General features: G+C 44.5%; 3 protein-coding genes across 3 annotated transcripts; all 3 read left to right on the top strand.

Annotated features, from left to right (window-relative positions):
• The first annotated feature begins 13,096 nt into the window (after positions 1-13,096).
• On the top strand, positions 13,097-18,093 carry LOC121837736 (carnitine O-acetyltransferase-like). Its single transcript, XM_042293531.1, has 3 exons — positions 13,097-13,219; positions 17,750-17,921; positions 18,032-18,093. Exons 1-3 carry the CDS (start codon positions 13,097-13,099, stop codon positions 18,091-18,093), a joined length of 357 nt encoding a protein of 118 aa, XP_042149465.1.
• A 3,886-nt stretch (positions 18,094-21,979) lies between these two features.
• LOC121837735 (uncharacterized protein K02A2.6-like) lies at positions 21,980-26,617 on the top strand. The gene is made up of 3 exons (XM_042293530.1): positions 21,980-22,553; positions 22,601-23,413; positions 26,442-26,617. The coding sequence occupies exons 1-3, from the start codon at positions 21,980-21,982 to the stop codon at positions 26,615-26,617; spliced, it is 1,563 nt and encodes a 520-aa protein (XP_042149464.1).
• A 25-nt stretch (positions 26,618-26,642) lies between these two features.
• LOC121837734 (carnitine O-acetyltransferase-like) lies at positions 26,643-64,141 on the top strand. Its single transcript, XM_042293529.1, has 8 exons — positions 26,643-26,958; positions 28,877-29,049; positions 33,001-33,101; positions 39,890-40,012; positions 41,160-41,282; positions 56,526-56,724; positions 60,087-60,215; positions 63,938-64,141. Exons 1-8 carry the CDS (start codon positions 26,643-26,645, stop codon positions 64,139-64,141), a joined length of 1,368 nt encoding a protein of 455 aa, XP_042149463.1.
• Positions 64,142-72,089: the final 7,948 nt, after the last annotated feature.

Raw genomic sequence — 72,089 nt, 5'->3', positions numbered from 1 at the left:
GCTTTAGTCTCATGGACACAGCGGTCTGGAGGGAGAATTGGAAACCCTTTGTAAAGTTAGTCCAACTCTGGCTCTGATATATCTTAGTTTAGGTACGTGGCATCCAGCTCTTCTTGAAGCAGCGCAGAAAGCTAGGCCTGTATTTATCCCGGCAAAACAGTCGATAGTCACGTTGCCGGTGTATTTAAAGGATGGCGTTCTACCGATGTCGAATCTGTTCTCACGTCTTTCATTGTTGGTCGTGACAGATCGAAAAGCAAAGCATAGCCGCCAAGTCTAAAGATCCGCACGACTACCCATGGAACCAATTTTGCATGCCCTTGAAACCAGTCACGTGGTTTCAAGGGCATGCGTTCTAGCCCTGTGCCCACGTGCACGCAGTTTGCAGAGGGACGTGCCATAGCTTTGACTCGCTGGCGGCACCGGTGCTACGGAGGATCGAACGCCGGCGTCAAAAGCGAAATGCCGCGAGTCCGAAAAGCGACGCGCGCAATACTAGAGGCACCGAACTAATCAGCGCTAAATCAGAAAGGCGGAGGCTCATACAAAAAGCAAACCCACGAGCCGGCGGTTGCCCCCCTCCTGAACCTAGAGTGGTGCTTTACAAAAACCAGATGTGGCACAGAACACACGGAATTATCGCCTTTCCTCCTGGTGCACTTTTTTTCCCCGAGTAACTGATTGTTACATGCGTTCACTTAACTCTGCACGTTGCTTCATACAAAAACTAATAACGCATCATGTTTTCTTTTTTCTCTCTCCTGACGTGCTTTCGAGAGGTTGCAAAGTCTTGGGATCGTGAGACAAGGCAGCACACGGGCCGCGGTTATAAACAAACGAAGTGGTTGCCACTCCCGTGTAGTAGCCTCTTGACAGAACGTCTTCAGCCATGGCAGAAACTAACAGTATTAGTAGCGTATTCTTTGCTGACTAACTTTGTAAACACAATAAGAAGATAGGAAAGCAGATAAATTTTTGTATTGTGTGTGATCTGTTTGTCAATTCTGCGAAGAGGATCGGGTAAAATTCTCCAGTTCGGTGCATTCCCTATTTGTAGCCACATTCGGAGCTGACCGATTTTCTCGCACTGGTTATCGTCATTGAAGCACAGGAGAGCGGTTCGCGGAATTCGTCAGTCTGGGTTCAAGAGGAAGAAAAGGACAGTCTTTTCAAGACGCCCTCTTGCTAACGCGGGCAACTAGTGCACTCGATATCTTTCATCATTATTATTATTTTTTTTTTAATTTCATGCTTTTTTATTTTGTTAGAATTCATAATTTTAAATATTTTAATATTACTCATAAAGCAGTGACTGCAAAAACACTGAAACCGCTTCACGTAAACGCACGAAGTCTGCGGAATAAATCTGATTACGTGTGTTTTTTTCCTAGATTCGCTTTGTACTCCGTTTGATGTTCTTGCGTTTACCGAAACTGTGGTACCCAGGAGAATCGGACATTGTGCAATTCCATGATTATAAATGTGGAGTTATACGCCGCGAATCTTGTCGTGAAGGCAGTGTTGCCTTGTACTCTCAAAACAAATTATACTACGATGTACTGCAAGATTTCACTTGTATAAATAATGATTTGGAACCTTTGGTTGCGGGTTACGGAGGTTGTATAATAGCTGTGGCTTACCTTCCGCCCTCAGATGTTTTAAATGTTTTTTTTTAAATTTTCTTGAATAATTACTTGAATATGTTATGCCGATATCTCAGAAAATAGTTTTAGTTGGAGACATGAACATTGATCTGTTGACTAATGAACCTTCAAGTGCAGCATTATTAGAAATCGCTCAAGCAAGCGGATATGAAATTATAATCAGTGTTCCCACACGCATAACTGGACACACGGAATCACTAATCAATATTTGTTTAACAAATTACCAAAAAATGACATTTTCCGGAGTTCTAACAGCACATCTCAGCGACCACTTAGATTTCTTTTTTTCTTTTTTGCTTTTTCCCCAACACAATTCACAACACAAGCTCCTGTACAAAAACACACTATTTTTTAGACTCATACATGCCAACACTTTGGAAGACTTCTATAATCGCGTTTCGACAGAACACTGGGGTGATATTTTTATGGAACCTAACCTGACTGAATCTTACAATATATTTATATCAAAGCTTCAAGAATACTATAATAAAGCTTTCCCGAAAGCGGAGGTTAAAAATCATAAGAAGTCAAAAAAGCCTTCGGTAACGCTGGAACTTTACAACAGAATGAAAGCAGGTGATCAGATGTCTCCAACATTTATCAAAACTAAAAATAAGAGTTTACTCACTGAATATAAAACTTGCAGAACCAACATTGCCCTCGACATTAAAAAGGCGAAGATAAACGTTTATAAACCTACGTTTTCTGAAATTTATAAAGACGCTGCTAAGCTGTGGAAGACTACGAGAATATTACTGTCAATAAATTCAGTGTTCATTCCCAAAGAGCTGAAAATAGATGGTACTGTTTATCCGCAAGCTTTATGGCAGATTAATTTACTACACATTTTTTGTCATCTGACGCCTGTGAATTAGTGACCGTATATGATAACCATTACTCATTTGTTCCGGTATTAAGCTCAATTTTTTTAGAACAAACAAATGAAACAGAAGTTGGCAATGTACTAATGTCCCTAAAAAATAACTGTGCATGTGGTAGCAAGGTTACCCCTATCAAGGTTATATGATATCAAGGCTACCCCTATCAAAGCAGTAACGGAGTTAATGTTGCTTCCTCTTGTTGATCTTTGTAATAAAATAATGGTTTCTGGTATATTCCCGAAAAAAAATTAAAATTGCTAGAGTCAGTGCTATCCACAAGGAAGACAATTGAGAACCTTAATAATTACAGGCCCATATCTGTACTACCACTTCTTTCATATGAGTTAAAAAACTAATTCATGAGTTTACGGGTTTTTTACGGTTAGTAATGTTATAACTGACAAACAGTTTGGTTTTCAGAAAGGGAAATCAATTGAATCAGCCCTAATATATATCAAAGATAAAATAATTACTAATATAGAAAACCATGCACATACCATGGGGATTTTCCTGGATTTCAGAAAGGTGTTTGTTTCAAACATAAAATTTTACTCGAGAAACGACCGGCATAAATAATTAGAGGTAATGCACTTAATTAATTCGCAGCTATTTATATTCGCGTTCTCAATATACTGTACTTAACAAATTTCTATCTTAACTCGCACCAATCACATATGGCGTCCCGCGAGGTTCCATACTGGGGCCTCCATTATTCCTAATTTGTATAAACAATATTGTGAATATACCTAATATGTGTGATATCATTTTATATGCTGATGATACCAATGTATTTTCTTCAAGTGAAAATCTGAAGTAGCTCGAGGAATTCGCAAATAGTTGACTCAGTAAATTATTAATGTGGCTAAAGTGCAACCAGCTTAATCTTAACACTAGTAAAACAATATCCTCATTGTTCAGATAAAAAACATATATTTCACGTACATTGAACATCTATCTTGACGGGGAAACACTGGGGACGTTAAATATCACAAATTTCTTGGTGTGTGCTTTGAAGAACTACTCACTTGGACTGTACATATAGAAAAAAAATGAGGGTTGATATTGCAAGAGCAATGGGAATATTAAACAAATTCCGACAATTACTACAAGAAAGGTTGAAACTGAAATTATATTTTTCGCGTGTCTACTCACGCTTAAAGTACTGTTGGTTAGTGTGGGGAACCACTACGCAAACAAATAGGCACACACTACGTATTTTGCAAAAGAAGGCTGTTCGATTGATTGAGAACTTTAAAAGGTGCGAACACTCATTCCCGGTACTTCAAAAGTATAAGATATCAAATATATATCAAATGCTGCTCTTAAATTATCTATTCTTATTTTTAATGAAACTAGACAGAACCAAGCACCCTTTCTCTATATCTTCGGTCAAACTTCGGAAAATTACAGTCTTAGAAGTGCACAGTATACAAAACCTAGGGTTCGAACTAGACGGAACGCTGGGGGAAAGAGGGGGAAACCTCCTCCTCTCTTTAGCGTTATGTCGTCCTTCTCCTCTCCGGCAGTCCTTTCGCTTGCCCTACTTTCTTGAGTTGAAACGAACGATAGTCATAAAATACGCTGAATCAAAAAATAATCTTGTGTGTGTCATCGGGCAAAAAGGCTGGCGTGGAAGGTGCACTTTGCAGCGCTCAACTTTGAAGAAAACAAAACGATGCACCATGCTTTTATGGACAAACGCAATAGTATGGTGGACAACTGTGACTATAAAGTTCAGGAAAAGCGAATATTCGCCTCGAGATCGAACCGTGTCGCCACCGTGCGGCCGAAATCGGAAACATGCGAAAGCGGGGATACCGCCGTGCGTCGTCTGCTTCCGGCGCACGTTCAGAAGTGTGGACATCGACGACGCAAGCCCGTTTGCGGCTCAGCTTGACCCTGCTTAATAAATGTTTGATGTTTTAGTTGTCATTTTGTTCTATCAAAGGTTGTGTTGTATCGTTTCACATGCTTGGAAATACAGTAAAGCTATTATTATCGAGTCGGAAGCTTCCATAATCCTAGTGTTGGTTCGTATACAACCGCTCGTTCCGCGTATTTCTGTTATCTTGCACAAACAATGGCTTTCATAAAACATTGAATGCTAATTGCAGCTGTGGTTTAATTAAAAAAATTAGCCCGACTGATCGCCACCCCTTTAATAGACTAACCAATCGATGAATCCGTTAGTTGATTCTTCGCCGGTCATATTGCATGAAAGAAGTTAAAACTACACATTTTTTACTATGTCATGAATGCCACATTGCATTCAAATATTAAGCTCGTTGTGACGCCTACAGAAATGTGAACACAGGAAGGCTTTTAAAGTGAAGTAATTTTTTAAGTTAATCTTTGAACAGTACAATTAACCTCGGTGACAGTCACAAGGACGTTGAGGTGGTTTACCGTGCAAACCTGTGTCATAAAAGACATAAAGACGCCAGAAATATAAGAACAGGCATCTTTTACTTTTTGCTACCTTTCTCCAGCACAAGATTCCAATTTAATGGCAAAAAGATTTCGCAATTGCAGTATGACTTGAATAATCTATAGATAAATTGATGAACAGCCCAGTTCCGATACGCGTTAGGTGAGGGCGGAGGGTGATCGGAAAGCCTCGTGAAGGTCGCTAGCTCCCATCAGTAAAAGAGTGTCGCTGCGGCCGATGCTGTCTGTGTCGTGGTGCGGATTGTTTGCTAAAGTTGCAGAGTCTACTGTGTTTGAATAGAAGATTATTTAGCCAGAAAGTTGTAATATTATCCTATTGACATCCGCGGCCCACAGGAGGAAGATTGAAGCGGGTGAACTCACACTACCGAGAAGAGCATTTAATAACACCAACGTTGCTGCGTTGCTCGGTTGCACTTGCTCATTACACTTGTGGCAGATATATTAGAACAGTCTGTTTCACTTGTTTCAGTTGTGCTGCCGACGTGGAGTTTGCGGATCTTAACTAGAAGAGCCTAGAGGACCTCTCTGTTCATCGCAATGCAGTGGAATTGTTCCCACTCCGAAAACCTTACCACCACCATTTCACATTAAAGGGAAACATTGACTGCAGAGGAACGCAATAGCACGGAAATTTTCAATACATAACTAAATTATCTTCATGCTAAATATTTATATTACTGCAAAAGCTCGAGGTTAAAAAAAATGCATCGAACCTGCGATTACACAGCCCACAGTACCAGTATTATTTTTTCCGGGTTGGAATTCAATTTTTTGTTGAATTAGCACGCTGATAATCTGATACATATATTTAAAAAAAAAACATATATATTTAACATAAATAGTGCAGATCACCCGGAGACAGGCATCCGTCGTGGTGATCCATGCTTCCAAACGTCTGCCTAGAGCAGACGACGCATCTACACGACCGACTATTTAAATTTAGGCCGTACACTGGTAACACAATTCGATCTTCACTGAAGCACCGGACTGTAACGAAACATTTGCCGCAAAAATTGTTTTTCCACCGACGCCGTCTCGCGCGCACGTAGAGAGCCTATGGGGCGGCCGTGCTTCTATCACCGCTTTGATGATGATGATGATAGCGCGACAGTAGCGCCACCTCTAGGTCGATCTCGAGGCCAATAGTTTTTTTTTTAATTGCCCCTTGAAGTTTCTTAACCTTGTACTTTAGGACAAGTTTGGAGCCCAATAAAAACCTTATTTTTTTGGAAAAAGGAATTATTTATATAACATTTGAAGTAATGTTTTAGTAAGAATATAATATAGAAGTTTTAATGTTGTGACTCTTCAGTTGGTTTAGATAACGGTGCAGAATTGTGGTGACAAACGTCAAAGGAACCATGTCTGCGCATTATGGACGCAAAATATATAGATTCCACAATGCTGTACGCATTCAAATCAATAAATCCCAGGATCTACAATAAAGGCAATATATTTGAGATTTCTGACATTTGTAGTTTACGTTGTAGGTGTAACGAGCATGACATCAGCGAACACTTTAGAAATCAAACGTGTCATTCGCACTGCAAATTTTTTTTTCTAAAATATTACGTTTATGCGAAATACTTTTGGTCCCGTTCACTGGACATTTTTAGGAGTAACATATAATGGAATTAACAAAAAAAATAGTCCGAACTGGCGTGCATGATCTTATTTGAACAGAGCCAGTTGTAAAAAGGGACTCGTGTTCATAATAAATCAGTTATTCTATTATTTGCCTGAAGTAAAGTCAAGAGTAATCATAATGCCCAGTTTGGTCAAATCAAACTCGATTGGGCCCATTGTAAGTCAAAGAATGCAAAAAAAGCGATCACAGTGGTAACTTACCTTATAAAAAATCACTTGGTTGTATAACTCGATTTAATAATAAGAGAGCAATATGTCAATTAGACCAGAAAAAAGTCAAATATATCACTAGGCGCTCGAAGTAATCAAGGTGTCAATTTTGCTGATAGAAACTCAAGTATGTGAAACATATATCGGGGAAATATATAGAGCAACCACTAAGTTACTTGATGATAGTGCCATTAATGAAAAAGCGCGAGCAAGCTGGACAAAAATTGAGTTAATTGAGTCACTTTAACGTCACTTGAGTGAATAGTAACACGGAGTAATCAAACCAGTAATTGAAATCTTAACTGAGTTTTATGTAATCGCATTTGGCAATACTATTTTAACGTTATCGACTAATCAAAAATCTTGCTGCTTCAAAGATGTTTGTGTCGATACCAAAAGTGTTCAGAAGGTCAAATAAGCTTCTATCGAGTTATTTTTTTGTTAATAATTTCTCAAAGTAGTTAAGAGTAATACAAATGTTTGTTGAACTTTTGTCATAAAAATAGCGTTATAATAGTTCGAAGGTTTAACTTCTCAATGAAGTCAGATGTGTCAATAATAACGCGAACTAATCAAATGAGTAATTACAAACTTGAATTGCTCCTACACCGTTTGAATTGTATCAGTAATAAGTCGAAATAATAAGAAAAAGTAAGCCAAATGTCAATCCAGCTAAATTAAAGTCGTGTGCGCCACTAATAACTCGATGTTACCAAAAGAGCAGTCAACGTGTCGATTATGCTACGTCAATCATGCGACCTGTGAGACCAACTAATCGAAATAGTGATTAAAATACAAGTTGTTCCCAACAAAATCTAATCCTATAAACAATTACTCTAAGTTATGAAAAGTGTAAGCGAAACGCTACCACTCAAGGCGAATATGTACGTACACGTATATATCGTGGATTAAATTGACTGACACCGCCACTACATTGGGTAGCTCTAAGAATAGATTGGATGGTTCTTGAATTAAATTGGATCGCAATTGGATTAAACTGACCGTCGTTTAAATCAAAAAATGAGTAAGAAAGCCTGTAGTCATTCGACGGCGTAAAGGCTCGGGCGGGGGGGGGGGGGGGGGGGGGGGCACCGGTCTGCGGACTGGGATTTCAGTTTTTCTCTCGGAGCCGCTTTACCTCGTTGTTAAAGCAATAAATACGTTATGTCAATCCCCAGCGGTATATGAAATGAAGTAAATAACTTTATTTCGGCGAACGTTTTTATGTTTGCGAAGTTATTGGTGTGAGAACATTTCAAGAGCACAGAATTTCGCGATTTGAAGATATATGCTGTGCATTCGTTACCATGGACTGATATATTCGCGTTAGAAATTTTTGGTTATAGTTTTTGTGTGGCAAATCTGGCGAGATCTAGGTAATTAAAAAATTCGGTATTTTTTTTAATAATTCTAGCTGCTGCAACCATGTACATGAAGCGGCGCATCTTGTTTGACATGCAGGGTTCCGGATGTTACTGGAGATGTGGAATCGTGGAAACCTTCCGCTGTGCCATTTATCTAACAAACAGCGTGTCACTCGTGGACTAGTTACAACCTGTACACTTACTATTTTTTAGGAGAGTGAATAAAATAAGCGAACAAAGCAATAGGCTCAATTACATCAAACCAGGCCTACGACGTCGCGTAGATTGAACGCGAATCCCAGACGAACACTGACAGTCAGTGTTCGAGATTCGTCACGAGGGCTGCCCTCGTGACGAACCTGCCGGTCGTGCTGTGGCGACGTCAGAATTCGAGTGCACAGACATTTCTGCGTATATCAGGCTGACGGAACAGATAATGACGTGCAGATGAAATTGTATGCCGAGGACAATTTCGCCGGCTAGTGTCGAGAGAAGCGAGCGTGTAACATCCGAGCCCTGTGAAGGAAGGCTGATAGTTAACCGAGAGGAGTCGGTTCTGGACGGAACGAGGCCTAGTCCGAAAAAATGTTTCGTAAACTCCATGGTCGCGCATTATATTTTTGCAGAATGTCTTCATCAAGGATTGCGGCTGGCCGAGCGTACGCACTTAAAGGTATCATGATGTCCAGGCAGAAAGAACTGCCCGCCTTGCCCGTTCTGCCTCTGCAAGACATCCTTCGCAGATACATGGACTCCGTGGAGCCGTTTTTAACGGCACAAGAAGGGGAGGGATTTCGAAAGGTACTGAAGTGTTTCAAATAATATTTATAGTTTTAGCGCAAACCACAATTTAAAAAAAATTCGCTGCTTTTTACGGAATTTTTTTTGAGTTCCGTGAAGGATGTCCTTTTGATGGTCATGCCTGTTTTGTATGAAAGAGCATTTATTGAGGAGACCTTAAAGGGACACTGCAATTAAAATATAAAGATTTTCTTAAAGGTAGGGGTATACTAAAGAAATTACCACAAAAATATATTTTTTTACGAGCAAAGTTTACGCCGCTAGACACAATTTGTTTGCAGAATGGGCAGGTCGCAGCCCCTAATACCCGCCCCGTGCTTACAAGGTGCTTATGCTTTTTATTGGCCGGCGAGATGATCGGCGTGTTAAAGGTTAGTTGTAAATTTTTATCTCCTTGCCATATTAGTATTTTAATTGACTATTTCGTATGTTTTAGAAGCAACTAATCAAGAAAGCGTAATTAATATTTTCAAATGCATTCTTAAATTGCTCTTCTCATTTTGGTTTGAAGCGTTAACAAGCATGACTGCCGGTGTCTGCCCAGCGCCGAACGAGCTCAGCGCGTTGAGCTCGTCAGTTTTTGCGAGCGCGGATTCTTTTGAGTTCACAAAGGTGCTTAGGAGGAAGATCTCCTCACCCGACATGGTTTGCAGCGAACATCGATAGCAAGTACGCATTTTCGGAAGCGATGTGCGGACGCTTCTTTTCGTAGCGGGACGGGCCTAAGCCTGGCGTCCCACATTCACTATTCTAATCGATCTGGCATAATTTGTTTTTTTGGGCGTGTTGCTGCTGAATAAATATGGGGGTTCCCGTACAAACGGCTGCACGGCTCCGTGAATTCTGCAACCTTCGTGATTGGGAACATGGTTGCCATAACGAGAAGGTGCCTACACAGCTAAGAATTTGCGAGCCATTCGGCTGGATGCGGTAGGGCGTTCGGCACGCATGAAGTTAGTCCAGGTATGCTTCCGTCATTTCGCTTCAAAACGCCGGTAGCTATCAGGTCTGTAGTGCACTTAGCCTACAAAAACGACGAATTTAAGGCCACGTTTTAATTGTGCCTCATCACGCTCTCTTACATCGATCGCGGATGCCATGCGCTGACAGTCGCTTGTATTGGACCGTCTCTCGCGCATGATGGAATGCTGGAACACCCCATTAATGATCGAGCTTGGCAACTGTTGTAAAAGTTTTTAGGCGGGGAGTGGAATAACAGACGGACGAAGGCGGAAACGGACACCGAAAGGTAGCGTTTATTTCCGCGTCCTTCGCGCATTGCAGACGACAAGAGACGGTGGGGAAATAGCAAACGACGCCGGAGGCTGTCGCGCTTCTGCTCGCACAGCCAGCAGGTGTTGTCAGACGCCAGACTAGACACGCCGGATGTCGTGAAAGCGATACACCAGTCTTAGCGTCTTCGGCCGAGGAGCCCAGTCAATCCAGTCGTAATGGACGGGGCAACTCATTTGGGGGCGGGGTTTAATGTATGCCATGACCTCCACCTAAATTTCGTTTAACGGCGTAAATTTTGCGTGTAATTGTTTTTTGTTCACGTGAAATAATTACGAACTCATACGTGTCCCACACTCCAACCAGGGTGGCCAGTTCCGCTTATTATAAGCGGATTTGGGCTTCTTTTTTCTCTGAGTTGCTGGCAGAGTTTTCCAGTCGCTTGTCGCGTTTTTTGGACTTATTCGCGTTTTTCCTGCAAATATTGTTATTTTAGTGCTCGTCGTGCTCACTGACAGCGCGTTTGTCGCCAAAAACGCGCAAAACAGCATGACCGTTTGGCGCAGCGGTTAGGTGGCGCAAGCTACCGTGCGTCTCAAAGTACAAAACTTTTAATATCCATTCACCAATGTTTTGGCATCTTGCCCATCTCGCCAGTCGGCAGTTGCGGTCGTCGTGTCTAGTTGCCGTTGTATTTTACGTAAAATGGCTTCAAAGTGGTCGAAGTATAGCAAAAGATATTTTAAAGAGTGGGAAAAGAAAACACAGCTTAAGGACTGACTAGGACCAGTCACCGGAGACGATAAAAAAACAGCGTGCAACTGTGAGATCCGCGCTCCTCATGCCGACCTCGTTCTGCACATGGCTGACATGGCAACAGAAAAACACGTGAGGAACTCTCGGCCACTTTCCAGTGCACGTTTGACTACCATGGGATTCACCATTCGTCTCCTCCATGAACGATACCAAAACTGGAGCTCAAGCTGGCATGTTACTCAGCGTGTCATGCCAATATCCGCTCTCTGGATAGTGGCATGGCACAGTGAGTATTCGCCTTCGTATCTGAGCGAGTTCTATTTTTCTTTTTTTTTAATAAATAATTTTTTAAGAATGTGTACATTTATTGAACTTCCGCTTGTTTTGGACTTCTTCACGAAGGTCACGCCGCTTTAATTGGGCTTGGTTGGGGACGACTATCTTCTTGTTCGCTTGACCGCATCTGGCCACCCTGACTCCAACGATCTGGTCACCGCAACTAACCGTAAAGCTGCTTTTGTGTGAATTTTGAGTGACGGGTTAACTGTCTATAATCTTGTATGGGAGAATAACGACATCTGGGATGCAAAAAAGAAAGTTCCGTTGAGTGTGGAGCTCCCTTCTCTCCTCTTCACCTGTGCTCGCCGTAGAGCTGTTGGGATGACTTGAGGTTCAAATCATGTATAGCTCTAGGCGCGACAGTTATCGTCACTCCCTGTCAAGGTTCCCAGACGTGCTTTACAAAAGTGGCTTCAGCGACATCCACCAGATGCTCTTGGCTAATCATTTATATTGTTTCAGATATTTTTTTGGTGCCTTTTTTAACAAGCTATTGGCGTTCTCAGATGTGACACTGCTCCTATGAATACGTAGCGATCAAAAAATAAGCTCCAAACATTTGTAGTGCTATCTCCTAATTTGTCTTATGGTGACGTGCGTGATCAAAGGCGTCGCTGTGATCCGCCTCCCATGTTTTGCCAATCACCCCCTATGACGTCTTGAGTAGGATTATTTCTGCTCTAATAGGCAGAAATAAAGGCGAAGTCAGACTCTCAACTCTACGGTGATGATTTAATACCTACAGACTAGGCTTTCACCGCAGTTTTTATGCACCGTCCAACTTGATTGCTCGCTGCAAATTGCCTTGATCGTTACATCAGCCATAGGAACTGTCAGAGGGCGCGACCGAAACACCTCTTCGCCAATAGTGGACCGTAGGGGAGGGAGCTACGCCTAACCTGCCTATAATTGTGAAACAAATCAATATTGTACAGAACGCAATCTAAACTTTCTACACTGTTCGCAGGTTGTTCATGACTTTGGAAAGCCTGGTGGTGACGGAGAAATTTTGTACAAGTTATATACAGAGCAAGCTTCTCATAACCCAAACTGGGTAAGCGCTGCCGCTTTCTTTGGGGATTTTTTCTAATTAATGTGCAATTTTCACACAAAGAACAAAGCACGTTAATGATTGACTGACGAGACTTTTAAAGTTTTCAGAAAAAGCTTATAAAAGCTTTCTGCAATCTAGGCTCCCGATGTCAAGCACATCAGCAACTGTGTGTCTTCCAAGGCACACATTTACAAAGAAAAGAGATCAACTTAGGTATGTTGCACCTGTTATAATACGTGCAGTGCTCTGCGCCCTGTTTAACATTGGGACTGACAGTACTGGGGATATTTTTGCAGACAGGCAGCCGCACTCGCAGCAGGAACGCTGGATTTCAAACATTTAATTGAAAGGTGAGTTAGTCTATTACTGCGAAACATTATAGACCCTAATCCAGCGTAATGGAATAGATATCTTATCAAACGTCGCGGCATCTAGCAGCTGGTGCACCACTTAACCCAGCCAGTCATTGTTTGGTTACGTACTTTGGACAGACATCGGACGCAGTGACCGCGTCAGTGTTCCGCGAGAACGGGGATCTGCTGTCACGATTCCTGTCTAGGACGCATGTGTTACCCATGTTGCTTGATAGGATATCGAAAACGTTCTATATGTGCGATATCTTATTCTTCCAAATTTATTATATTTCCAAGCAGACAACTTCTCCAGCCTGATGTCCGTGGAACAACTCCCTTGGACATGTCGCAATACCAGCGTATCTTTAGTGTTTACCGCTCGCCGGCCATAGGCTACGATAAGTTGGAGTTCAATACGGCCCACCAGAAATCTGGGAAACACGTGCTAGTCATTCACAACGGCCAGGTGCGTGAGCGCTCAACTTTACTTGGGCGAACTTGACGTCTGTAATACATCGTATACATCATCATGCTCAGGGATGGGCAGTATTTCAAATACAAGTATTTGAAATACGTATTTTAAATACTTTGTGTATTTTGCATTTGTATTTAATTACAAATTGGATAATGTATTTGACGTGTGTATTTAAATACGAAAACTTGGGTATTTCAAATACAATTGTAATTAAATACAATTTTGGGGGTGAAAATACATCTCTCAAATTTATTGTTACTGTACAGAGCAGGAAGAAAACTACGTTCTGCACCGAATGCAGTGTCTCTCAATCAAACACAAGCGTTTACTGACTTTGTGATTACGATGCTAGTCCAGAGCAAGAATAGTGACGAAATCGACGTTCGCAGACAGATTGGCTATATAAGTGCCTGTGACAACTTGTGATGCTTTCGAGCCTGATTCTCAGAGTTTCTCAGAGTTTCTCAGAGTGCTGGTTATCACCTCAGTCAGTCTAATAATTGGGCTTAAAAGGCTAATTTTTTTTAATATAAAAGAGGATTGATTCCGAGTAGGCACACGTGGAACCCTAAGGCACGCTTCAGACGAGGGTCTTGGTGAATTAATCGACCCATGCAACATTTTCAACAGAAACAATAGGTCCGCCTTCTGCCGACGCCGGTGCAGGCTCAGCAAGTCAACACGCTCTAACGTTGCGTCATAAGTTGAACAATGAACATCGTTTACAAGGTAGGGATGTTTAAAGACGGATATAAATGTTTTTTGAATTCGTTCGATTTCCAGTGAGTTGGTTTTAGAGGTTCCGTTCCCCGCAACCGAGGCATATTCTAACTATGGCATTCACAATGAGCGGTACAACGTGAGAAACGCAGAAGCATGCTTGAAGTCCCTGGTGGGCTTGCTTTGGGCTTTCTGTAGAGCCAAAGAAAGAAAATTTACCTTAAGTACAAACAAAGTAATGACCTGTCAAAGTTGACCAAAAAGCAACCGGAGTGACGAGTTTTACATGTATTTTAGAAAACAATTAATTTCCTAAAAATATTTGAATACATCAAGGTTTCTTTATAATACCTATTAAATGAGGGAGAAAAGGTAAAAGGGTGTAGAGAAAACAATAGCGCCAGCAGAGGGTGTCAAACACGCGACCGTCGACGGCAGGCAAAAACACTAGTTTCTGCCACTGCGGCTTCTACGGCTCGTAACTCGAGAACAACAAATCTGGGGAACATGCGGTTTGCGCCCTCCTTCATTTGAGAAATGCCCCCAAGACATATATTTTTTTCGTGAAAATTAAAAATTAGACCCTTTTAGCCTGCCCGATTTGAGATGAAAACACCGATATGAGATATGAGAATTCCATGAGAAATCACAGTCAAAGTGAAGGCCTAAACACTTTACGGAGCTAACGTAATCAACAGATGTACAATGAAAGTATGAGCAATTGGAGGTGTGAAAAAAAGGTTGAGAAGTCAAGCTTACATTTTTTAGAGAGCTGAAAGCAGACAAGCTTTGTTTTTCAAGCATTTACCCGAAGCCTGTTGGCGAAAAAACAGTGCACTTTTTTAATGACATTGATATGAAGCATTTTCACTGCGCGCTCGTACACTAGATGTCGAAAAAATATAAGAGCGCCATCGGCTTATTGAGATATTTTGAAAGTTGTGAATGAAGTAGAAATATCATTCACGTAGATGTTAAAAAAAATAAGGGAGACAAAATAGAGTCTTTTCGAACTCCGGAAGTTAAGAAAGCGAGGGAGCTGCGTACGGTATTTACTGAAACAACTTGAATACGATTTATAAAAAAAAAAAAAAAAAAAAAAAAAAAAAACGTTTTAACAATGCATGAAATGGGCCACGAAAGCCCACTCTGCACAGCTTGTCTAAGAGGATGTTATGGTTTGCGGAATCGAACACCTTAGCAACATCGATAAAGAGTGCGCAAACAAACATAATATTGTCAAAGGAAGAGTGTAGAATGTCCGAAAATTCTTCAAGAAGTTTAATGGTACCACGGCCAGAGACGAAACCTTATTGGTGTATCGAAAGTATACTGTATTTCACAAGAAACCCAGACATAGCAACATACAGATGCTTTTTTAAGATCTCTGAAATGCAGGACAGTACTGAGATAGGCCTGTAGGATGAAATTTGGTTTCTTACTCCACCCTTCAAGAGTGGAATAACCATAGCCTGCTATAAGTAGTTTGGAACTTCTCCAGTTTCGAGAATGTTATTTATCATGAGAAGGAGAACATTCTTCAAAGAGTCGTGATTTCGGCATAAGTCACGCACTGTTATTCCATCGACACCGGCCGACCTAAAGCGCTTGAAGGCAAATAGGTAGGTCCTCAGCTCCGACTCTGAAAGAGGTGGAAGAAAAGCGGAATCAGAGATAGTTGAAGCGAAGTGTGCCGAATCTTCATCACTGTCTATCGAGAGTGCGACTGAATTTGCGAAAAAAAAACTTTAACGGTGTTGACAGTAGAGGTCAAGTCCGCCCCAAAATGTTTCTCAACGTCTCAGTCAAGCACTTTTTTCATGTCCACGAAGCTCATTGACAACTGACCAAGTTTTTCTGGAGTCAGCGCGTGCGTTTGCAACCTTTTTAGCATAATAGTTTTTTTTGCTGGTGGAATAAGGGCATTGAACTTATTTCTTTGTATTGTGTTTTATATTTTGATATTGACGTCGTTGGAAGAGTGCCGAAACTTCTTCCAAAATTGTTCTTTCTCCGTTATACTATTAAGAATATCTGAAGTAAGCCAAGGCTATAAAAGTTTACGTTTCCTAACATATACAACAGTCATCAATATTCCCGGAAATTTCTAATGATGTCTACAAACATGGAGTACAAGCCCGTGCTGTTAACCGTTTATAGGAATAAATTCCGACCATATTCTTTAATTAGTCGATCAAAAGCATTGAAGTGAACCAGCTCTAAACGAAACGCACTCTCGATATCATAACCTTTTCTGGTGAGAAATACACATTGACATGCTACAAAATAATGATCTGAAAGCTTTTGTAAAATTACAGCGGAGTGTATAGAAACATCTGGAGCTCGGACGTTTATATGATCTAATAAGGACGATACAAGTTTTTCATTTAATACTTCTTACCGGGTCGCACTCTGAACGGTAGTTATGATTCCATGCTCGGGCAAGTAGTAATAAATGATCACAAACACAATTTTTGAACGGTTTGATTGTGTCGATGTTGATATCTCTCACTAAACGTGTGGCAAGTGACAAAAAAATACAACTAATCAGAGCCCTTTATATCCGACCAAAGGCGCTGTTTCTTTTTTTTCTTTTTATGTTCCAAGTTTTCTCCGTCATTTATGTTTTTCTAGGTTGCATCCGTTTTGCAACGGCCACGAGCACGGTGTTGTAATGGCTGATGTTGCGGGCTCGTTGAGTCTGTTCTTCGTTGTCGATATGGAATCTTATTGGAAGCAGCGACGATGACATGAAGGCACCTGGATACTGCTCCTTAACGTGCTTTCCGAGTGGAACACGCTGTGCGTCAACTGTTCCGTAGCGGCTTCCCGTAACGTTGGTCACGTGTCCCCGTAACGTTGGTCACGGGGAGACGCAGACACGAGTCTCGAGTTGTTTTCAGTAACTCAGTTTTAGCGATAGAGGTGACCATTTACCGTGACTGCGAGGCTCTTGTGCTCCACGCGCGTCTTCTAAAGATTCCTAAAGTTGTTTTGTTAGGAAAACATAAGTGTTAGTAATCATAGATATTACTATTACATAAATACTCATCTTTGCGCGAGGGCAGAATACATCAATGGGACTTGCGAAATATCAACACATGATTGTTGACCAGAGAGTTGGGTGAATGTGAGTTAACACCGATAGTTTACTCGTATTCAAACACCGTGCGAAGGTTGGTGTACCACGTAATGTCTGAACGATCGTTACATACAAAAATCAGCAGTTTCGTCCGAATGTGGTCAACATTTACAGCCGTGCTGGGCTGAGTCAGGCCGATCTTCAAGACACCCTGAATATTAGCAGTTTTCCTGGCAAGCGTTCAGTTTGCCTTCGGGGACTGAAACATACAGATGCATCCTTTCGTGGGGGGACTAATGGCTCTGCTCCTGCTTGCTCACCTCTCGGTTATTCTTTGTCGAGTGCAGTTAGTTCACAACTTTTGCACACGGTACCTTGTTTGAAATAGACTCTAACTCGAACCAGATGGTCTGGGAGTTCAGAAGACCAAATACTGCCGTTAGTCCCTTGAAACCATCATTTTCTCAGAGTGTTTTTGGACTTCGGCGCAAAGAGGAATATCGTTTATTAAATTAAAGCAACGTTCTGAAACATTTTCATCCCATCACTATTCGTCAGCTTCGCAGTCAAATCAATTTTCAGCCTTCTGAGATGCATAGTTTATTTATGCGGGTCGATAAAACGAGTTTCAATTTCTCAACTCCGTACAGATCCCTGCAAACGAATCATTTCGCCTTGTCCTTTGTCTGGAAGCTGAGTGCGAGTTTCGTACGACGCAGATGTTCACCTTCAACGCGTACGATGCCCAAGGAGTGGCCCACGACGAAAGCAGGATCCTCACCCAGCTCATTCGAGTCGTGGAGATGTCACCCGAGAAGGACGTCGGCGTGGGAATTCTGACGACGGAACATAGGGACGTCTGGGCAAAGGTGTACGCCAGTCTTGGCCAGAGTGAGTTTCAAGTCGAATCAAATACTTTTCCGGGAGAATGAATCCTACTCCACCCATCTGCGCTTGACAGCGCGTCGAGAGCACCAAATTCGTCGGTAATACCGCCACAGCCATTACTGGAAAGTGTAACGAAATACTCGAGACGGAGAGCGTGCTGGTAAGGATATTATAAATGATGGGAAGCGCACAAAACTCAAGGACAGACAAGACCATTCTTCCCATTATTTAAAGTAACGAAATACGTTACTCGTTGCTCGCAAATAAAAGGAACGCCTTACGGATCTTCGTTACTTAAAAAAAAAAAAAATGTCGTTTCCTATACTGTTACGGATAAAGCCAACGCACGGCATTTGTGCGTTACTTTTACAAATTAAAATTTGCTTTTCGGTGTTACAGGTTTTATGAGCGCTACATTTCAAGAAATAACATACCCATGCAGAAAGCGAGAGTGTTTGCCTAGGGAAAAAAATGTTGCAAAGGTTGGAATGCAAGTGGGATTAGTGCAAGATTTGCTATGACTTTGCCCCTAAAACAGGAAAGTTTGAACTGTAATTGTTAGAGTCTTGGGAAGAATCGTAAGCAATAGCGTAATTAGGTTTCCCGTTACTCAAAATAAGTAACGTAAGTACGTTATATATTTTGAAGAAGTGACGAGCACGTTAGCACATAACTGAAAAAAATAGCGCGTTACCCATAACGCCGTCACATGTAGGGTGTTACCGCCGACACCGCCAACAACGTAAGGCACTAGACTCACCCTCGGAAGCAGCAGAACCCTTGGAACCGTCACATCTAAGCACACTCTCCCACACACCCTTCGGAATGAATTTTAATTTTCTCGATCTGGCTGAAAAACCCAGAAGAGCACATGAGTGTACATTCCGTGCAACGCATCCGAAGCCACCCAAAGCACCCTGTAACCGAGCGTCAGAAATCATAACGCACGCACAATACGCGCGCACACCGCATTTGTCAAAATGATCGATGCAAGCTTAAGTTTTCTTTGTGTATAGATACCAAAAAAAACGCTTATTTTTTAAAAATGCTTCTAAAACAGTGCCATGAAGGCTACACTAACAGGGTATATGTATGTTACCTGTGAGGTCACGGAGAAATTAGATCGAGGTTATTCATCTCATCCTCATTGCCAAAACAAAAAAATGTGGTGTCCTCAAGGACATGGCAGAGAAAAAGGACAGGACCAGTCCAGTCAACGTTCCAAATCAGACTGTATGTTCATCAACAAAGACAAAATGAAGTACAGATCATTTGGTGGCGATGATAATGTTTACATATGTTGCAAACACAACCCAGCTACACAAACAAGAACCCAACAAAAATTCAGGGGGTTTCTTATGTTACCCGCAAAACGACTTGAAGGCGAAAACCCAAGCGCCGATACATTAAAGACATACACCCCTCTCAACGTGCTGAGTCATCCCTCTCAATGTGCTGAGTCATCATCTTGATTTGCTTAGGGCCGGTCGCACCAACGCCGCTTACCTTAACCCAAAGCGGCACTTTCCTAAGCCGGCTTAGCGCCCTAAACCGAGCTCAGGTAAGCACAAGTTTAAATTCCGGTTTCACCAACGTTAAGCCGGCTTTACAGACGCGCCCCTAGCTAAACGCTGGATTTACGTAGGGAATCTAGGGACAAACAGAGCGAACTAAGGAACGCTCAGAGAAACGAATACGATTGGCGAAAAGAAATCACGTAATGTAAAAAAAAAAAAAAAAAAAAAAAACTGCTGTAGTAGTCGTCGGCGTCTGCTTTTCGGTGAGTAACAAATTAAAGGTCTCCTAATTCAGTCATTTTTTCGTTTAACTTTCAATAACAGAAGTCAAAGCTTCAAATAAACTCGAATGCTCTTTACATCTGTGATTGTGTGTTTAATATCGGTTGATGACAGGATATTTTGACAGTGGTAGTAGTTTTCGTGCTCACCTTTTGAGGTGAAGGACCCATTGGGGACTCTACTCGCTACATCGCTGAAGACAAAACATCATTGATATAAGTAGGCAGGTAAGATGACTACTAAAATCAAGTCAAGCCTGAGAACGATGAAGTTCAAAACAGTGACGAACTCGCCACGGCAGCTGCGAAAATGCCCGGAAATCGTCGAACAGAAGTCGTCGAGAGGTCAGGTCACGAGACCTTGCATCGGCGGTACTCGTTGCTATCAGCAAGGTGACAGAACTGCACTGTACCGCCGTTGAACATCCGCTGCAGCCTCAAACGGACTTCAGTTTCACACTGTCGAGTTCAGAAAAAAAAAAATAATAAAAACTCCCACTAGTACATCACATCGTGCCGATAAGAACAGTCGTCTCTTCGCATCGCCTGCCCCAGCCTGCCCCGATACAGCAATGAACAAATCTAGCATAGTAGTCGTTACGATTTGTCGTCGCCACGAATGATAGATATAAAGCAAAATATCCCTACAAATCGCGATCACCAAAAAAGTTACGGTTATGGAACGATGTAGTTTTCTGAAGCCAAGATTCTACTCGCGAGATAAGAAAAATTCACTGAAGATTGTCTCAAAACTCAGAAAACGAAAGAAATTGAATTTTCATTGTTTTATTACTTAAAAGCGCCGCAATCTAATGCGAACGGCAGAGGTGTCGACAATCAGCTGATCGCCGAGATTATGTACTGCCACTATTCAAAGGCGCTGATCGAAGTGAACGATACGCGCTGCAAGTGTAAATAAACAAGGTGGTGAATAACAATACGTTACGGTTATGCGAAAATTAGTAAGTACATACGAATAAGCTCGTTGACAGAAGAACCAACGGGAAGACAGACGTGAGCCCCGTGAGCCCCACAGACCCACAGCTCCGTACGTATCTCGGTTAGGGCTAACACGCCCTGAGAGTGGAGAGCCAACTTGAAAACAGGGGTCGATAAACACTTCACGCGACAATATTTTGCACCCTTGTCACAATCGAAGGTCATTTTGTCGAGACTTTCACGCTGATGTAGCCTAATACACTTCGCACAACCGATTTCGTCCACCGCGTCGACCGCGACAAACCAGCCGCCATGTTTTTAATCCAGGATTAAGAAACAACCAAAAGCAAAGCGCCCAATGTTGAGCGCTCAAGTTAAGCGCAGTTTAGTGCTAGGTTTAGCGATAAGCGAGTTTGGTGCAACCGAACGAAACCAAAACTAAGCTTAACTTCCCGGCTAAGCTCCGCTTTGCGCTAAGCGACGTTGGTGCAACCGGCCCTTAGTCATTCACTTAATTCAGTTAGTCATCTACTTAATTCACTTTAATTCCTTTTAATTCACAGTAATTCCTCTTAATTCACTTCAATTCATCTTAATTAGCTTTGTCGTCCTTCTTAATTCGCTTTGATTACTCTAACTTGTTTTTTAATTCCTTTTAATTCACTTTAATTCATCTTAATTGACATTGATTCCTCTTAATTCACTTCGATCCCTCTTAATTCGCTTTGTCATCCTTTTTAATTGCATTGCCTCCTATTCCCCTCAGGGGTCACGTAAAGGTTTTGGTACCATCCGTGTCGCCGACATGTTTTTTCTTAAGAACTTTGAAAGTTGACTGATCGATGAGACATATAAAACTTTCGTCTTAATATTACCAACATTTTTGGTGTATTAACTTATTAATTTATGATTGGACGCGTTATGCCGCCCAGGCGGTTTAAAACTCAGTCACTATCGGAACATAGATCAATTTACATGATGGACTTTATGTCATGTATTGATAAACACGCTACCCTGTGGTCAGCAACATGACGTCATCGCCCTGATAGCGGCGACTACGTAAAGACAGTACGTAACGAATAAATCTTCTTCTTGTTCGATTCGCTCCGACATGAGTCTGCTCTCTGTATCTCGGCCACGATAGAACAACTGGCAACGAAGATGGTATTTCACGGAGGCATCGGCATCCGCGGCAGCTCGGCCCAACGGCCAGTCAAATAGCAACGCAGCATCGCGGAAGCGAGGAGCAAGCGTGACGGAAACGACGGAGGACGGAGAGGGCAAGATGAACGGAACAGATAAGTGCACTATTTCGACCGACATTATGTCAACGCCTCATCCTCAGCAACGCCTAGGAGGCATGGCTGAGTTCAACCCAAGGAGCGACAACATTAGGTCGTACTTCGAGAGGCTTGGAAATTCTGTTGACATAAACGAAGTACCCGCGGCGAAAAAGCTGAAGTTGTTCTTGAACGTGGTGGGTGGTCAGGCTTACGAGGAGCTCAAGAAAATTCTAGTTCCACAGAAGCCCACCGACAAAACTTTCGAGCAAGTGCGGGAGTTGCCAGAAGACCACTTCAGTCCGGAGTATTCCGTAATTGCCGAACGCTGCAAATTCAACAGGGGAATGCAACAAGAAGGTGAAAGCGTGAAGGATTTTATGACAGAATTGAAGCACCTAGCACGGAACTGTGAATTCAAGGAATTTCTGAATGAAGCTTTGAGAGACCGCCTGGTAGCAGGCTTACGCGATGAAGAGACCCAGAGAATATCGTTTGCTACGGAGGGTCTGACTTTTGAAGGCGCATCTGAAATACCTATTGAAAAGGAACTCGCATCACAGCAAACCAGCGAGCTGCTTAAAGTAGAAGCGAGACCAACCGAAGTTAACGTTATCAGCGGCAGCACATGCGGAAAACGCACGCGTCACGATCAAAGAACAAAGAAAAAGAAAACAAGCGGGAAACGCACACGTCACGATTAAAGAAGGAAGGCGCATCAAAGACGAATCGTGGTTGTTATCGCTGTGGGAAAGGACACGCGCCTGACCGATGCTGGTATCGAAATACGAAATGCCGTGCGTGCGCAAAGACAGCACATTTGGAAGCAATGTGCCAAGAGAAGAACCGGCGTCCGATAAACTATGTTGATACGTCAGACGATGACTCCGAAACATCGCAAGTTTATCACGTCGTGCTTTGTGCAGCAAGCGACAAGCGTGGGTACAAGGTTCCCGTAAACATTGAAGGGAAGCCGATCTCTATGTTGCTGGACACGGGCGCAGAAGTTACGCTGATTCCTGAAAGCGTCTACGAGGCGAACTTCGCGGAAGTCGCATGCAAACCAACAAAGGTTTCCTTGAGAACATACACTGGAGAACCCTTGAAGGTAAAAAGACATGTCAACGTAGAGCACAACGGACGCAGCGCAACGCTTCCTCTTTTCGTGGTAGAAGATAACCAAAGAACTCTATCCGCACTACTAGGTCGCGACTGGTTAGAAGAGTTGCAACTTGATTGGAAGGCCGTCTGTGCGAAAACAGAGGAAGACAAAGTCAAGTCTTTAGAGGAGAAGTTTCCAGAAGTCTTCCGTAGCACACCTCGAGTTGTGTCCAACTACGAGGCAAAGGTCGTCCTAAAAGCGAACAGCACACCAGTGTACTGCAAAGCGAGGCCTATATCATTCGCCACCAAAGAAGCCGTTGCGGCAGAGCTAAGCAGGTTAAAAAACGACGGCATCGTGAAACGAGTGACCCGCAGTGACTGGGCGACTTCTGTAGTCGTCGTTCCCAAGCGCGGCGGAGGAATGAGGCTCTGCGGAGACTATGAGGTGACCATAAACCAAGTACTAAAGACTGACTGCTACCCGGTACCGCTGCCGGAAGACCTCTACCCCATGCTTGCTGGTGGCAAGGTCTTTTGCGTCTTGGACTTGTCCTCCGCTTTCCAGTAGGTGCCACTAAGTGCAGAAGCCGAGCCCCTGCTCACGATTAACACGCACTTGGGACTCTTTGAATATCAGAGACTTCCGTTTGGAATCTCCAGTGCACCCGCAATCTTCCAGGCGCTGATGGACAAGGTCCTAGAAGGCATCTCTAACGTAGGATGCTACATAGACGACGTATTCGTCACCAGTGTTGCCAATTTAGCGGTTTTCCCGCTAAACTTAGCAGTTTTTGCTTCGGTTTAGCGGGATAAATTATTGTTTTGCGGGCGGCGGGATTTTTAGCCGGTTTTATGTAATCTTGGAGGTTTTTTAGAGATATAGAAGCTTTATATCGATTTACTGTGGACTATGCGTCTTTCATATCCATAATAATAAGCCACACTTGGCCACAGTCGTCTTCGCTGACTCTCAGTAATGTTCTGGTTTGTGAGAGTAACGCCTGTGACGTCATCAAAACACTAAGACGTCGAACATCGATCATGCCTCCCCGTTTTGTGCGCGAACGTCTGAACAGCATGAATGTTTCAATTTTCCTTTGACGTTTTTGTCACTGTTTCGTGAAATGGGCTCGGTGAAGTACGCTCAAAAATTTAGAAAAGACTGGCTATAAGACCCCTACCTTAAAGACTGGCTACTGGAGGTTCCTGGTGATAGCAGACGAGCCAGGTGCCGCTATTTCAAAACGGAACTGTCTGCGAAGAATGTGGATTTGGTCATGCACGCTGCAACGAAGAAGCATGTTTCGGCCACTGCGCCTTTCTCCTCTGGTAGCAGACGACTCTACAAGTTGAACGGGTCTAACTAGTCACTCACTGCTGAAGGGTCCCTTGCCATGTTCGTATGCGCTCACTCTGCAATTTTGGCTTCGGATCACCTGGGTGAACTGTGGCGTGGCGTGACAGATTTGTAGCCAAAACAAAAGGAAAGCTTCCTTGCAGATATCATTGATATGATCTACATTGTTATTATACCTTTGTCAAAAACTAGAGCAAAAAAAAAAAGTTGAAAAAGCCGTTTTTCGTTGTGTTTTGGATTTAGCGGTTTTTTAGCGGTTTTCGGGATTCCGACAGCGGGTTTTCAATTTTTTAGTTGGAAACACTGATCGTCACGGGCAGTAGCAAGTAAGACTGCTACAACACAGTCACAAACGTTTTGCGACGGCTAAAAGACTATAACATCACGCTCAAGCAAGAAAAATGTGAATTCTTTCGCGACTCACTTGTTTACTTGGGTCACAAGGTTTCGGCCAAAGGCATCTACCCGACATCGACAAATATCAAGCCAATCCGAGACGCACCCGAGCCAACAAACATCACAGAACTGAGAGCCTATCTGGGACTTCTGAACTTCTAAGCCAAGTTCTTAAAAAATTTTGCAACGGTGGTCGAGCCCCTTTACTCACTGTTGAAGGAAAAGCAAAAATGGCACTGGTCAAAACAGTGCAGGAAAGCTTTCGAAGCCACGAAAGACATGGTCGTCAACAGCGATGCGCTCACATTCTTTGACGCGACCAAGCCCATCGGTCTCAGCTGTGATTCATCTGCGTACCATCTGGGAGCTGTGATTTTTTCATGAAATGCAGCACGGAAGTGAAAGGCCTATAGCGTTTACCTCGCGCACTCTCACAAACAGTGAACGTAGCTATACGCAAGGAGAGAAGGAAGCGCTTGCTATTATTTTTGGTCTGAAAATATTTTTCCGGTATTTATATAGACCAGTCTGTACACTGATCACCAACCTCTGGTTGGCATTCTAGGACAGGGTAAACCAATTCCAACACAAGCAGCCGCAAGAATTCAAAGATGGGCTGTAACACTTTCCGCATATCAGTACAAGATCAAGTTCCGGAACGGCCACAACATGCAAGTTGCGGATGCGTTATCACGGCTGCCACTAGCGGCGAAAGACAAGGATGACGATCCAGAATGTCTAGCTGTTTTCGACGCAATGCCGCTCACCGCCCAACAAGTGGCGTGAGAAACAAAGCGTGGTTTGGTCCTCACGGCAGTTATCAACTACACGCCCTCGGGGTGGCCAAGAAAGTATCCCGAAGAAATGCAAGCCTTCTTTGTGCGTAGGAACGAGCTGTCAGTGGAAGGAGGATGTTTGACTTGGGGACATAGGGTCGTCATTCCCAAGACCTTGCAAGCACACGTGCTCACTCTACTACATGAAACCCACCCAGTTATGACTCGGATGAAAATGTTAGCCCGGTCTTACGATTGGTGGCCTCTTCTCGACAAGGAAATGGAAGACACGGTTCGCTTTTGTCTTATTTGCCAAAGCGTCCTCCCAGCGAAAACTCCCGGTTTACTGCAGCCGTGGCCCTATCCGACCAGAATGTGGCAACGCGTTCACGCCGACTACGCAGTCAAAGATGGAGTTAACCTGCTCGTGCTGGTCGACGCTTACTCTAAGTGAATCGGAGTCTTTTGCATGAGTAAAACGACAAGTGCGCAGACAGCCCAGAAATTACACATACTCTTCGCAGCCTACGGCTATCCGGAGGAACTTGTAACTGACAGCGCCCCACAGTTTACCTCGGACGAGTTTCAAAAGTTCCTGCAAAACCGTGGTATCAGGAATACGAGGACACCTCCCTACCACGCTGCATCGAACGGAGCCACTGAAAGACTGGTGCGAACCACGAAGACAGCGCTGCTCAAGCAAGTTTTTTGCGACAACTCAGCAGGAGTGAAGCGCACAACACAAAAGCGCCTTAACGATTTCTTGTTGTCGTACACGTGCATGCCAAACTCAGTGACGGCAAAAACTCCAGCGGAGCTCTTCCTAAAGCGAGTGCCTCGCATAAAGTTCTCTGCTCACGCCATGCTTTGCAGGTGACATGGCAGACCGTCAACAAAGGAGCGCCGACCAACTCAACCAGCAAAGAGGGCCAGCGGAGTTCTTCTGCGTCAATGAGAAGGTTTACGTCAAAACAACGCGATGCGAAGCCGAATCATGGCAGGAGGGAATCGTCGAACAAGTCGTCAGCCCCGCTACGTACCTCGTCTGAGTAAAAGACAACGTGCGATTCACCCATGCTGGCCACTTGCGGAAACGATGGTGTATTGCACCGAGACCACATTTTACACCAAGTCAACACGTTACAGCGATCACGGACAACCGACCCGATGATCAACGCAACCCTTGGAAGAACAGCCAGCCAACAGAGGCCAGTTCTGCAGTTGAAGAGCTGCACGACCGTGCCCTATCACCAGCAACCTTATTTCAAGGCGTTGCAGACTCCGATGGGGCTCAGGAAACCGCTGCAGGAAACGCCGCCACCGCCGGAAGGGTTCAAGGTGAAGCACCGGCACCGCGGCGAAGCAACCGCACCCGGCGACCTCCCGACAAGTACCAAGCCGATGATTACAGAGCGAAGGCCAAGTAGCCTAGATTAATTTGCAAACCTTTGTTTTGTTGAGGAGGGAAGAGTGTCATGTATTGATAAACACGCTACCCAGACGTCAGCAACATGACGTCATCGCCCTGATAGCGGCGACTATATAAAGAGAGTACGTAACGAATAAATCTTCTTGTTGATTCGCTCCGACATGAGTCTGTTCTCTGTATCTCGGCCACGATAGAACACTTTAGCCGCTGCATAATATTTCCGCTTAATTTAGTGGCGACAATGATATCACGTCACTTACGCACAAATTCAGTTTTACGTCCAAGTTTAGCGGGAAAACTGACACGTGGCCAGCCGCAGCCTGTCATTTGTCATACTCCGTGGACATGAAACCACCCGACGGGGCAAGTGAATGGGTCAATGAGTCAATGGTGTGGAGTGGAAAGATATGGGAGGCACAGCTAAGAAGAAACGCCTGGAGGTTGCTAGCGCTAAACCATGAACATTTCACGTAGAACAATCGCAGGGCAATTTGCGATATATTCCTTTTGTGTTGGCTTTGGCAACAAAACGCGAAAGCGGATCGATATATATATCTCCAAATCTTCTGTATTTTCTTGAAATCTTTAAATGAATTCCGCCCCTAATGGTCCTTGCCACCAACACGGTAATTGCAACATGACCCATTACCGAATAAAAGAAGTTAGTTAACAATTTTAATAATTTATTTAACTTATGTGATGTTTATTCGCCTTTCTAATGTCCACCTCCACGGATTATCTACTCTAGAAGACCACATTGGCGCTGCTTTTACGGCATTTTTGAAGAAAAAAAAAAGATTTGTGAAAAAAAAAGCTTCAGTATTTATTTATTTATTAGGATGGTAGCATAGGGTCAGCTTGAACTTAAAGAGGTGACGCAAAAGTTTTTCTGGTTTTGATAAATATATTTTAGAGTTTTTCCATGACAATTATGGTGTATCAAAGGTACATTGCTTTTTTTTCTATATGGAATGGTTTTCGCAGAAAAAAGAATCAAAGGAAGAATTTGGAGGACGTTTAAGCTTCACCTTTAAGATTGGAACGAGCTGGGCAAAACCATAGCCTCCAATATACTCACAAATCCTGGTGCTCACAGTGCTCAAACAATGCTCGGGTTTAATTTTTTAGGCGCATTCAAATATTGGCACTGGGTGGTACTGCGACCCTCCAGCTACGTCATTAAGTTTTGCGCAGGAGAGATTGAAAGTAAACAGTCACTTTTTCTCTACTTTACTATGGGAATACACGACACTCTCCTCAAGGACGTTAGATAGAGCAACTGCCGCGCCATAAAGCGCCCCCGGTAGAGTGGTTTATTTGCCAACACCTCTCTCCCCCACCATTCCTCTTTCGCCACCAGAGCAGGCGAAGGCGACGCCTCGGAACGCGGTGCGGTTGTCGGGGTTGCGGAATTCCAGACGTCACCGCAGCCTCCGTCACGCGTGTTTCCGCAAATATTCGTTGTCGACCTTTTCGATGTGTTATGAGGAAGTGTCTTGTATTTCCCTAGTAAATATTTGATTTCTCCTTAAAATTATTGCACCAGAAAGAAGTGATCTGTGTTATTGCGTGCGAGTGTACTTCGGTACCACTGATGTTAGTAAGCTCATGTATATTGAAACACATTCCAAGCGAAAATCGTTTCAGGGCACCTTTAAAAGCGTTTTGCTGTGACGTCGCCTGCACTCTTTAAATACACTGAAAAAGTGCCCGTACGTGATCAGAGTGCAGTGCTCCTCATGATCAAAGCACCTGACGGTGCAGAATAACGTGGTAGACTTCTCATTTCAAAGCGGAATAGACCCGACAAATCGCAAAGCGGAACCCAAAACGTACAACACAGATTGACACATTCATTCTTCCGATCATTTGGGCGCAGACGCTCAGAATGCGAAGTCTCTGGAAGCGATCAAGCGGGCTGCCCTCGTGGTCTGTATAGACGGCGGGGTGGCAGACGCGGAGCCCTACGAAGTGGCCTGGCCCCGGCAGGTATGCAGGGGTGGCCCGAACGCCGAACATGCAGCCAATCGATGGTGGGACAAGCCGGTTCAGGTGAGTAACATGACGAGTTGTTATCTGCACACACACCTTCTAGAATAAATGCCGGTTGTGCGCAGCAATGCTTGGTAAAATTCATTGGCACGAAGCACTAGAGTGGACACAACTGGCAATAGCACGCAACCAATGGCCATTCGCTATTTTCTGCACCGCGGATGCGCGGGACTGGGAGTGCGCCGTGCAAGGGCAGGGCGGCCACCATGCCTCTCCAGTAGGCGACCACACCGCCACTTGGCCGCATGTTACGCGCGAAGCAGCTGACGCCAAAGCTCCTGCCGATGTTTTAGCCAGAGGTGTCAACGATAGTACCGACATGAGCCTTTCTTTGGCCGACACTCGTTATTCAAGAAGACTGTTCGCTTTAACCGCCCTTTACGGTGGTTTATTTGATGGATAGTTATTTTATTTCTTAGCCCATGCCAGAACTGAAGAGCCATTGCTGTAGGCACATTCCACCATTGCTGTAGGCACATTCCAAACAGAGAACAAACACTTTACACGTCTCAAATATGCAGCACAGAACATATAGTGTTTAGAGACGTATCCAGAATTATCAGTGAATAATTTAACGCTAGGAAAGGTAGGGAAAGATATAAAAACCTTAACGTGAAATGCAAGAAGAACTTGCTTTTTGCTATAAAAATAATTTTCCAGTTAAGGTGCGCACGTACTTTTATAAATTTGCTAGACAGTAAATACGACCACTTCACAAAATTAATGCAGCAGAAAATGCTGCAAACAAAAATTTTTTTTATCTTTTTTTATATACGACTTATTTTTGTGAACCTGAACACAACCCATATAAACAGTCCTTGAGGTTGCTTGTTTCCTTGGGAACCACGCCCACTGACTTCTGTTCTCGGCACCAAGATGACGTTCTTCCAGTGTTTGGGTCACGGGCGTAAGTTCAGTGAACCGGAAGAAAAAAGGACACCGGTGGTGGTGGGGGGCGGGGGAGGGGGGGGGGGGGAGGGGGGAGAGGGGGTGGTTTGGTGGCACAAATGTAGAGATCTGCAGTTGTTTTATAGATTTCCAGGTTCACTCCTGTCACTTGCCTGGCACTGAAAATAAACTACGAAAATACTGATTACAAAAGGAAAAAACGCCGAAGAACCGCCCTCGAATATGAAAAAAAGAAAAAACGGAAAGCAAGGAAGCTACTTATAACTGAGCCCTACTGTCCTCTTGAGACTCTAAGATTGTTGTGAACTTAGGGAAATAGCTTAAATGTAGCGTGCCTCCAGGAATAAATAGAGCAGGACAAAATAAGGAGCGCGAACACAGGTCCGCGGAGCTTGGGTTACACGCTTCTTTTTTTGCAGACTTGTACGTAACGCGTTACAAGTAATTGATTACTTGTAATCAATTACAGTTAAGTGTAATTTTGTAGCGCTTCAATTACATTTGTCAAGCTGTAACGCTCGGAGTAATTCAATTACTTTTTTCTGTAATCAATTACAAAATCAATTACACAATTATCAATTACATTTTTCATCCCACAATTCTTTTTTCTCACAAAAATCAGCATAGTCACTCAGCCATGGAGCAAAAATGATTGCCATTTTTTTAACATCTAAAAAAAATAAAACTAGGATTAGTCGGCAGATCCTTTTTTCTTTTACGCCACGCTCTTCTACAAGCGCGCCACCAGCCTTGGCTGGGGAGTTCCGGATCTCGTTGCAGATTGCTGATAAAGTCGACGGGAAGCGGGAACTCGCTATTGACTTTTTAGTGGGCTTTGTTCCTTAGGTCGACGCGTCAGCTACACGACAAGGTCCGGGTCTGAAAACAAAAAAGGGAACAATAACCAAACAAAATTGTGTACGCAATATTTTACTGTGTATTTGTGTATTTCTGTCATCGCAATAAGAAGTAACGTGAAAGTAACTTGAAAAGTAATCAATTACTTTGCAGTAATTGTTCAATTACTTCTGGGAGGCAGTAATCAGTAACGGTAATCGGTTACTTTTTTGACTGTATTAATTGTAATTGTAATCAGTTACTTTTTTTCAGTAACGTGTACAAGTCTGTTTTTTTGTCCTGCTCTATCATGAAAGCCAAATGACCAATTCAGCAAGGAGAGTGATTATCTTTTGCGAATGTTAAAGCAAATGTAAAAAGGTTTGTGGTCAGTATTTACTTAGAACTCGCGACCTTCTATGAAATGACGAGAACGTTTTGTGGCGAGGTAAATCGCTAACAGTTTTTTGCCCGTTTCGCGTTATATGCCAACCGCCAACGTCATATTCTCACGGAGTTTGAGCTTTCTGCGATACACAGTTTACTTACCCGAGCCGAAAAACATGGTTCTTGCTTCTTGGAAACTCGTTGTATTTCGTCTTTCCTCTCGCAAGGTAAAAACTTTCTCGAAAAAGGTGACAAGGGTTGCGAGCTGTTATTCATGTACTGCTGAAGACAGTTCTTGTGTCCCCAATCGATGTATCAATCATGATGGTTACTGAAGCATTATGGTGAGACATGTGGTGATGATACGAAGATGCACTCTTCTTTCGCCGGTGTGTGGGTAGCAAAAATCGGGTATACAAGAAACGACTTCATAAAGCTGCTCGTCATCAGCGAATTTAGATCGGCTCTCCAAGAAAGGAGGGGTCAAGAAAAAATTGCTCATTTTACAGACCAAAACGGGGACCACACTGGGAGCTGGGGCGCTACTTTCCCAGGATCCAGTGATCTAGTGACTTTAGTGACTCCACTTTACTCACTCAGTATGGTGGAAGCTACTACCATAGCTTCCACTGTACTGAGTTAATATAGAGGAGGCTATGGTAGTACCCGATGCCGCCAGCACCCGCTCACAGAAAAAATACGAAGAAATCGTCGAAAACAAAGTGTCGACATAACACAGGCCGCGCCAAGAGCACGTGCAAAGTTCGAGAAGGCACGGACTGTCTCATGTGACTATCGCCTCCCTCCTGTGAACTACATAACTACAGCTATGGTAGCGTCACGCATGCGTAGAACGCTTAGTAAGATTGGTCAATTAACGTCTAGAATGCTCAAGCTCCGCACGGTGCCTGTCTTCAAATTTTTCATTCACCAGCCACGTAAAGGCCGCCATTAGCGTATACATTTTATACACACTTATACCTCTGTTACACGAGCGCTCTCAACCATCATTAAGCCAGAAATCGTTGGCATCTTCCAACTCTCATTAAGCGCGATTAATTTGTCCGGCGTTATACGGTACATAGGCCTAACAACCCCAACTGTCGATCCCAGTTGAAACCGAAACATAACCAAAACTGATGTCAAATTACCTTAATTTCAAAAGTGACGCAAATGAATTCTTTGCACACTTTTTATTCCTTACAATCGTTTAAAACAAATAAAAATTATTTTGTTCCAGTGTTTAGAGTAACGAAAGGATAATGAAAAGTTTTCTCGCGATTTTAAGCAAGGGAGATTAAGGAAAGTCACATCAGCACCGACACCACGATGGTTGCGCTCGGCGAGCGTGGGCTTCCGAGACGTGCCGTGGTCGTTTTAGCGGCAGCTCTTGCCCCAAATCACACCTCTTTCTAAAATAAATTGTTTTTACGAAGTTTTCTCGCTACTTTTTCCAATCTTTCGCAACAGCAAGTGCTTCCCGGGCTCTGGCCATTGGCGGCAATACGGCAGACGTTGCCATCTCATCAGTTAACTGAGGTACGCCAGCCCAGTCGAACCCAACTATCGTTAGCGGCTTAATGACAGTTGGATCCGTCGTGTAACTCCGACCGGTCGCGTTTGATTTAAGTGTCGCTGGCTTAATCACAGCTAACAGACCCCGTGTAACGAGGGTATTAGATTATTGTTGTCGAACTAGCGAGACTAAATTTAGGAAAGTCTCTATAGTCAGTGCAACTCACGTCGCATAGGAACACTTTGCTCTGTGAAACAAAGCTCAGCAATAGTTTTTACGGTTTTTTTCATTGCTCGATCCAGGTGATTGTCGGGGAAGACGGAGGGTCGGCACTTCTGTACGATCACACAGCCTTCGACGGCACCGCGATGGCTCGAGTCACGAATCACTGCTACGACTACGCGTGAGTGAATTCAACGGAAATTGAGTGTTTTTTTTGTTTCTTTTTTCATTTATGTATGACCTTTCATTGTAACAAATCGCACCTAATCTGAAGCCATCCTTCTAATCAAATATACAATAATTAATTTCAGTTTTTCGCCGATGGAGTAACTACGCGCTCTTGCCAAGCGTGTCGTAATTTCTGGAAACGAATGTTACTATATACGAGACCTGCAATGCTGTTTGGTTTCGCGCAATCTAGCGACTGCAGCAAGAAATATTAGGTATGCTTGGAACTGGCGCTTGCATTGTTCAAACATAATCTATTACTTTGGTGACATCGCTGAGCCTAATGTCCGAAACAAGAAATAATGGGCAAACCAGGAGGACGCGGGAATACAGACGCTTTGAACACGTACCAGATTACAGCCGCCATCGCTGACCATCTCTTGTTTTACCGAGATGCCAAGCCACTGAAGCGGGCTTTGAGGAGCCTCCACAAAGGCCAATGCTGGGTACAAGAATACAGTCGAATCTGAAATTGCAATAACCTGTCCTGCTCTGTAATGATGAAGCAAGGTTATCGAAACAACAGGAAACAAAAACTGAAGGTCGGTTATGGTGGCGCCCAGTGTCGCAGTATCTCGGTGAGACGAGAGAAGGCCAGCAATGGCGGGTGTAATCTGGCGTTTGTTTAAAAGAGCATATACTGAGACAGCAATGTGGCGGAGCGCTAACTGCGTTTCATTTGTTTTTCTTACCACGGTACGCGTACATAAGATTTACGGCGGCGGGGACGCTGTGGTTTGAACTTCCATTACTGCCCCATTTTTTCAGTAGAATGGGCTGAACTCGGACTAAAGGGGAAACCCAAAATAGACCTTCCCAAACAATCGCCTCCTCCGCGCGTCCGTCTGCTGAGCTGTGGAAAGCATTCTGAACATGCGCTGTTAATTCGTTGTGCGGTATACCAGACGCTGGGCATGCGTGGACAGGTCAGTGACTTAGCATTTTTCGCGCGGGTGTTGAGCGCTAGAAAGGCCTATTTGCTTACTTGAATCTACCCTTACTAGAACCACTCAGTTGGGAAACAGCTGAAGAGACTACTCTGAAAAAGTGGCAGCGATCCGTTCTCGCGAACCGAGCTAATGGCGATCACAAAGCCGCAAGGGGATGGCATGACGTCACGAGCCTAGCCTCCGCCGGGCAACTTCTTCTGGAGCCGCCTCTCCCCCTACCCTCCTCACATTAAATCCGGAAGCGGTATGCATCTCGGGACGAGTCGGCTACGCCACGTAACTTTTTCTTGTAGGTTCTAGTAGAGGCGCTATTATAGTGAGCTGTAGTATGTTCAATTTACGGAGTAGGCAGTGAGCGCGGAGGCGATGGGTGTCGTACTTGTAGTGCCCGCTTGTCTTTCTTTTGCCTTGTATTTACGGAATAGGCAGTGAGTGCGGAGGCGGTAGGTGTCGGATTTGTAGCGTCTGCTTGTCTTTTGCCTTGTATTTACGGAGTAGGCAGTGAGGCGCGGGGGCGGTGGGTGTCGGATTTGTAGCGTCTGCTTGTCTTTTGCCTTGTATTTACGGAGTAGGCAATGAGTGCTGAGGCGGTGGGTGATGTATTTGTAGCGTCTGCTTGTTGTTCTTTTGCCTTGTAATTCTCGACCGCTACGAATGGTGCATGAACTATGGAATTTCAGACCTAAACCACTTCTTCGCGGTTCACATACGTCGTTGGTGAACCTCTAGGAGGCTTCGTGATGTAGGTCGAGCGGCTCGCTCGAAGCAGCGTCTCAGCAGAGACTGTCTCAAAAAAGCGCTGTCTAAGGTAACGCTCAATCTTAAATCGAGTCTTACGCGCTCGTGCGCTCCAACCTTGACAGTGCTTTTTTTTAAGTCTGTCTCAGCTGAGACGCCGCATTTGGGCAAGCCGATTTTCGGCAGCGGTCCATCCGTGCGTTTTAGTACTCTCTCCCAAACTGCTCAAAAAAAAAATATATATATATATACATATATATAGTTTTTTGTTTGTTTGTTTGTTTGTTTTTTTGCGAAAACGCACAAGAGCAGACGTTGTCATCGCGATGTCTTCGGCAACGAAAAAGGATTTAGCGATGCGAGGCGTCCGCCCGAAAATTCGGAAGATCCAACACAGAAATGAAAACGAATCATTGTGAACCTATGCCTCTCCTGCTGTGCTCGTGGGATATCAACTTACCTTGCTGAGGCAGCTCCATTTTGTCACCGCGAGTAAAGACTAGCTCCAGTCGTCTCGAAGTGACTTAATTCACGTGTTTTATTTACACTAGAATCATCGATAATTAAAACAATATATAACACTTACCTACCGCATAGCAATAGATTTACAATACAAGATTGACTTATAAAATAGTTACGGTACGCCTTTCAGACGGAAAAAAATAATTACAAGGTTGACAGAAGACATGGCAATCTTTTTAATATGGCTTATATATATATGGCTAGTGGCCTTTGAACTGTGCGAGTTCGGCGTGCCTTCGCCTCACTTTCTGTTGGTGTGGTTCATCTGTGGACACCGTGCTTATGCTTGGCTATCTGATGTCCAGGTACTTCTGTGCAACAGACCGCATATAGGCGTGGTTCTCCATAGGTTCATTCTCTAGCTTGTGGTCATTTAGTGAACGAAAGATGTCTTTACCAATGAAGCGTTTCATCAGCAAAAGGTGACCGCACTTACCGAGGAAACAAAACACCAGTGGGCGATTTCTTCAACCGCTCGGACCGATTACTCTAATTTCGTACACCACACAATCTCATCGCGGTTAGGAGACACCAGCACGATTCGTCCACACAATTAAGCGCGACCGCCGCGATCGCAAACACTTTGCAAGGTGACTCTTTGATAGAGACTACGCCTTTGATGTCGTTCTCCGTCGTCAGAACTGTTGCTCAAGCGCTGCTCTGCGTTATCACGCGGATTTCACGCTACGATGGTTCGCGGACTCCGCATCTCGACGATCTCGGGCATCGCCGCGTCGCTCCTCGGTCGGCTCCGTCCGTCATGCTTAAAGTTTAACGCCGAAACATCAGGGGTACGAGAATAGATGCAGACAGGACCACTCGCCATCTTAATTCCGCCCGTCAGTTACGGCGGCTCCGTAACTCGTAAATCCCACCGAACGAGGTAGAATGTTATAGTACACCGCCAACCGGCGCACTTCCGGGCCGACTTTTTTTATGACTAGGCTTCAAAACAATCACGTGATGCCATCCTCCTGGAACGCCGCCATCTCTCCCGAGGGGGCCACTTAAGGAACTTCACGTGACTTCTATTTTGGCTTCAATCGGCCATTTCGGTGCCGAAACAGATACGGTGAAAAGGAATTCAGAGGTGCCACCCTCGTTTTCCAAGCGGACGCGCCGCGAATTACTACCGAAGTTAAGATGCGCCTAGGTTGGGACTCGCTACCTGAAATCACCGCTAAGGCATGTTTGTATGAAAACAATGATAATTGTGCTGCAAAACCTTGCAAAATAGAGATTCTAAAGAACAACACGCGCCCCTCATTTTGTACTAAACTCCAATAAAAGTTACTAAAAAATAGTTTTTTTTGTTGGTTTTTATGCAAAAACATGATTTCTAAAAACTCAAGGTGACCACAGTACAGACTAATGATAAAGAGTGGCGCTGTTGTCGTATTTAGCTCGGTCTCGGTGGACGCCAGCGGCCCAGGTTTCAACGGTGAGTTTTCCAACTGAGGGTTCTAGTAACGTTGGTTGAATCGTAAGCCGGTGACGTTAATAAGGGCGTCAAAACGCTACGTACTAGCGCCCGTCGTCTTTCGATGTGCACAGTGTGACCGGCTGAACCAACCAAACGCAGGTCAGGCGCCGTGACATTGCATTTTTGTTTCGTAGGTTTGTGGTTGTGTGTCTTCTTTCGACTGCGCTTTGACGTTTTATGAAAAGAAATAAAAGTAGTGAACATTTAATGGGCTCAAGGGCTACATTTATCGCGTGACCGGTGGCCGCAACTGAAACTAATATCAAAGCCGGAAAAATGATGAAACCCATGATACTGCCTCAATTACAGCGAAGCTTTATTTGACTAGGGTTCCATGCATTTTCGGGAACCGTGTGAAAAAAACAAAATTGCATGTACAAGGGTTCATTTTATGGAAATTCATATACGCCCCGTAACCTCGATATGCTTTTTGATAGGGAACGACGTCAAAACGTGTGATAAGGAGGATACATCAGAGAACAATGGGTATTTTCCCACTCGAGTCGGGTGACGTAACTGCATTACATATATAAAAGCAGGAGATTTTATATAAGGCAAGCACTATATATATATATATATCTAAACTTAAATTTAGTAAAAAAAAATCTCACCAAAGTTGTAATGGAACCCATTAGTGTGTATCATAGTGATCAAAAAGCAATCATCACTACCGCTTGAAAATGGTGTATATATACTGTATATAAACATTTGGGGAAGTGCTTTTGTGTGTCTCATGATGAAACATTTGTGGTTGTGCTCTGCAGCTTCAGTGGCCAATCACCTTGACAGAGTGGAATTGCTCACCATTTTTAGTCAGCTTAAGATTCTCTTTCGAAACTGCCACCTCCGCCTTATAGTGTAATCACAAGACCAAAAACGTTACTAGCGAGCGTATACATTTAGTCCCACGAAAATCCCATGGCCTTAGCCCCCCCTGCTTTTGCACAGCTCGAGCGGCTGGACACGCGCGGCGTCGGGGTTTTCCACTTTGAATAGACCGATCCCACCAAGCGTTCCACGCATGCGTGACGCCGCCATAACAGTAGTTCCTAGGAGGCAGACGCCAGTTCACGAGATAGTTAATGCCACCTCGTGCTCTGCTCGCGCAGACCTCCAGCAAGGTTGTCGCGCGTGCAGAAAGACTACAGCTCCCACGATGCATGTCGGCAGTGGTGGCGTACTCAAACTAGCTGGTGAGATCGGTCTATTGGTTGGGGTTACTGCCACCATCTATCGTCATGGAAACCACCCGAAACTGCGTACACAGCCGTCCCTGCTGTCTTGGCGAATTCGGTGTGTCCGTGCGTTGTCTGCACCTCACCGCTACGACGCAGCGATGCTCGTTTGTTTCTCGGCACCGCCTTTCGCCGCCGCTTGGGGAGGATTCGACGCTATAGACCAGTGTACAAAATCCGAGCACCCAGCAAAAAAAAAAGAGAAATATTATCACACGCAGGCTCTTGTGAAAAGAGGGGCTGCGCATAAAACAATATTTTTTGCTTTCTACAACACTCTTGGCATCAGTGTTGTGTTTGGAGTGACATGAGTATGAATTTATGACGTTCTTACACCATGATATGCGCGAAGGTTTCCAAAACCACTCGGCAGAAACACTTAAGACTGTTTACATGTAGGAATGCGAAAGCATTCCTACAAGCAGCTCGTCACGTTTTTCTTTTTCACACGTCGCCGGCGGTGACACCACACTCCCCCACTGCGCAGGCACGGCGCACCCGCCGGCTCCGTGGCTTCCGTGACGATGCATCTGCGTTGCTGTGCTTTTCTTTGTGTTTTATTTCTGAGGCGCGTCCGCTTTGACCTTGAGCGCCCGGCCGGCTTCCGTGGCGAACCATCTGATATGATGCTTCGCAGCCAATGCGAATTCCGCTTGTAGGTGCCGTTTGTCTGTTACAGGTGGTTACAGACAACGCCGAATTCGCTCCATGGGACAGTTATTGCTTTCGCATTAAAAACTGAGCCTTGCAAAATGCGCAGCCCCTCTATCGTGCCATGGCGTTAACATAAACAAAGAGGGTGGCGCCGATGGAAAAAAAAGGAGACACTGGCATATATAATTCCAGTGCTGTGTACACAGCACGACACCTTTTTAATGGCGAATAATTAGTGCACTTTGCCACTTCGAATAAAAATACCACAATCACACGTAGCAGCTAGCGGGGAAGTAATCATGAGGAACACTCACAAAATCCGCCGATATCCTGTTCACAGTAACAGTTTCGCACAGTGATTGCGCTACATTGTTAGCCGCGTACCAGTGAAGACTCGAGTACCTGAGTACCAACCAAGACAGCCGTCTTGGCTGTATTCGCGAACCCGGTGTCTCGGTGCGCTAGGGGTTACTTTTCCTCGCGCGCACGACAGCGCGAGGTGCATGCGTTCTCATACCTTGGCCGTACACACCGCTAGGGGAGTTTCTGGTGGCTTGCGTTCAATGTCTAATGCACATGAACAGAGTGGTGTCTATTCTCCGGTTGCTTAGTAAAGTAACTAATTGCTTATAGTCTCTTGGACCGCCGCTCGTCTCTTATGTTTACCCTTTCAACAAACAATCTGTAACTATTGGCCGCTTAAGGGGCTTGACATTCATGTTGTTGCGTATAGCTGGACGGCCAACATTTTTATGAAATCTAGGAAGCATGACTACGGACTGTTATGTTTTTACTGAGAAAACAAAGGCAGGAAGGGGAAGTCAAGGCGATTGGTCCTGGCAGCATTTAATGTTTTGTTTTTAGCATGGCAAAACATGAAACTATCGGACGACGTTTAAGGATAATATAGCTCTTTTTATTTACGGAATTGTTCGCCTCTTTACGAATTTGTGAAAACGTAAGGCTTGCTTAAGGCATTTGGATCGACAAATATATAGTAGAATATAATAAACGAACAAAGTCTCTTCTTCCTAAGAAAGCTGAAAAGGTTCAGCATTCAGTCATTTTTATACATTTTTAGAAATAAACACGTATGCAGTCATCACTATTTGCATATTTGCTACACGTCTTTCGTTAGCAAAAGTTGTGGATACTGCAGGAAGAAATCAGGAAGCTTTGAAGCATCTGAAGACAACGGGGAAGCTGCTCCCCAAAAGCTGGAATTTGTTCTTGGAACCGATACCTTAGACGATATAGAGAAGGCAAAATCATCCCAAGCAAGGTCAGTAGAGAAGCTGCAAAGTCAACCAAAGGTCAGGATGCTGAATGCATGCTATTCATGGATGCTGCCGTTTTTGACCTGCCGGAGACCACTAGGAACACACGCTGGGACTGCCACGCTATTATAGCCACAGTTGCCCTTTCAGCATTTTGATTTTTCTTTGGCAGTTAGAGAGTTAGTCATTGCTATCGCCCATCTCAACAAAACATTGGGGAATTAACACGAACTATCGTAAGTCAATATCACTGAACATCATCCAACGGACACATAGTGTGGCGCCGTTTTTTTACGCTGTTAAACGAACTGAAAAAATCGGCGCCTGCACATGGAGAACTCAAAGTTTCACCAAATAACTATTTATGAAGTGGATCTTACCTTATGAAGTTTAAAGGCGTAGTTATTTTTTTTAGCAGAAATAAATTAATATATCTTGTGATTTGACAGGCAAATTAATATAGCTTGTGTCGCCTTTTCTTCATAGGCGCAGCGAGCAGACGACGCACTTTGTTTTCTGCTACCTGTGGCTATCGGGAAGTGGCGCCATAAGTTACGTTCATCTAAGGTCCTATCTATCTCTAATTAAGTTGTCTAACAACACGTCTTTGGTTCACTTTGGCAAATTGGTTATCTTACCTTCTAAAAAAAATATATGCCTTAACTTTTTGCAAGATTAAATCCACCAGCCAGGTGCACATTTGGTGAAAGTTTGAGCTTTATATATGCGGGCGCCGATCTTTCCAGTTTGTTTTACAGTTTAAAAAAACGCTAAACGTTCTGTAGTATAACTTCGAACAATATGACGGGAGTTCTACCTGTGGAACTTTGATCTTTCGGCCGCAACATTTTGAGGAAAATTATTTTTTCGAGCCAGATTTGTCACGAGCATACGGCAGTCCGAAAGAAGTTGGTAGTTATACGGTGAGGTACCAAGGGAATAAAATTTGCTTTATGTGAAGATGTATTTAAATTTTCTACATCCCTTGGGCCTTATTTGACCTTCTTTATGTTTGAATGCACTAGAGCAAAATTGTGTTTCAGCATCAGTTCGCAGAAAGGGTTTCTCGGAAAGAGAAAACGATAGGGCAATTGAAATGCAGTGACAGATTTAGGATGCTATAATTTTTAATCGTGTTACTTAACACTACAGATATACCGGCGACACTGAGAGGCTCATCTATCAATTTTCTAACTATGGAAAAAAGTTCATTCAGTCGTCCAACATGAGTCCGGACGGCTACGTGCACATGGCCATGCAACTGGCGGCCTTCAGGTAAGAAAATATTGCTGGAGCGCATAACGCGCTTTGCTTGAAATGAGGTTTTAAGTTAGTGGGTTATCTTGTGTAGTTTTGTAGTTTATTTGCCTGTCAGGGAAGGAGAAGCGTCTGCCGAGGGGGTATTTTCTTCGACGCCACTCGTGTTCGCTCGCCTTCGGATGGCTTATGTTTTTCATGTGTAATGCAGCTTGCAGTTTTTACGGCACGCACCGGACGAGAAATGGGAGTAGAGCCCCCCACGCAGAATCTGTGCTCAAACACGGCCGTTTTCTGTTTGCGTACGTCTTTGCACGTAGGCCGTCCGAGTGCGCAGTAATGGGCGAACAGACAAACACGACAACGATGGTGTTGGCGCAACAACTTCTTTCAACCTTGAGACGCGGGCCTGTGTTGTCTAGAAAGGAAAGGGAGATCACTCGCGTGTCTACTGTTTGAGCAGATCCAGAGAGCTTAGAAGATTCGGCTCTGGAACGAGGCCCGAAACATGTTGCGTTTTTTTCTTTTGGTCGAAGGTGTGTTTTTATATACATTGTTTTTTGTTGTTGTAATAAACGTGGCAACACTCGTCACTAAAAATTTACCACCTCGCAACATAACCAGCGGAACCACAAATGTTTATTTATTCAACCCTTAAAGGCCCAATGGGGATTACATAAAGGGGGGCAAGGAATATAAAATTAAAAATACAAAACACCGCACGAAGCGAAAAAAACAAACAAAAAAACACATCAATTATGCATTTGTACACGCTATAAAAATAGTAGGGAAAATCCACACAGAAACAAATGAGGTCAAAAATCACCAACATATCGTCTAAGTAAGCACTCGACAAAAAAAAATAATATTAAAAGAATAAAACAAAATAAGAAACATATAATAAAATATAAAAATGAGGTAGCCAACTATGAAAACAATGTAGAAATCGCCTCACGGAACAGGCCGGTGTCACTAATGTCGACTATGGTGTTGGGAAGGTCGTTCCAATCGCGGATGCCTCGCGGGACAGCGGAGTTAATAAACGCATTAGTCTTACCGGTTAGGTGCTTGAAACTTTTGCTATTAGTGGTTCGATGGGAAGATCTGTTAGGAGCCTCAAGAAAAAGTGTATTATTAACGTGATAGTAGAGCTTATGGGTGAGGCACAGAAGAGCAATTTTACGGCGGTTTTTTGAGTAGAGGGAGAGAACACTGATCCTTTAGAGTAGAAACACTTGTGTTATACGAATAACTCGATGTTATAAAACGTGCCGCTCGATTTTGGACGGCTTGGACCATCGCTGGCCATCTACATCGATCGGCTCCCCCTGCCTCAGAAATTTGACTAAGAGTTCCGTGTTTACGGGATTTATTAGAGCGCAGCTCTTAGGCGTCAGTTTACGGCTTGAGTGGCGTCGGTGTAACCGCGCGTTTAATTATGGGAGTTTCCAAATTAATGACGTCACACGTGACTGACGTCACGTGTGACGTCATGAGGGTCACTCGTCACGTCACGGCACGTTCCATGATGGGTAAATTTCCCTGCTAAATTCAGCGGAAAAATTTACCCCGCGAAATTTAGAGAAAAATTTTCCCCGCTTAATGTAGCACAAAAAAAATCCCCTCTACTCTTTTCGCTAAAAAATTTCCCAGCTAAATGGAGCGGATAAAATGAAAGACGTTTACAACTCCCTGTAATGCCGAATTAGAAAGCAGCTCTTGAAGACGAGGAGGGGGGAGAGGACGGAGGGGACGGTATGCCCCTCCTCCTCATCCATACCCTCCCCCCCCCTCCTAATCTCCTCCCGTTCCTATTAAAAAAAAACATTTGAAATTGAAACGGGTGGGAAACTGGTCGACCCGTTTGAATCAAATTGATGGCAAACCTGTCAATCCGTTTGGATCAAGCGTGATTATGGGATACGGTACCCGTTTGAAACGGTACCAGTTTTGATATAGGTGCCCGTTCAACCAGGCGCGTGACCACACTTTTGAACGCGCCATTCGGATAGGCAAATTATTCGCTAGCCCTAAATGGGTATCGTCTGGAAGGTTGGTTCTCTTAGACTTATTTGAGACGTCCCGAAACTCATAGACCCATTTCTAACATGTAGGAAACACGTGGAAATGATTGTGCTCGCGCAGGTGCTTGCGAATGGGCAGGAAAACAGAAACAAAAGATCGTTTTCAATTCGCCTAGAATTTTATTACAACTTATTTCGTAGACAAGTACAAACGTGCAAGCGATCTGTGAAATGTGAAGAAGCACTCTAAGCTTTAACACAGCCGGGGTAATTTGAGACTATATGGCAGACTTTGGGGGAAATTATTCGCCCGGCTGCCGCGAGATTAGACGCTGCACACTTCTATGGATAATCTGGAAAAGTACGCGTTGAAGAACGGTCAATCGTAGCCAACAAGTAGGTTCCAGTGCACTTACCATAATAAAAGCTGTCTTGAAAGATGTAATCCAAAATATTTGTCGACACGGTCAAAGCATGGGGACCACAGAAACACTAAAACGAGAAGGAAGGCTCGTTGAAGTTTCAACACGATGCGGCCACAAGCTGTCATTTGCCGAACCCAACCAAACCGGTAGAATTCCTGACTTCTTTGAAGAATCGCTTGTTGCCGATATACGCGTAGGACTTTTCGAACACTGATAGCTTTGATGCACATCTAATACGTTGTCAAGAGACATCCTAACAAGACCGCAGGGTTAGATGACATATTGAAGCAGGTACGACGAGTGAAGTTCGAACTGCTACTGAAAACAAGCAGACAAAGAAAGAAGCGGCTGTCAGGCGCGCCCTTCCGAAACCCGGTGATTATCAGCGTGTAGCTCGCGCGCTGCTGCGGGGATCATGTGACAGAGCTGACCAGAGGGGAGGGAGGGGGCCAGGTCAAGGCGCAGTACTCCGGGAAATGCCCCACCCTCTATAAAAAAACAAAACAAAAAAACTCGCGGTTAGTTTTTTTTTTTTTTTTTTTGCAGTCAATACTAGGTGAGGTGGTGCACCAACCGCTGTAGCGCCAAATATTTTACTAGGGGGAATACATTCCACTCTGCCCATTGACCCCGTAAGTCATGACGTCACAACATGGCGTCTGGGTCCAAACAAACCGTTGCTAGGGACGTTGCTATGAACTAATGCATGGAGACTCGACAGGAGGCTAGATTTTCGCTTACAAGTAAGTAAATAATTTTTTGTAAGCAACCTAACTTCTTAATATCTAATTATGGAGATGTTCTTGTCATCTCAGCGTCGTATTGCAACGATGGAAGCCATTTCTGAAGTATTCCACTCCGCTTTGCTTTGGTAGCAGACGACACAATAGGTTTGCTGGCCTTTGTTGCAGCGGGCGTCTTCATTGAATTGCTTCGGTAAACGAGCAACACAAGCAAGTGCATCGCCATGGCCGTAGAGGCCTCCGCAATGTGCGTTATTTTTCTGTGAAGAACCCAGCTCAGTTCAGAGGGGTGAAAATTACGTAAAATAAAACCACGTCATGCAGATCAGTTACGACGACGACCTGAAGTGCATTACCGGCGTAGTGCAGGACAGCATAAGAAACAAACGTACGCTGTCGAGGTAGGTCGTTTATTATTATTATTATTGAGGTTGTAACCCAAGCGGCACAAGAATATTAGGCGAGTATCTACATAATATGGTTGGCAAATACTCGGAATATACGGTTCTTCCCATCCACACGATGTCTAGACAATATATTTTTAAAAGCGGGGCAGTACCAGCACAATATCACAGGAATACCGCCACCGTCAGGCTGAGTACCCACCGGGCGCCGAAAATATCTATAGAGTACTAGCAGCGTCGGCTGAGTGCATGCGAGACGTCGCGTGTTAACCCAAGGTCAATCGAGTTGTCGGAGTACCCGCCGGATATCGCCCGTATATCCATAGAGTACTTGGAGCGTCGGCTGAGTACCCACCGGGCATCGCGTATGTCAATCAAGCTGGCGTGTCGTCTGAGCGCCGGCTGGATATCGGGCGTATATCTATAGAGTACTTAGAGCGTCGGCTGAGTATCCGCCGGGGGTCGAGAATTTCAATCTTGTACTGGAAGTGTCGTCCGAGCACCCGCCAGAGATAGCACGTATATCTAGAGAGTACTTGGATGGTAGGGCGAGGACAAGACGGGCAGGAAAGGAGGAAGCAGACGGAATGCTGCAAAGAGGAGAGGGGCAAACCTCCTAGCCTCTTTAGCGTTCCGTCTGCTTCCTCCTCCCCGGCCCGTCTTACCCTCGCCCTACCTTCTCGAGTTGCTACGGACTACAGATACCGCCCAATTTATGTGCTCCAAAAATAATTTTATTTGCTCACACCACGATTACGCTTCGGGTTTTTTTGGCACCTTTATTATACACACATGTAGATACATTATGCATACCACAAGCAGCAGCTGAAAATATACATTAAGCGCATACACATACACGGCACATACAAACATCAGCCCAACAGCACACTAACCACCTCCTAGAAATAAAACCGTAGCGCTCTTCTCGTGACGTCGCAGCGCAACATTCATTTTAGCTAATAAGACGTGCGTCGTATGAGCTAGAATGAATGCTGCACATAGCAACTGGTCTATACTTCGTTTCAGCTTCGGTCCGAGCGCGGTCGATGTTATGAGCCGAAGGGCCAATGAAACACCGCGAAAACCGCAGCGTCATGGTGTGCTCTCTGTGCTTGATAAGAGAAGCCGGCGGAGGGGCACGCACGGAGAGACGGCGAATACCGTCTGGTCCTATCAACTGCAGAGAGCACGCCATGACGTTGTGCCTCTTTCGCTGTTTGATTGGCCCTTCGGCTCATAACCTCGGCCGCGCTCGGACAGAAGCTGAAACGAAGTATAGAAAACATTTTATTACACGGGAAAAATATTACACCGCTAAATAATCGGTACGAAACGGCACGAGGTATGAGTGTAAGACGTCTATAGAAAAATGTGATTGTTTTAAATCGAAACCTTCGGCAAAATGGCGAGACACGCAGTGATTGTAGACAGCAAAACAGATCACTGTTAAAAATCAGGTTGACGTAGTCAACGCGGATACGGCTAGACAGGTGTCATTTACGATCATGTAAGGGGGTGTTATCGCGTGCAGTCACTGAATTCTTGCATTTTATCATGGCCACATTAATGTAATTTCGATCGAGTGACATTAGACAAATTAGCTTGCCACGACTGTATATTCACTCAAGACCGTGAACTGGTTGAATTTCATATCATTTAATAAAAATATACTAACTTTTTCGTGTGGCAGGGGTACTAAAGTTACTATTTAGTCAACTAATTTACTTCTCCCTATGGGCTTGAGCTGCCTTAGAACAAAATACAACTTATTTTGCATAAAGTAATACTGTTTTAAGATTCTAGTATAAAATCGGTAAAGGCAATAAAGTAACTTTAGTATAAATATACAGATAAGCGCTAAGAACGCACTTTCAATAATCACAAACTTGTTATTCACTTTCGAATAGAACTAGAATATTACCACGCATATTTAAAAATGTCGACGCAACAGCACGCAGATATTGACGAAGAACAAGATTCCATTCTATCACAAGGATTAAAAAAAAATAGACTGCAGCACTTCTCTTGCGTCCTACATGACCAAGAAAACCCGTAAATAAGTTGTTTCTCACCTGTCTATCGTATCCATACGTCCGGCTATGTCCGCCACGAAAACATTTGAACACAAACTCCAAGAAGTCTCTGTGCACGTGGATGTTCGCGGCGGCCGCGGCGGTGTCGTCTCCGATTCCACCTAAAGCCCCTTCATGTTCCAAAAGTAGCGCAAGGTGCGTCGATGCACGAGGCACGTGGAACGTGCGACCCTTGGGAAGATCATGGCGGCACAGCGCAGCAAAGTATTTAGCGCACCACTGAGCGAGAGTTTCGACAAGAAGTGGCGCGAGGCGCGTGTCTCGCGCATTTCCACAACAATGAATTTGGTATGTAGAGCATCAATATCATCGATAGCCGAGACCTCCCCGACGATGGATGGCTCTCGCCAAGCCCAGAAAACCTGTCCGCGCCGAGGCTATTGTATTTGAGAGGAGTGGAATGTATTCCCCCTAGTAAAGTATTTGGTACCGCTGTACACGCGCTTTCCTCCTCTCTTCGAACCGCCACAGAAAGTTGACTACGCCACGTTTGCAGCCTCGGAAAGCAGGCGAATTTTTTCAGCACGTTTGAACGCTGGAAATGGCGCCCGCCGGCCTGAAGCTCGGCTTGCGCCCGAGCGAAAAAAGCACCCAGCGCGAGCTCGTAATTTTGCTGCTGCAACAGCGGACCTGCTGTCGCAATGCTTGATGTTCGTGCAGCCACGTGTTCGCGCATTACCTTCGCTGTGTCTTGAATTGAGGCGAAACGGAGTCAAGAAGTATATTCTTTCACGCGGTCGCGTTCCCTGCGAGAAAGATTCGAGCTGAATAAGTAAATTGAGGCAACAAAGAACGCCACAGTTTTAAAATTCTATCAAAATATTGGCTCCGCAACGTCGCATGTTTACGTCAGAAAAAAAAAAGTTTATGGTTGTTAAGTATAGGCGAATTTCAGCGCAATCAAAATATAAATGTAATTACTTGCATTGCGTGGAGGATTGTAAATTGATGAACCCGCGCTCTCCGCTTTCCCGAAACAGGCTGCCACTGCTGAAACTGGCGTGTCCATGCCCCCGATTTGTACGTTCATCACTAAACGGGCTCCGCAGAGCAGTTTGATTAAACCGGTACAGCTTGCCGGTCACCGGTCATCCATCTGTGAAACATGGTCGCCTGTTTGTCCAAATAGGTGACCGTTATGGCTCATACGGGGGACCCCTTTGACAAACTGGTGGCCGGTATGGCTAAACTGCTAACGGTATGAACCGGTTTACGTTCATATAGGGGCCAAATGTGTTTTTTGTCAGTAGGGGGCTCCTCGCCTCCTCCTCCTCTTCTCCTCCTTCTTCCTCCCTCCTTCTCCCCCTCTCTTTCTTCTCCCTCTTTCTCCTTCCCTCCTCCGTATCCTTTCTCTTCCTCCTTCCCCCTACTCCCCACCCTCCATCCTCCTCTTTCCTCCACCCATCCTCCTTGCTCCTCCTCCCCCTTTGCCTCCCCATCCTCCCCCTCCTCCCTCTCGCGCGGCGCATTATGGGAAGCGTCCCATAATTCAACGCGGTGCATGATAGGACGTTTCCCATAATGTAGCGCGGGAATTACGCCGACGGCGACGCCGACAACGCTCAAGCTGGGAACGGGCGTCTGAGAGCTGCGGCGCTCTAAAAGTTTTATCTAAATTCAGCGGAAAACATTCCGGCCACTTTTAGCGGAAACATTTCTCGCTAAAGTCAGCGGAAAACAATTCCCGGCTAAGTTTAGGGAAAAAAACGTTCCCACAAAATTTACCGGGGATTTTTTTCCGCTAACTTTAGCAGGAAATTTCGCGAAAATTTCTCTTAAGTGGGAGAGGAGCAGGAGGGGAGAATACAGATAAGAAGGAGGGGCATACCCTCCTTTCCGTTCCTTCCCATCATCCTCCTCGAGAGTTGCGCTCTAATTTAGCATTACAGGGGATTGTAAACGTCTTTCATTTTTGTCCTTAGAAATGGGGCGTGTTTCTTTCGTTTATTTTAAGTGCGATAACATTGTTTGATGATCGTTTGGATGATCGTGGTTTTGTGTGGAATGGTTTGGACTGGACTGGTGTGAACTGAATTGGACTGGTGTGAACTGGACTGGTTTTGTGAAGCCGCGGCGCGTTGCATGATGCCTGTCGTGCTCGTTTGCTGCTTTCGTTCTGTGGTCACGTCCAATTTCGCACTTACAAGGAGGAACGAGTCTTCTGGCACACTTCCAGTGACGCACCGAGGGAGCGGGAGAGGAGGGTATCGAGCGGCCGTGGTGGTGGCACAACGTACGCGAATTCATGACCCAAGGCACAGTGACAACTCCGCTTGCGGAAAAACGCCGACACCCGGGGAGAAAAGTTGTCCTTTCAAACACAACAGTGTGCGGACCGTAGGCGGAGATTAAGGGAAGCTTTTATGACTGAATCCGAAGCTGCCGACCCCCAGGATAACAGTAAGGTTCTCCGAAGAGAACGGTAGGCGGACCTTTGCGAAGTTGGAATTGTCATCCTTCGCTGAGTCTGTTGGTACCCTTCAGCCAAATGCTAAGGCATTTCTTCAAGAATCAGCGTGGCGACAACAAAAATTTTTGCCTTTTTTTAGAAGCGTATTTGTTGTTGTTTGGTGTAAATGTTTACGTCAAACTTGCAATAGATGTTTATCGGGGTGTATGTTCAAGAAAATTAAACGCGAGCATGGTATTTCCCAATCATTAGATAACATGCTCTTGTGCCGTGGCCCGCATAAGTACCGTTAACTATAAGAGAAGGAAACGTGCTAAGGGGTGAGGTTCCGAAGACGAAGCAGCGTTCAAAACGGTTCAGTTTGCGCTGTACTTTATGGGTTATCATAAGATAGTATCACAGGTAGTAATTACCAGAAGCTTGGGGTTCTCCGAATCACGGACAGCTCCCAATCGCTTTTTTTTCTGTTTTTTTCCGTTTTCGATAAAAGCGACCCGGGCCTTAACTTTTCAGATTTATTAGTATTTACTAAAAACACGAAGCTTTAGAAATAATGATGACCGGAAAGAGTAGCTGTACGGCCAGGGGTGTTCTGTTGCAATTATTGTTTAACCGTACTTTTAGCCTAGGTATATCAGCTTTAAGTGCGTTCGGAATGTGAATGGAGCAAATGTAGTGCAACTAACATGTTTAATCTTCTTATGATATATCTACTACCAATATGCTACGTACCTTTCTGCAAATCAAATCACCGAGTTTCAAATTCACGTTTTCTCTGGTGTATGACCGCCGTTCTTCTAACATCGCTCAGTACGCAAAAAGTTATAATTGTTCAGCTGCACAGTTTTACAGCCCGACGAGATCACTCCCTTCAGATAAAATTTAAAAAAAATGCATGTTCGTAGGCTATTTGTAACAACATCAAGAGACACGGTGTCTACAAGATTCCACCGTGCTTTTTAAACACCATCCAAAGTGCCGCGGGTTATCGATAACTCTAACTCTAACGTGACAGATAGGAACAATTAGAAGGTGCCACTAATACATCTTTTCGCCTACTCGCGACTAAAGTGAACTATAGGGGGAGCGCTGGTCAGGCAAAATGGCGGACGAAAGAAGGTCGTTTTCTTCGTTCAGCACGCGGACCAAAATAAATTTGTAGCACTGCAGCGTAAAATTGGTATTAAGCAAAGCGATTTATTGACGGTAGTAACCTTCTAATCACTGTGCAGGAATGATCATGAGGGAATCCTAAAACACATTACTGCAAACGATGTTTGTTCCTGTGCTGCCAACGAGAACCAAGCGGCGGTTGCAGACAACAGAGTCGAAACGACCTCCTCTGTTGAGCTTTCGGCGTTGCCGCTACGCGGCGTTGACTTCACTGGAGTGCGCCGATAGGCTTCTTGCACCTGCCGTCACTTCCGGTTAGCGTCGAAATCGATACCAAAATTGTCGTCTACCATCAGTGCCTTGGCGTCATGTTGGAGGCATTCGGAGTCTTATTGCGGTAGCAATAGTGCCGCAGAGCCCTGCTGTTTGCCTCTCTCGCCTGTGATAAAAGAACATGGTGTCGAGCAGCCGATGGAATACAGGTCATAATAAGCGTGATTTGTGTTTCACGACCGTGGACGGCACTTGAAGGCGAACGTGCAGTGCCGTTTCTTGGCAATTAAACACCACGCAAGAGTGCATCGAACGACAAAAAATACGTCATCTGCTAATATTTTGCAGTGATAAAAGAAAAAGAAAAAATTATGTGCCTACTTATAGGTGGAAATTTTGCGGTATATTATGGTGAAACTTGTCCGCACTTTAGCCGGGTCTCCAACTTTTAGAACGCAGCTCTTATGGCGCATTCACAATGGCGGTTGAGCTGCATTTACGAAGCGGTTGAGGATTCTGTTCGGGAGCGACCCTGCTCAGGCACATCAAGACGCGGTCGGCAGTTTCTCGTCGGATCACGCGTAATTTTTTTTCGACTGGCGCTTGCAAATCCTGTTTTATAATACAAAAATTCAGTTTAATCTACGATACAAAGACGAAGCGTAGCTATTATGGCACTTTCAAGATTTTCCTTTAGGCTGTTAGCACGCATCACGAGTTCAGAAGGCGCAAAACGTGACATGGACCCGCAAAAACCTGCCTCCGATTTCTTCGACTTCGCCCACAAGCAAAGCCCAGCTAGGCGCGCCTTGCTGACTCAGAAGAGGATGCCATTGGCACTTTCTTCGAAGTGGATCCTTCCCGCATGAAAAGCTGACCTGGTTTTCAGAATAGACGGTCACCTTCTCCCCTCGTTGCTCCCTTTTATAATTTTCGGAGTAACCGTGGGCGACATTCGTCGATATTTCCGACTGGAACAATTATCACGGCGCCACTGACCATTTTAAACCTCAAGTGACCAGATACGTTACATCGCGAACACAGCCCGAAAGCACACAAATGATAGCAGAACAGCGACGAATGTGAAACATAAAGTAGCGTTGTATCATGGTCTCGTGCAAGAATCCTCTAAAAATGTCGCTTCGTTGCCATGCTGACGTTGACCATAGCAGATGGACAGGACAGACTACGTACAAATACGGAAGGGTACAGAGGCCAGGTGTGCACTTCGGTACTTTCGTCGTGCTTTTTAATGGGCGAAGGTGAACAAAAAGGGTTCAAAATAAGGACTTAACGCAGATGACTAAGTTTTCGCAGCGCTTAATATTTTTACGAGCATTAGACGAAATTTTTTTTTTACCTTGCAATGTAAAGTTTCTCGTACTGAACATTGGACTAAACTATCGATGTGCCAATATTCCTGCCCTATATCCATGGCACGGTCCTTTTAAACTCTCATATTCGGTCCCCAGCAATGCTCAGTTGGGATAAAAGGCAGAGGTTTGCGGATGTTTTATTTCATTTCATTTCATTTATTTAGATTGAGGACCCGTGTCCGGGTATTACACAAGGGAGGGTAAGTAAGAAGACACTCTTTTTTAGTGACAAATGTAAAAATCACAAAAAACAACAGCAAAATAACATAGTGCAATAGTTAAAATGGTGATAACAAGTTAACAAATCACTATGCAAACATATAACTCATTCATTTGATCGAAGAAGACACAGACAGTTCACAAAATATATATATGTTAATTTCTATTACAATGTCGTTGGGTAATGAATTCCAATCATAAATGGCAAGAGGTAGCATGAAATTTACGAAAAACAAGGATGCAGTCCGGATGAATTGGATTTTGCACACATTTGCACCTCTCGCGGAAATTCGATCTGAGCACAGAGAAGGTCCATTTTTATCTGTGGATTGTCATAATATATTTTATGAAGAAGAGCGAGTTGGGAGAGCCTTCGACGAAAAAAAAAAGCGTTTGGAGATCAGCGCGATTGCAAACTGAAGTGATACGGGTATAGGAGGAGTAGTCGGAGTGATTGTACGTTAGTGCTTTGTTTTAAATTTTTTCTAGTTCGCTAGAGAGATAATTTTAATATGGTGACCAAATCGATGATGCATATTCCATTTAGGAACGAACCAGGTTTGTGTAGGCTGGCCCTTTGATTTCGGGCGAACAGAGCCTGAGGTTACGTTTTAAGTATCCAGGTGTTGGGCTAGCTTTTAGGACAACTTCGTTAACGTGGTTGTTCCATGCGAAATCACTGGTGAGGTTAAGACCTAGGCACTTATATGATGTGCAGTGGCCAATGTTATTGATACCTCGTTGGTAAGAAAAATTAGACGAGGTGGTTCGACGAGTGAATGTGAGTTACTTGCACTTTTCTATGTTTATTCTCATCCGCAAATTTTAACATTACTGTTCAATTATATTGAGGCCGTTGTGAAGTATTCTATGGTCATTTGGTGTTTTGATGGCTCTGTGAATGACGCAGTCCTCCGCGAAGAGAGGCACGGGGGATTATAGAAGATTTGTTAAGTCATTGATGTGTGTTAAGAATAATAGTGGCCTAGCACGGTTCCCTGAGGGACCCCTGAGGTGACAGAGGACCTGCATGGCATTTTGTTATTCATGACTGTATAATGCGTGCGATTTTTGAGGAACTCTCTGATCCAGTCTATTATGTTTGGGGAACGTCTAAGGGAAGGTAGCTTTTTAATAAGGCGTTGATGAGGTCCCCTTTACATGCTTTTGAGAAATCGATGAATATGGCGTGAGTTTGGAGTTTGCGGTGATGTGATTGGCCTACGTCGTTTCGGAGCACCTTTCGGACCAGCCAAAACAGTGTTTTGGGGCAGTAAACGTGGTATTTGGAGCAGGCAAAACAATGTTTCGGAGCAGAAAAAGTGGCTTTTGGAGCGAATGAAATAGAAATATTCGTTTTAGGTTCTGGACAAATGAAGGGCATTTTGCTCGCAGCAATAAAATAATTATGGTCATGAGACCATAATTTTACATTTCAGTTGGATGTCGTTAAACATGTAACTGAAGTGCCAATGACATGACACATCTTGCAATGCTTCAGTTAAATAATACATACATATGTACCTGGTATAGATAAATCAGAACCAAACTGCACATTTAATAATTATATGGAAGTGGCCAGCTTCGTAGTGAACATCACAGCATTAGGTTGACTAGTTATATAATATAATAAATTGAAGCTGTCTCCCACTGATGAAACACGTAACTACTGCAGTGCAATGCGAAATTGTACACAAGAAAAAGGTGCATTACGACTAGCGGGTGCTTTTCTTTTTGCTTGTCGAAACTTTCTGTAAGGCTGCTGCAAGCCCCGCTTTGCCTTTGGCAAGTAATGGTGCCCTTTTCCAATGTCTCCAAAGAGACATTGAGACGTCCCACAAGTGTACAGTGCTGTAGGCTTTGCCGAGAAATTCCGAAAAAACGCTTGCCACCGTTTTACTGGTTCCAGAAATGCCAAATTTTCCTCAAAAGCAAGCAAACGCAAAGCAATGGATTGCATGCGTCCCGGCTGGTTCCTCATTCGTGCTATTATGTTCGCATGCACGTGAGGCTAACTTCGACTACTTGCAGTTGCACGCGCCTCGTCGCGCGAGTGGAGACGGCATGTTCGATCAAAACTGAAACCATGCCACTTCGCTCCGTCGCCAACCGGTTCCGAAAATTGTATACAAAACATAACTGTCCAGCATACGCCAAAAAACAGTCCAGCGGCATGTGCCTGCCAGGCCGACAGGGCAAGGTACAAGCTAAACGCACAGAAAAAAGAAACTGAGCGCATCGATGCAAGACATCGCAAGCCAGGATCAAAGAGTTCTTGGAGAGCTTTCTCCAACAGCTGTACTCGAGACAAACAAGTGCACTCTGCAACTTCAGCGTGCAGATATTTTGTGTTGGGCGGCCGCTAGCGCCAACTAGCTCACGCATGCTCAGTTACGGTATACATATATAGTCAGTTCAGTTTCGGTTTCGAAAGGCGACCGAAGTTGGTACTTTGGCGCAGGCTTGGCGCAGATTACCCATATTTTGACAAAATGTAGCAGGATGTATCAGGGTTAGACCCTCGGCGTAGTTTGGCGCGATTGGCGCAGCAATCACATCACTGAGTTTGTTATTTAGTTAGAAAAGAGGTCCTGCGTAAAGCGTAACAGCTGGGTTTCACAGGAAAACGTTTTGCGGAACCCATAATGGTTGTAACACAGCAAGTAATTTGATTCCAAGTAGTTAATTATGTTTGAATATATAATCTGCTCAAGAAGCTTGTAAGGAACACGGGTGATTAATATGGGGCGATAATTAATTATTTTGTTCCGAACCACCGTTTTTTGAATGGGCATTATTTCTCCTACTTTCCAGTCATTGGGTAGCCACCCCGAACTTGATGATTGATCTCTGACGAGTAATTGAATACTGGTCAAAGATGGACATAAACGAACAGTAAAACGATTCTAAGCCCTCGTTTATTGCCCGATAGTTTGCTTTGTTATAACCCATGATGTATGTATGGTATGCGAATTTTCGGGATGTGGGAAGTTCCAGTGAAAGATGTATAATTAAGTGATCACTCAGCCTCAGAAGGTATGGGATGCTGTTGATGTTGCCTGGATGAGACGATAAGCACAGATCAAGGGTGCTGCCAGAGGAACCTAGAATCCTGGTTGGCTTATTTAGCATTTGAACTAAGTTGAACGTTAAACATGTGTCAATGAATCCATGTGACGTAGCACATCGTGACGACAAGGAAAGTCAGTCAATATGTGGATAATTAAAATCACCAAGAAGTGTCATACTAGCTCTCGGAAACTTTTTGGAAAGAAAAAAAGAAGTGCGTCAAAAAGTTCCGTAAAAAAATCGTGCGAATAATCTGGCGGCCTATAGCAATTCTGCCTGGGCCTGTGCGAGAGGGCCGGGATCCTGCTTTACGTCCTCGGACAGTGCCAATAGCAAGTTCGACAAAACAGTGCTAGCACACGCCAGGAAGTACACTGACAACCATTTATGCAAGTTGTGCTCACGTTGACCGTTTCGGTCACTGTTAGTAAGAGCGGGGGATTTGAGCTGCTGTATAAAGGCCAGCGATTCAAACGCATTGAGCCTCATTCTATGTGCTGCGCTCCTAATTGTGCTGCGCTCCATTCATATATGGGAACCGATTTGAAAGTGATTTCTATCGATCTCGTCGGCCCACAAATGGTTAAGTAGTCGCTGTTTTTTAATATGTTTGTTATGGTTCATGACTGTCCCACTTCTCCTCTTCCATTGCATTGGAAAATTAAAGAATTTTAGAATTGTATAAGTATTAAATCCATCCCTGCATTCAGTGTTTTTAAATAAAAAAAAATTGAATACTTACAAAAGTAGCTTTGTTCGCTTCACAGAGTCGACTAAGTTAAGTTCAAGTATATTCTACTAAATAAGTTTGTTCGAATGTATTACATGAGGGCCCTGAAAAAGCTAGGTCTCCCACTGAAACGTCGGCACGCCGTTCTGAGGTTTACCAGAAGCTCTCTCTTCACATGAGGGCTGCGTGTTAACCGGAGGACAAAAAAGAAGGTCTTTCTGAGTAATGCTCCTACGCATAAAGTCATACAAAGTGATGTCGGTATAAATTGTATCCTAACTTTTTTAACAGAATGATACACTGCTGACTTATCTGCTTGTTGAGCGGTGAACCAATCATCGTTTTGGACATAAAGGTGTAAGTAGTCCATTTTTTTTACCAGGACTATTGGCACCCCGGTCATCGTGTACGGAACGGCTTCGACTCGCCAATTCCTTCACGGACGAGCTACGGTATATTACCCCTCCTCGGAAGACAGCCTATCGTTCTGCAGGGTCTTCGACAGCCCCTTATCATGCAAAGCAGAGAAAGAACAGAGCTTAAGGAAAGCCGTGGAAAGATGCAAACAAGACGCCGTTTCCGTAAGTGTGTAAGCGCTCCTATTAAAGTTGATGAAAAATTTTCAGTGGCTGAAAAACGCGTAACTATTATGCTGTAGGTTCTTCAAGAATATCGTTATCTAACACGACCTCACACCCGCAGTGTTTGTAGAGCTTTACTAAGGATCACTTTTGAAAAACCCTGGTTGACTCAGGGGGTATAGCATTATGTAAAACAGTACAAAAAGAGGTCCCTGGTTCAATTCCAAGACTAAGCGTATTTTTTCGGTCGCGCTCCAGTCACTTATTTGTGTTTGGAGATTTGTGTTTGTCCTTTGTCCCCATAGTTTCACTTCTGCAGGTATCATTTTCGTCTTTCTTGTTCAGCTCGCTTGCGCCTTTGTATTTAATTGTATAATCATTAGTGCCATTGCCTTCCGACCTGCTAGCCGGACACAAACAAACACCAACATACAGACGACAAAACCTCTCAAGATGGTTGGCTCATCACTGTCGGTTGCCATGATGATCGCCATTGTGGACTCTTCCAAAGCTTGCAATCTTCGAAAAGGTCGTTAAAACTAGTCGCACTATAATCGCTATAGAGAATCATCGTATTGAAAGCGTTCCTCGGTCAGTATGAGCGTCTTTGGCACTTTGCATGCAATAAACTTATCACTCATGCATACCTCTCCAGATTTGTTACAATTATGTTGCTCTTCTTGCGTGTTTCAAAATAGTACAATTATTTCTTAATGCCTCCAAGCACTGACGTTGCGTGTGATGGCGGTACGACCACGGAGGGCATCACATGCGGCGTCACGGCTTGGGGTCATTGAAAAAACAATTTTGCTGTCTTCAAGCACGGAAGAAGAGTAAAATAATTGTTTGAGATCTGGGAAAAGAAGCAGGATTGATAAGTTTATAGCATTCACACAACCAAAGACACTCATATTGACCGAGAAACACTTTCAGTACGTTTATGCTCCATAGTGATCTTGATGCGACTAGTTTTAATGACCCTTTCGATGCTTGGAAGCTTTGAAAGGGTGAAAAATGGCGATCACCATGGAAACCAACAGCGATGAGCCAATTACCTTGAGAGGTTTTGTCGTCTGCGTGTTGGTATTTGTTTGTGTCCGGCTATCAGGTGGGAAGGCAATGGCGCTACTTAGTACCTTCCCAGATCCACTGACTTGGAAATAGCGAGCTCCTGGCTTCTCACGAGAAAGAGCGCAAAAAGAAATATACAGAGAACCAAAGAAAGAAAGTGGACGCTTGATTAAGCATCTTCACTTTGCGCGGATGGTTGAGGTAGTTCAACAGCTTTTTTGCTAGAAACTGGTGCATTGCTACTCTTTTTTTTTTTTGTCTCCCTATTGAAACGTACTTCTTGGATCGAGGCGTTTTTGAACAAGCCATCATATTCTCTATAAAACACTGATTTGTTTCAAATTTCTTGCTCACCCGGAACGCGATCGAGAGGACTTCTAAAAACGTGGAGCCTGAATTGTATCAAGGGGTTTTAACCTACTCCGTTCAGGCATATTTTCTTCTCAGAGTCGCCGCCTTGGCGGAAACAGCGGGACTGCGATCGCATCTATACTCTGTTTCACCTTGTGTTGTACCGCAGGAAAGGTTAGAAGCGCGAGCTCCTTGCTCTGGGGCAGATCTCAGCGGCACAAGCTCTCGTGCACTGAGGTCAGCTGCCGACGCTATGAGCTTGCGCTTCTAGCTTTTGCTGCAGTACAACATAAGGTGAAACAGAGTATAGGTCTGGGCGGCTTCCGATTCCCAGTTACCTGCGCCTGGCCACGACAGTGTGGGAAAGGCGTGTTTTTTTACAGCGTTCAAGGAATGAAGTCATTCCTGTCAAATAAATTCCAAAGACGGACGGTTGGGAATGTGCACAGCACGTGATGTCGCCAGTGGTTCACGGGTGTGTCACGTTTCGGTCAACACATGCCTTTCACCGCTCCGCCCGAAAGGGACGGATATGGCAGAAATACTTTGAAAAATAATTCAATTGCATTGCAACTTAAACCAGACTAGACGTAATATCATTACGTTATACTTATATCTAAAACGTAGTGAAGTTACTTTGACATTACTTTACAATTCCTCTAGACAGTAATTCCTTCACAATTTTGTTTGAAACTGAGATCTTCCAGTTCTCACCACAACAGGCACATGCACGTGTAAGTGTGTTATAGTAAAAAGTCACTCCACTGGCACACGCGACTAACGTATTGGACATGGTGAATAGCTTATTCTTTAGAAGTGACTCAAAGACAGTCGGATCGCCGGTTTCGCTGTTCAATCAATGATAACAAATTTTAGTTCAAGGCTGACGTAATTTTGTCTCTCTAATTTTGGAAAAGTCGTAGTCTTGGTTAAAAACTCAATCGGGTCGTGGCAGCTCGTTCTCACAAGAGGTCATCAAATGAAACGTTTCGCTTGTGGATCAGACGCAGGCAAGTTTTGTTTTTCTTAAGAGCACCAGTTGACGCATTTTTGAACAGTTCTATCGACATAATGTGATGCTAAAGCTTGAGGTCCGAAGTTATTACACGTTGTCGCACGAGGGGGTCAGATATCCGATGTGCAGAAAATGTAATTAAAAGGATGGCGAGAGCTTCTTAAGATACGTACTTTCCCAACGAACAAGAGCCACATCTGTATGCTACCTATTAGAGACTAAACTTCCTAAGAAAATACAAAAAGAAAAGACATTCCGCAACCGGCAACCAACTGCTCTCTTCCCGTCTTTCACGACTACAAAAATCATATTCGCCTGCCAAGGCCAATGCTACGGAAGAAACATTATAAATTCTGGACAAGGCATTTTAGATTATCTATAGACTCCTGTCGTTTGTAGAACATGACACAACGGTCGAAGTTTGACATCTTGACCCTGCTTGACGACGGCAGGAAGGTTGGGAATCTGCGTGCCTTGCCGGTTAAGTTAAAAAAAAAGTTGACTTCCTCAGCGTGTGACCTTCGCATTGTAGCCTCGTAGTAACCTGATGGCGTGTTGCTTTAAATCTACCTGATCTTGAGTCTCGTGACTTCTGGTCTTTTAGCGATATCTTTAAGCAAACGCTTTTCTCCCTGCTTTCCGTTGAGACCCACACTGGTGCGTCCGTCACCCTCCACTTAAGGCGACGGTTTTCCCACAGATTGCCTTAGTTTAACATGTCTTTGATATTCCTATCTCTCCATAATTTTATAATACTAATGATATTGCTGCCACGTTTGAAAGGAGCGCATTGTAGACATGTACGTGAGGAGTAAGAAAACATTTCGCGTGGTTAACGATTTGTGAATACCATTTAAAATATAGGGATTACAACACATTTATTGCATTATTCAAAAATTTATTTTGGATTATTTTTTCCTCACAGGCAGCGAACGGCCTCGCGGTGTACCGGATGATGTATGGGTTGTTAAGCATTGCCCTTGATGATGGGATCCCGATTCATCCTTTCTTCAAGCACCGCGTTTTTGGGCATGCGGATCTGATAGCCAGCCAGGTACGATAGGAGTATTGCAAAATGAATTTTTGTCACGTTTTCGTATGTAACGCATGTCATAAAAGAATAAAACAATTGACAGTGAACTTTTTTTAGAAGATCTATAGGGTGTTTTAACTAACTTGTGCTAAGACTTAAAAAAAAAAGAACTGCTGCGTGTTGAACCAACGATATCCTTTGTGATGAGCGAAACTGTCTAATTAAGAAAGATTAATTAGCTAAATTTTTAATCATAATTTACGCGCGCACCCTTGACTACAAATTGTGTGTGCCTTGTTTAGCAACGTGCAATCATGTCGTTTTCATAAAGGTAGCCTTTCTGTGTAAATACCTTGAGCTTTAAAAAGCCACAAGATTTGAAACGAAAACCGCACGTCGTTAACCAAGCTAAAATTACAGTTCGCTAACGGGTAATTACATGATATTGCTTTTTGTCAAATCTCCCGCAAGATTTTTAAACTTCCTTAAAAATGCAAAACTACATTTATGGAAAGTTGAAAGCGGCACTATAGGATGCTTTTCAACATACTTTAGTGAATTGATAATAAAGGGTTTGTGCAAAAATTAATATACAATATTTAAGTAATATTTGTAACATTGGTAGTTTGGCCCGTCCTAAAATAATATCTTGGCTTGATCAATAGGACTGTGAAAAATACTGCGACGCGCACCGCTTGCGTCAGTTTTTTTTTTTTTCTTTTTTTCTTTTTTAAGCTTTCGCACAGTTTAACAGATAGACCTTGAAAATGTCCGGAATGCAGTACGTGAGAAGCGATCGTTTAATTTTTGTTTAGACGATATTAGGCGGTCGTTTAGCCATTGAATCTAGCGAGATAACTAAATTTGTGCAGATGCAATATGATGTCAATTCGTCTGCTAAATTTGGCCGGAAAACTGAATTGGCGTAAAGCTCACATGACATCACCTCTCCAGCTCAGCGTAGAGGGGAAACAAATGGTGCTTAAAAAAAACACTGACACCCCCCCCCCCCCCCACACACACACACGCACAATGAATATTTTGCTACAGCGTGACATATATTTTTAATAAAGTTAAGAAAAACGCAACTGCTCGAAACTTGTGAAACCGAAACTAATGCTGGACTGGGGAGGAAGAAGGAATATAGAGGAAAAAGGAGGCGTCGGAAGTCACGTGGCTCTGATACTCTTTTTCCCCCAATCAACATATTTGCAGCTTTCTAAAAGCCGCAAAAAAAATGGGTATCTTATTTCTTTTCTAGTTTTAATATTGTGTATGCGCCTTGGAAGACCTAAGACTTTCATTATATTTGGTGGTTGTGTCTAAACGATAAAACACGGCACGTGACCACCGAGGAGAGAGTGAGCGCGACTCAAACCGGCCAGTTCACGATCGGTGGTTTTCGTGCGGAATAAGAAACAGTTTCGAGACGCGAATTGTTTTTTGGGTAGTTGCGCTCTCATATGTAATGCACAAATAAAAACCATGGCGAACATAAATACCCTGTCAGTGTCTCTTTAAGTCCCCTGACGCCAGTTTCCTCACTAAACTTAGTGAGAAAAGTGCCATGATAAATTTATCCGCTAAAACTAGCGGAAAGATTGATTTAACGAATAGGTTAGGTGACGTCAATGTCCTACTTACTTTTGTGGGGATACAGAATGTAGGTAAAGGTCACGTGATGTCAATTTTCCCACTAAACTACAGTAGGGAGGATGTTCTCTGTTGGCATAATGACAAAATGATACACGGGCACTGCTGAAGCATGTTCAATATTTGTTTGCTTCATTCATGTGCACGCTTTGAACGCATCTGCAGAAGTGCTTGTGGAATTAATGTGACATCACCGTCGTAATACAATGATTAGGAATTGGACAGTCCTTGCAGACGCGATGTTTCAGTAGTTTGACCCTTGCTTGATGAGCACACTATCTGCAGCGTGCTTTCGTCAAATGATAACTGCACTGCGTTATCTGCGCGATTTTTGTTTACTCCGGGCATTTCATATTATTCTGACTACGCATCCAACGCTGAGTAATGAAGATACAAGCTCGGACGGCACAAAATGTTAAGCCTGTATAGGACATTGAGCATAGAAGCGCATACGCACGTAAAATTACCTCAGTTCGCGAGCTTTTCTTTCCTAATGAACTAGTTTGCGTATTACTCCAGTGAAAGAACTAGACCTTAAGGTAAATTTCGGACGAACGTGCGAAATTATACCTGAAACTGATATCCAATATCTAAGAAAAATCTAAATAAAACTTGTCAGAGATAATATACTTCCGGCTAGCTGTTTACAGTTGATAGAATTAGGTATATTAGGTAATCCTGAACTTCATACGTATGCCGAGCTCATTTGATGTCTAACAATATATTCGGTATTTTTCCAAAAATCACTCAAGAAAAAAAAGCATAACCGGCGGAGATATAGCTCGGCGACTACATTCTATAAGTTAAACAACCTACTCAATTCACCTTAGACCACTCTTAGAATTACCACATGCAAGATCGTTACGTTATTGAAGTTGAGTTCGTACACTTATCAATTAAGGAATTAGCATGTGGGGACACCTAGACGTATGCAGGTAAAAACAAATAAGTCTTCATTATGTCGCCTTGTACATTAAAGAAAACAGTTGTAAAACCCGAGACAGTCATATACATTGCTGCATCTATACTACCTCAAGACTGACTCGGATCGTTCAGAGGGTGCGCCCGGCCTCGCTTCCGGTTGCTTCAAGCCACTTCCCGCGTCGACGCCGAGACCCGACCGAGAGAGGCATCGGCGCCTCGCATGGGTTGGGTTGTTCAAAGTGGTAATGAGGGACGCGCCCCGACGCAGAGAGACGCTGACGTGAATGAGACGCGTGAAACACGCTTTCATGTGATAGGGCTTTAAACGAGAATTTTGATGCTGCGTCATGTTCGGCGCCGCATTGTCTATGAATAAGCCCCTGAAAATTTTGCGCTGCTTGTCAACTAGTTTCTTTCAAAAAGGGAGAAACGCGTTCAGCTTGAACGTTCTTCTAAGTCGGCAGAGCTCGTCTTTAATGGACCTTTTTCCAGTAAACGTCTGCGCACGCGCACACCCTTTCCCTTGACCTTGAGCGCCCTTTCGCCATCCTCGGGGGGCACTGTTCTGTTGCCACACTAATCTGCTCCTACGGGAGAAGGCGAGTCCGGTTGCCCTCCATTTGTAGTAGGCGGCGAAACCGTCATGAGGCACTCCTTACTGGAAAAAGGTCCATTGTTCGAGGCAAGAAGTGACCCCCATTTCGTAACATTGCTCACCCGCACCACGAGTGCATTGTTGCTAGTCTGGGAAGAGTATTCGGAAAAGTGTGTGATGTAAGCCAACGGCCGATATTACGTCATTGGACGTAATGCCGCATTGTTTATGGGGAAGGAAGAGGAGGAGCAGCCAAAGCTTACGTAGACATGCCTCAGTAATCCGTGCGCTAAGCTTTACTCAGCTCTCAGATATGCTTACGCATATTGGCTAAGCAAATCTGGAATCTGGCCAACGACTAGCGCGTCAATCATTGAGGTAAGTCTACCTAAGTAGCTTCACCTCCCGTAACTCAGGCAATGGGACGTACATGATAATGTGCCAGTGTGCCGAAGTTGGCCAGCTGACTTACCTTGAAAGCTTTTCCGATTATACTTTCGGGTATTGCCTTTGTAGACCTTTGCGTGCTTGTTACCCGAAAAGACTGACTGTTGTCCCTACTTTCACTCAGATGAATCTTCAATGCGACGGCTGCACTTTCGAAAATCCCAGTTTTCCTGGTAGCTACATGGTAACGTACAACATCCGACCCGAATCTTTCATTTTCGGCCTGAGTTGCAGCAAGTCTTTCCCTGAGAAGAACGCTACCAAGTTCAAGGACGCCATCGAGAAAGCCCTCACGGAGTTGAGAGAGTGCGTGGACATATGTCGTTAAAAGGTGGACTCCAGAACGACTGACATCTGTCACTTTTTAATTATTGGTCCCAGGGATTTGGTAACTATCGTGAAACATGTCAAGATATAAGATAATTACCACAAGATGTAAAATAATTACGAAAACAAAAACCGTCAACAAAGCACCGGTAAGCGCAAATAAAGCAACGAGAATAAATAATTTGGAATAGAAGTTTTTGCTCATGTGTGTCCTTGTAAAGCAAATTTACTAGCACCCCAATCTATGTTGGCAGATTGTTGAAAATAAGTTCATTATAGCAACTAAAGCTCGAAGCTTACCAAGTGTTTTGCGAATTTTGTTTTTTAAGCATAAAGACTGAGGAACTATTTGAGAGAGTGCCTACGGCTGTGGGAAATATAAATAGGTTTGGAATAAAGATGATATATGAAACAAGAAATCATAAGAGTATACAAGGTTTCCACGTCGAATTCTCGCAGAGCCGATAATTGCAATTTACACTTGATTTCTGCTCTTGGTAACTTTGGGAAAGAGCATAACAGGCTATTACTTCGTTTTGTGTGTGGGCTATACATCACGGATACCACGGATGAAGGCGAAAAGGCGATGAATAATAAACTTAAAGGGTTAATCGGCAAACTTGTGCCAAAAACAGAAAGTACTAGCGTCGAGAAAGCAGCAGCGTACGTCGACGATGGCAGCAGCAGGGGACGATTCGGTGACGTCACAGCTGACTAGCGCGAGAGGGAATGAGTTGGCAACGCGCTCCGCTCCTGATCTATACACGGTCCCTCGAACATTCGACGCAGAAAGGTCCTTAGTGAGCTAGGGCGAGACTGACTAGGCAACGTCATTGTCTCTCTTATCTTTTACACTAGGGGTATGAATAAATACCAATCTTATAGATGTACGGAGACTCCTTCCTTGGGGGTCAGGCACGTGGTACTACTCACCACTTTAAAAGTGCATTGCTCCCATGCAACCTTAAATAAATTAACACAAAGCTAAACCAAATAACGACAAAGAGTAGACTGCGGGGTCGTCTGTATTATAAATAGCCCTCAGTCATATCGAGCACAAAACAAGACGCTAGACTCGCGCCCCTTGGGTTCGCGACTTGCGGCGTCCAGACGACCGTGTTCCGTCTGGAGTCACCTCGTAGTTCAGGTCTCCGAGGCGACGGAGCACACTGTATGGTCGAAGATTCATTCCAAGAGCTTCACGCTAAGGTCGGGACGTCGTATAGGTGTTTACCTATACGACGTCTCTCGGTTGAAAATGAATGTCACGTCTGCAACGGTTATACCGGCTCGAGTCGACATGTTGTTGTCCTTAAAGCGATTGCCCGGTCGAAACCGGAAGTGCTTAAGTTTTTGCGCTCGTTACGTCGAGGGAGCCTTCATGTACAAAAAGTCATTTTTATTTTTATATATGATCTCCCCTTATTAATCAAACCTTTCATGCGCGTATGTACGAAGCTGCACCCCGAATTTCGCCAGTGTCAACGGCTGACATCCGTAGCTGCTGCGCGACGTCAGAAAACGCAAAGGTTTTTTCGGATGGTCGGGATAACAAGCGTCGGTCGATGGATGTCTTGTATTTTGTTTCGGATTATATGGTCTCCTAGTCTGTACCCTGCTGAAATACGGCTCTTTTAATGCAATTCCCAAGCGTTTGCAAAAAAAGTCACGCCTTTTAGCAGGATATTACTCGAAAACAGCCATAAGCTTCTAGCAACCTGCGATGGCCGCCGGTCGAACTAGAAGCGCTTGCAAAGCAAAGGATCCAGAATTCGCCTCTGAAGCGGACACTAGGTACACGAAGCGGCATCCGGGTACGCATTTCTGCTGATTCATTGGATCGGTGATGAGGCTGCGGGACGTTCCCTCAGAGGCGATGTCCACGGGTCAAAGGCAAACGGCGAATCGTTCAAATGAATGTCGTCACTTGACTTGGACGAGCTTGGTTAATCGTAGCCACGCTCTATTTCACATGCGGGTCAAACAGAATTTGACTGCACGCGTGCTAAATACAACTTCTGGTATCGTTTCCAGGTGGCATGTCTGTTGGTTTGGGTTTCGCTAGATGATCAAATTGATTGATCTGATTTGGGCGAGGAGTGGATGGACGAAGTTTAATATCGTTGGCACAGCATCACACCTCAGCTTACGAGCCTTCTGCCCGCCTAGAGCTCGGCTCGTAGCTCTGTCCAGTGAGATGATTGCTACATAAGCGGGATCTCAATCTTGACGGGAACCCAGTCCCTACGCACGGCGACGGTCCATTTTGCTCCTCAGTGCACGTCTCGCGGAAAAGTGCGGAACGTCATGTCTCGGGTCGCATGTAGTGCCGGTGGTTGTGGCACCCAACCACGCAACAAAAACCTCACCCAACCACGCAACAAAAACCTCACCCAACCACGAAACAAGTCCAGCATAACAACGAAAGTAACGCACGCTGAGGCGTTCACTCGCAGGTAAACGACGAGACAGAAATGCTTGCTTTGTGTTGTGTGACGTCAGAGCTTCATTGTTGCCACCGAAAGCAGCGTTAACGCTAGAGTGTGATTGGAGCAATATAAATTCAGTTACTCATGCAGGGGGGCATTTAAAATTCAGATATTGCATGTTCGATGGGTCTCGAGGCAATAACAATGATATTCAATCGTTTTCTCGAATACAAAACGTGACCGGACAATCCATTTAAGTTCACTGACAGGTTCCGATGTGAAGCTCCGAAGGCGGCGTCCTCTTGTTCAGTAATGAAGAGGAGTCTTCTGAGATGGAGGCGATCGCGGAAGGGTCTGGAAGTTCCTGTACGTGGCCCACAGTTGTCTCCTTTGTCAGGTACTGTGGTTCTTTTCGGAAGTTCGTCACAAGATATAATGCGCATGTCCTTGAGCTCCGTTACACCCTAGGAACTCCGATACCTCTTCCCATGAGCAGATGAGCGTTCCTTTTGAACAGAACTCCACCGCAGATAGTTGTTGCGATTCCGAGCGGCAAAAAGACAGCGGTGGCAGGTTCACAAGGTCCGCAAGAAGTCTAACCGCGACTGACGTCGCATCGCGATCTTACCACGTAGGAATGGATTCTCGCACAGTCAACCTGTTCGCTCCAGTGTCGATGACGGCGCCGTATTCACGTAGTTCATTCTAAGAAGGACGTCTTTTCAACAGTCCTTGATGACGACGATCTTCACTGGACATGTCTCCCAGTGGATGTCCACGCGTGGAGTGCACCCTCCCACCGGACTGATGTGATGGCCGCCGGCGGTTCCTCTTTGCGGGCCATCACACGGCGTCACCACTTTCCGAGGGTGGCAAGAGAGCTTACCAATCAAAACAGAATTGTCTGCTTCGGTGTCGATAAGTGCCGTCGCGTCATGGCCGTCGATGGTAACGTCAAGGTTATTTGTCGCAGGAGCGTCGTTCCGATCCGTTGCGTCGTTAGTTAGTGCGGGAGCCCTTTGGCGTTTGTAGAGGATATTCGTGTCGTTCGTCCTCGGTAATAGCACTTCCCGGTATCGCCGTACTTGGTTTTTTGGGCGAGGCAAAGGAGAAGGTTTTTCCGGCGGGACCTACGAAGAGTGAATGCAGGGCGTCAAGGTGAAGGCAAGCGTTATCTTCGGTGAGGAGACAGCCGATGTCCAGTGGCGAAGGTAGTCTTCAATATCCCGTAGTCACTCCCCAAGGCGTGGTCGAGGGTCGTTTGGCGCAAACCCTCGCAGGTTAGCTGGCGGTACGGGAATCGTCGGTAAGTGTTGTCCGCTTACCCGCAGTGATCACAGCGGGCGTCGGTCGGCCGTCCTCCACAATGATAGCCTTCCTGGGTGCTGGTTGTTCCGGGCGGAAGGAGTGTAGCCGTTCTTCGCGATGTCTCCAGTACTGCGGTGTTGGATGCTCATGACGTGGAGGTGCCCCACATAGACGAGCGGGCGGCGGTTATCGGCGGGCCATTGTGGCGTAGGACAGCATCAGTTCTTCGGGGGCTGGCACGTCGACGGATGTTTCAGGCTGCAAGGCCAGCTGGACCTTGTCGCGTACGATTTCAGCGGCTGAAAAGGAGGCCGCTGGCGCTCAGCAGCAGGGAGCAGCTTCCAGAGCTCTTCTCGGACGACGTACAGAATGATCTCGCGTATGTCCGATGTAGTGGAGCCTAAGTAGCAGCTTGACGACGAAAATGCAGCGCCGTCAGGTAGTCGCCACTAGTGGGAGACTCGTGATTGGACAGCACGTTCCATGTTCGTGACCTCTGTCACAAACTGTTCGACGGTCGCCGGTGAACTGCGCACAAAACCTCAAAAATATGTTTTTTTTTTTTACTCTGCATGAGGATTTTCAGCTTCTTCGCTTCAGGAGCTTGGGGATCCGCTCGCTTGTTGAGCCGAAGAAAATCATCGATGAAACTGACGACGCTCCTGTAGGGGCCTTAAACCCTTGCCTGAAGTAGTTCCTTAGAGCGTTCTCGTCGCTACTGGGTCGCAAACACTCGATGGAGCTCCACCTTGCGTAGTTCCCTTGTACTGCAGCGTCCAGTCATTGACGTTTTGATAAGCTTCGCTGTGGGAGGGCGTTGGCGTACGAGGTGCGACGGGCAGGAACACCACGTGGGTGCAGAAACAGGGCTTTCGGTCGGCTTTCGGCCGGGCGAACATCTCCAGGTTCGGCGAATTCTTCCTTGGTTGTTTCACTAATGGACCAAACTACGGCGGCTGGCCTTAACTACGGCGGCCTGCTCGGGCTTCGTCTGGCTTCAGAAAAGAAAGTTCTCGGGGGCTAGAAACTAATTGTGCGCGGCCGCTGCTCGAGGGCTTACGTATAAGGGACATAAAAGTTACTCGCACCTCCATGAGAAACGTCATGGATGAAAGCGAAGGGACGATAAATAATAAATTGAAAATAACAGTAAGTTGGGCAGACTTCGCCGGAAAAAAACTAGCGTCGAGGAAGCAGCAGAGAACGTCGACGGCCGCAGCAGCGAGCGATGATGCATCGCCGTGACTGCTGGCTTGCGCGTGAGTGAATAAGTCGGCAGTACCGCGCTCGGCTCCTTATTTACTCACTACACTCGGTCTTTCGAGCATTCCACCCAGAAATTTGGGGGCGGAGCTAGGGTGAGACTGGCTTCGTTATCTTTTTCGCTACAAACACGAATCCGAATCTTCTAGACGTACGGAGAAACGTTTGGTTTCTTGTCGGTCATGCACGCGGAATTATGGGCGACGATAAGTTTTGTGGGCGCTACACCGCGGCTGCTTTGCTGTGACCAAGAGACTAGTATGCGAGCAGACGACGCGTGATGCAATCGCACAAAGTTGGTCTGTTAGTTTGCACTTATGCCGAGTAATAACAACTGATTTATTAAATAAACGTGTACGAGGTTTTTGGGTGTGATCTTTCTAATGAATAACTGTCTTGAAGCTGCTTTCTATATTAAAAAAAACACATCAACATGTTTAAAACCAGTCTGGAGTTTCACATATCCTGCAGAAGAGTGTTTTCAGTAACCAGAGTGAAAGACGTGCATTCATCTTATAGCTGTGCACACGCGCACGGTGGGGATGCATTGTGCCACAAATTTGTTTTCGCTACAACGATCTTGCCAATACCGACGCTTCCATAGCAGGCCGATTTGACCTTTGCTGGCGAGCATTTTCCTGACACCGTGGGGATCAAATCTAGGTTATTGTTATTCATGCGTAGTGCAGCTTAGCTCCTTCCGCATCGAATATATGGCAAAAATTTTCTCACATCGCAACCTCTGCTCAAATGAAAAGCAGAGCATTTGTTAAGTTCTTCAATTGTCGGCCACGGTCAGACAAACCTAAGTGATTGATTAAATTGTTTTATGATATTCTTTTTTTAATAACCAGCTCATTTTACTGGGATGGAGAAAAGGACAACTTAATCCCACTGACTCCAGAGATCAGCAAAAATATGTCTGTTAGCGCGACTACGCGTGCCACGTTTTCAAGCTTTGGTAAACTGTTTTACTACAAATATCACTTTACCCAAGAAACTCAGTCTGTCAGACTGTGCTTGCTTCTCTCATTCCTTCGCTCTATCTCTCTCTCCCTTTCTTTCTGGCGGTCTGTTTGCCGGTGCGCACACGTATCTTTTTCTGTTTGTTTCCTTTTTGGGGGTTTTAATTTGTTTGCTTATGTTACCGTGTAACTAACGAATGAATTGGACTGTGGAGACGAAGCTCAAACCTACAATTTGCTCAGATGGACGCCATGTTTTGTTCTTCGATTCAGCATCGAGTACATTTTTAGTGGTTCTTTTGAAGACATGCGCAATAAATACACATAAAAAGCATTAAGCAAGAAGCAAGTCGTAAAGAATGTAGCTTTGTGATTACATTAGCCGGAGACATTTGATTTAAATAACTATAAGAAAAGGGATGCTCTTCCAATCTCAAATTAAATCATGCATAAAAGCACGATTCAAATCGTCTTGGTTTTTATTCATTCTCTAACCAGCTTCGCAAGGTACTGCGTTGAAATAGTAATAAACCCAACTTCATCACTACGACGCAAGTGCGACGCACGCTGAGTGTTTAAGCCGGATTTAATTTACATCGTTTTAACTGGGATAAACCTATATGTATGAAAGTAACTATGAAAATCGTGTGGCGTGCGTTTCATGCACCATTTGACAACCAATTTAAATGAGAGCTGTGAAGAGCAAACACGTGTCAACGTGAGACGTATTTATAGTTTTCTCTCAACTTCTAGAAACACAAGTAACCCTGAGGGCAAGCTATTTCTCAGATTTCAAAATCCCTGTGCTTCTTGCACTCACAAAGCCTGGCTGTTCAACGACGGAGCCATAAAGTGCCCGGTCGCAGATCTGGAGCGCGAGGATCTGGTAGCACAGAGCATTTCTCGGGAAGCCTGTAGTGAGCGCACTGCTTTTGCAGCGGCGAGGACCCGAAACATGGTTTTCAAACCCGACGAGAAAAGAAGCGGTATCCCGAGGAACGCGAGAAGCACGAGCGAACATTCATCGCTCGGGTCAAGTGTGTTTTGGTGTCTCGCCGCAGCAAGGCGCCGGTTACATGCCTTTCCTCTTATTCGTTGTCCGCCGCTCTACCTTTTCACTTTTGGCGACCGCGTCGCGTGGCGATCTTGCCAGGCTTTAATAGTATAAAGAGGGCTATGCTTTAACTTAGCGCATTCATCATCATACGGTGGCTAGAAGGGGCGTTGTCAGGATCGGAGCGCGAGAGAAGGAGCAGCTGGTCAAGATGAAGCGGTGGCGCTAGTGTCGACACTTAGATGCGACGTCCGCTTTTGTCCGCTGCGATTTGGGTGTTTTCTTGTTCTGCGGGTAAATATCTCGTGCAATATGAGCTCTTTGAAGTTCTGTTGAAAGGTAAACTATGTTGTATTTCGGACATGTGGCTAACGCAACACAGGAATAAACCTGCGGATGCTTTTGTATTAGTCGTCGTTATTAAACGGACCATGAAACTACCTTTCTACTTTTGCCATATAACATTTACATTAAGCCTTTGATGTTCACTGAACGCCGAACAGGGATCCGTTTTCATTTTGGTTTATTAACTTCTACACGAAAAATTATTGAAATATTTAACTTTTCTTCCCCTCCAACTAACCGCAAAACAAAACCGCGGCGTAATTTTGACAATCGAGGCGCACTTTGTCACCGAAACCGGAAGTTCTCTCCACAGTAGGAGAATGAGAGCGTTAGCGGCGAGCTGGTGGTGCGCCGGTAGTCTTTACCACAAGGTTTTACAGCGCTCATGGCGCCGATGCCACCGATATATTTTCTGAATCGGCGCCTTTCATCACCGCGATAGCTATGAACACATCGCAGCTGACCGAAATTCCATTAGATATGTTACGCTACAGCGACAACATGGGGCCCGTCCGGTACGCCGGTACGCCGGTTGGAAAGTATGGCGACTCTTCCGACGAAGGTTGCAGTTCCTCGCCAGAATCG

Source organism: Ixodes scapularis, unplaced genomic scaffold (assembly GCF_016920785.2).
Source record: "Ixodes scapularis isolate PalLabHiFi unplaced genomic scaffold, ASM1692078v2 PGA_scaffold4__175_contigs__length_147842914, whole genome shotgun sequence".
NCBI lineage: Eukaryota > Metazoa > Arthropoda > Arachnida > Ixodida > Ixodidae > Ixodes > Ixodes scapularis.
The sequence above is the reverse complement of the archived record's forward strand: the minus strand, read 5'-3'. Positions and strand labels throughout refer to the sequence as shown.

Bases quoted from the DNA above. Each gene is read 5' to 3' on its own strand.
- LOC121837736 (XM_042293531.1), top strand. From the start codon at position 13,097: ATGTCGCAATACCAGCGTATCTTTAGTGTTTACCGCTCGCCGGCCATA. The intron at 13,220-17,749 runs GTGCGTGAGCGC...CGTACGACGCAG, and splicing joins TAGTCATTCACAACGGCCAG to ATGTTCACCTTCAACGCGTA. The intron at 17,922-18,031 runs GTGAGTTTCAAG...ATACCGCCACAG, and splicing joins GTACGCCAGTCTTGGCCAGA to CCATTACTGGAAAGTGTAAC.
- LOC121837734 (XM_042293529.1), top strand. From the start codon at position 26,643: ATGCTGGCCACTTGCGGAAACGATGGTGTATTGCACCGAGACCACATT. The intron at 41,283-56,525 runs GTAAGAAAATAT...TTTTTTTACCAG, and splicing joins ATGCAACTGGCGGCCTTCAG to GACTATTGGCACCCCGGTCA. The intron at 60,216-63,937 runs GTACGATAGGAG...ACTTTCACTCAG, and splicing joins CGGATCTGATAGCCAGCCAG to ATGAATCTTCAATGCGACGG.
- LOC121837735 (XM_042293530.1), top strand. From the start codon at position 21,980: ATGTCAACGCCTCATCCTCAGCAACGCCTAGGAGGCATGGCTGAGTTC. The intron at 22,554-22,600 runs GCGGCAGCACAT...CAAAGAACAAAG, and splicing joins AACCGAAGTTAACGTTATCA to AAAAAGAAAACAAGCGGGAA. The intron at 23,414-26,441 runs GTGACTGGGCGA...CATGCTTTGCAG, and splicing joins CGTGAAACGAGTGACCCGCA to GTGACATGGCAGACCGTCAA.